Genomic DNA, 59022 nt, shown 5'->3' with positions numbered 1-59022 from the left:
ACTTAAGTGTTAAGATTACCGAATTGTATAAGTGGCAGTAACGTACTTCTGTCAGGATCGAGAATGGTATCTTAATGACTTAAAAGTATGTAACAAAAAAAGATATATGGTAAAAGTTTACGGTGGTGTCAATTAATTATAAGTTTGTACTTAAATTATTATTTTGTAAATGTAGTGTATAATTTCCGTATTTTGAGCTGGATAGGAAGTTTTGCTCGACGTTAAGCGCTGACCGATTCAATCGGCTGTCATTCGTATCATGGATGGCAGTATTTTGCAGGATTTAATTCAGGTTCAGATCCAGACCGCAGCAATTACTATTTATCGAGAACTTAGTTGTTTTTTGTATCTTTATTGATGACTTGATGATGATGTATCTTTTTCATTTTGAGCAAACATTATTTCTTATCAAATTTAATATTTTACTTTTGTTTTAAACAATTTCAGTTTTTATGATTTAAAGTTTTTAACAGTTCAACATTTTGAGACTTCCACATATTTTTGTATTAAACATTATTATTATATGTTAATTATGTATCGAGATTGCCGCTCCTGTTAAATGTGGTATCAGAGCTAAAGTTACTCAAATCCCAGAACTTCGGTTACATGTAAAAGAATGTTCTCGATAGCCGACATTTTCAAAAAAAAAAGGTTTTTTTCCAAATAACTTTTTGTCAATTTTTTTCTTTTGTGCTGTGTGACCATGTGTAGATTACATGTTATAATTATGTTAATGTAATATTGATCATATATTTTAATTTCATTTGAGATGACGAAAGATTATAATATTCCCTCACTCAGGATTCTAGGATTTGAGAGTTGGAATAACAGTTAACGTGAATGAAGATTTTGAAGATAAAGTTATTTCTGATAATTTTTTCGTAGAAAATTTTCCATTCATATTCTTTTTGATTCTAAAGTCGACCGATCTTTTATTTCTACCTCTTTTCTTCACAAATCCTCTGCCTTTCAAACCTCAGAAATTCAATCCCCAAATTTGTTCACCTAACGGTTCACCATTCCTATGTAACAGTATCTTTCCTACTTTCCTCTTAAGATTTTAGATCATCATCTACTGTCGACTTGATAGTGTTTGAATTGGGTACTTATGATATTATTTTGGGTATGGATTTGTAGAGACGTCATCATGTGGAGATTATTTTAAAAGGACAAGATTGTTTGGGTTAAAACTCAAGGAGGAGAGTGCTTGATTATGAACAAATATGTGTCCCTTGTTCAAACCATTTATGTCGTTCAAGCCATTGAGATGATGAAGCATAGAGATGAGGGATACATGTATATGTTTTATTTTCAGTAGTAAGGAGAAAAACAAATTGAGTCTCGATGAAATCCCGATTGTTTGTGAATACCCTAATGTTTATCTTAAGGATTTACCTGGTTTACCCCCGAGGAAAGTTGTTGATTTTCGTATTGATCTGATTTGTGATGTTATCTCTATGTCCAAGACTCTGTACCATTTTATCCTAGTCGAGTTAACTAAATTAAAGAAGTAGTGGATGAGTTAGTAGGAAAAAAAAAAGAGTTTTATTCGCCATAATTTGTCGCCTTGGAGAGCCCCTGTTTTATTTGTTAATAAAAATGATGGTACAATGAGGTTGTGCATTGACTATAGAGAGATTAACAAGATTACTATCAAGTATAGTTACCCTTTGTTTAGGATAAATGATATTTTCGACTAGTTAGAAGTTAAGAACTCAAAAGTTTTCTATGATTTATTTGAGGTCTAGGTATCATCAATTAAGGATAGTCGAGGAGGATATTCCTAAGACTGCGTTCTAGACCAGTTATGGACTTTATGAGTTTCGGTGATGTCATTTGGGATAACAAATACGCCAACAACGTTTATGGATTTGATGCAGAGATACATTCGTCCTTATTTAGATAAGTTTATAGTCTTTATGAAATTTTGGTATATTCGAGAAACATAGAGGAACATGAGGAACATTTTAGGATTATGCTAAAACTTTGAGAAAAAAAATGTTTAGGAAATTTATTAAGTAGGAGTTTGGTTTGAGGAAATAGTTTTTTCTGGGTCATATTGTGTCTAAGAATGGAATTTCTATGGATCTGGAGAAGATTAAGATGATACCAATTGTCGATTCCGAGAAATGTAACTAAGTTCGGAGCTTTTTGGGTTTTGCTGGTTACTATAGGAAATATGTTGAGAATTTCTCTAAAGTTACTCGTCCCATGTTTAAGTTGTTGAAAAAAAGAATTCGATTTTAATATAATGAGAGGTACACGATTGCTTTTGAGGAATTAAAGAGGAGACTCACTACTGCTCATGTATTAATAGTGCATGATTGTAGCAAACGATTCAAGATCTATTTTCATACTTCATTTAAAGGTTTGGGATGTGTACTTATGCAAGATGTAAATGTCATAGTTTATCCATCAAAACAGTTGAGGCCACATGAGGTGAATTATCCTGTGCACGACATTAAACTTGTTGTAGTAATTTTTGTTCTGAAGTTGTGGAGAATTATTTGTATGGGCTATTGTATAAGATTTACAGTAATCTTTAAAATTTGAGATATGTCTTCAACCAGAATAAATTTAACATGCGCCAAAGATTATAGCTTGAGGTCACTCTCTAAATTTATAGAAGTATTAGACCTATTCCATTCAAAATTGATGGCATTGTTAAAATAATTAACAAAGTGCAGCATGATTTCTCACTGACGTATATTTATGCCATCACGAAGGCATCATAATGTTCTTATATGCATTGTCCGTACCCCATTCCCCGTTAGAGGGCGGCTAGCTTAAGTAATCATGTCGAGACGACTAACATAAATCGACCTAAATAAGTGTTTTTTTAAATACTTTCTCTAATTCACTATAAATGTCTCATTTACTTTATACTTTCTATCCAATATACTTATTCAATTCTTAATATTTTTAATTGTACATAATTAAAAATTATGGAAAGTTGATATGAATAATCCTTACATTGAGTCGAATCAAACAAAATCTCACTTGACTATATTTTAACTTATAGATTAATAATAAAATACAAATTAAAAGTAAGAGATAAATAATATTCAAAAAGCAAATGAGATATTATATATGAATAAGAGGGAGTATAATTTTATATTCCAACTGTATATTTTAATTTTTTTTAATTTATATATTTCCTTCTCTGTGTTCCATGCGTAATTTGTTTTTACCCGATTGTAACCTTATTCATTCACTCCTAGCATGTACGATATTTTGAAGCATACTAAGGTTTGAACAATGGTTTATCTAATAATAGAAAAATATAAAGTATCTCAACTATCAGCTTAAATTTTTAGTTCAACTAATTTTTTTATATTTCCAAAGTACTTAAACAAAACATTTTAGAACTATCGACTCCATATGTTCTCCCTCAAATTTGCTCATATACATTTGGAGGGAAAACTAAGTACGAGTAGACAAAAATAACTTTTGTATAGCAGTGAAAGAAATGAGTACATGATAAGAAAAGTAACTAAAATGTGTGGACGAGGATTAGAAAAAAAAAGATATAAATCATGATTAACACCAACAATAGAGTAAACCTAATGAGATAAACTAATAAAAAATGACCGAATTCAATAGGATAAAGCGAGTAATGTAAAAAAAAGAAAAAATAAAAAATAAAGGCATATAAAATTATAAAACAATGGAGGGTATAGTAAATTAATTCTTTTAAAATTTAAAATGCTTGCTATATTACTATAATGTCTATACTACTTATCAACTCTATTCATTATTTAAATTTATTTTAAAGATACTTAAATGTAAAAGTATAATAAAGATTAAATGTTTGCAAGAATTTTCGATTATTTGAATGGAAAATTTATGAATTTAAAATTTTTTTATAATGATCTTATTTGTAGTTTTGAATTATAAGGTAGACTAAAAATAACAAAATACTAAATAAAAATTAAACTTATAACTTTTGCTTAAAAAATGATAATAATTTTAATTGAGATAAAACTCAATTCTCAGTCAAATTCCAAGTTAAAATGCTGATTATTAATTACGGATTGCTGACTCTTGCTTTGCTCATCATTCATTACATTCTACAATCTTTTTCTTGGGACCACGAGGGCTCCAAGTTCCAATCAGAGTCTAACATGATATTCAATTCATTAGTAACGTGTTATTGCTTTATACCTTCTATCTAATGTATTTATTTAATTTTTAATATCTCTAATTGTATATAATTAAAAATTATTGAAAGTTGATCTGAATAATCCTTGCATTAGACGAAATAAATTAATAATAAAATACAAATTAAAAATAAGAAATAAATAGTATCTAAAAAGCAAATAAAACATTAATAGTAAATTGAAAAGAGTACTTGTTATTGATAGAGTGAATATAAATATGTAAATATAATATTTAATAATATTAACATAATAATATCTACAAATAATATTCAATCAAATACATGAATATTATATTTACATCTATAAATTTATTCTACTGTATCAGTTATACTTTTTCAATCAATTTAATGTCTTATTTTGATTATTATATTTTGAGCAGTGTGTAATTAATATTATAAAAATTGATTTAATATTATAAAATTATGCAATTTGACGAATTAAATAAAATCTCACTTAACTATAATTTTTTACAAATTAACTGCAATATATAAGATAAAGTTGAATGATTAATAGTTCTGGACTATAAGAGATATGAAGTAGATTATAACTTTATGGTTGTAAGTTGAAAAGTATTTAACAATTATGGCAATTTAAAAGTTAAATTCTATTTTTAAAAAATTATTTGAGATGTAATTATGTATATTCATTAACTAAACTTGGCTTTAAAATTTCATAAAAGTTTGATCAAATGTTTTAGATCAAACACTTATATAGTAGTTGACTCTCAATCAACCCCAAAACAAGTCCTCCAAAAGTGAGTCATGCTTTGTGAGTTGTGAATCATGCCATACCAATTACGGTATTACCTAATATACCACAAATAATGTGGAGGACATTGTACTATGACTGCATTTTTGATATAAATATAAAAACATATCAAAGTCAACTTTTCAATTTGAGTATTTATTTATTTATTAAAATTTTCTTTTATGTTTGTTTTAAATTAGAATCAAGCAAATTCAAGATTTATGAAGGGAAAATCTCTATGAATATTAATTAATCCATCTAATCTATCAAGATATTTACACTTTTTTTTTAATAAAGTCATTTATCCTTTAGCTTAATTTTTTTAATAAATTAAGTTATATACTTTAATTCTTTCTGGTTGACCAATGCATTCAATCAAAACTTAATACACCAAAAACATCGATATAACTTAGATTAAAAAAAACAATGAAATCATAATGGAAATAAGTTATAATATATAATTAACTTAGCTAAACAATTTATTTGACAATCACGTTTGTCATACTTTAATCATTATTTTACTTCACAAATATATGTACTAATCCGCTACCACTTCAATATATGGTATTAGGTAATAACGAAATTATAAAGAAAAATACATGTTTGAAGAAAAGAGCTTAACTATCACAGATTTTTTAGATTTTGACTTTTAGTCTTTTATATTGACTTTTTGGTTGATTTGTGACTTTTGACTTTTTAGTTGATAAAACAGTCAAAAAAAAGTGTTTAATAAAAGACGTTTAAGCCAAAATTAAAAATCTACCGCAATTAACTCTTTTAATTTAACTTTTGGCTTATCAACCCACTTTTTCTTTAATAAACAGTCAATAACTAAATTTACCAAATATTTCCATAAAAAGGTAACACACCCCATAATATGTAACGTAGCGTATAAAATTAGACCAAAAACTAATTTTTATACCAATAATGAAACGAATAAAATGTGGTTGACTTGAATTGATTTATATTTACAATGTCTTACCTACTTAAAAGAACCGAAACTGACAGCTTGACAGAATTTACATATATACTTTACAAGATGGATGTGGACAGCAGGTAAAAAGCTTTTATGTCTGACCCTAACATCAACACAAGTTCAGCTTAAAAGCTTTTCTACACAGCTTTACTTTTTTGGACAAACTAAAACCTACAACTAATTCAATTCTATCCCCAAACAACCTACTACTATTAAGACTCAGTCTACATTCTGCTTAAGAATATGACTTTATGAGCCCCAAACTAAACAAGAATTTTTCTGATCTTGATTTAAACAGATTTCCCAATGAGAATCTTCCGCCATCTTGAGGAGGAGATTTTGAGTACTCGTCTTCTTTTACTTGGAGTATTGTCAGCCCGATCTCTTTTCGAACTGCTTCTATTGTTTCGCTTTTCACTGCATTCCCCGATGAATCGATCACGTAGAATACATTTATCGCTTGACACCCCCGAGTTGTTACCTCTGCTCGGGTGACTGATAGCCCGTTTTCTCTGAATATCCTCGTTACATCCGAGAGAAGTCCTACTCTGTCGTCACTACACAGTTCCAATCTAATACCCTGTAAACATACAAAAACGGAGATTTCTTAACGCGTAGCAGAAAAGGCCAAGTTTAGCAAACGACTGTTGACTGATTCGATCGAGTATAGTATTGGCTGTTTATTTTTACAAGGATAAGATTAAGTAAATCCGACATAAAATATGTTTATTTTTACAATATAAGATGAAAACACATACCTCAGAAGTTCTTCGGCTAATAGCAGCCTCGAGACATTGGATTAGCCGTTGCCTCTCAGCTTCCGAACTAATAGGACATCCGTCAGTGTGTCTAATGTAATATTCCTGTTGAATTCAGGACTTAAAATTAACTCCAAAATAAGCTCTAAACAATCAAAAGTAAGCTAAATAAACCAACATAATACAGGACAATTTGTGTTAGTAAAATGCTTTACCTGATAAGCTTCTGGACCTTCAGCTATAAGTGTGGCATGGTAAACTACATACTGCATATCTGTCAGTGTACACACTGTATCAAAAAGCAGCTTTGGCTTATCCGCAGATCGCAAATTCACAACCGTGTACCCTCTTTCTGAACAATTATCGACTGTTACAAGAGGTTTTCTCGGCTGGCTAGACCCTGGACTTGCACCATCTACGTTCATCATATCATAATCACGATCAGCATACATCATTTGATGTAACCTCCTCTCAGTATGAGTCCCCCCAACTGAGACGAGAGTATTAGCGCTCCTCTTGTCGCGGTCCTCCATTAGAACTGCCAGCAGAAGGTTCTCGATTTTGGTGAGGCGGTCAGGATCATAAATTGGTGACCCTGTTGCTTCGTCAGTGATATAAACGACTGATGCCATTCTAGAGCTGTGTGTCCAGACTTCGGCTGCCACTACATTGCATTTATGATCAGTGAGGACCGCAAAGATTTCGGAGAGCAAGCCCGGCCTATCTCTTCCTGTAAGCTCTATGGTTGTGTGCTCCACAACAGCTTGCATCCCCACTGATCTCCTTGATCGAAAGCTACGTGCTCTCGGACCTAGTGACTGTAATGTCACAATCAATTAGCAACTTGAGGGCTAGATTCAATAAACAACAGCAAGAAAACGAGAATGTTTTGTTTTAGATTACAACTTATTTTAAATTCTTGAATCTTAATATTCTGACGTGTATAAGTCATTGGTGGTGGACCCAATAAAAGTCAGTAACAACACAAATCACTAATAAATACAAAAAAAATCCAATACAAAAATGCATGTGCAAAATTATCATAAAAATATATTAGAAATTATAACGTTTTCTGAAACAAATGTCTACCCATATTTTATAAATTTAGGCCAACTTGGCAAATTTTTAGAAAATGATGGTTTCCTTTGATTGAGTATATAACAAATTATAGGGTTACAACATAGTGCATACGGTCGCAAAACGGATTGCGCTGTCGATGCGGCCTATATTTTGGTGGTGGTAAATAAAAAACATTTACGATACAATTGCAAGATGGTTAAATGACCCTGTTTTTGCGCTATACGCTACTACTACCGGCTTAAATACTCCCTTTGTCCCACTGATTTTGCTACATTTTTCATTTTGATCCGTCCCATAGCAGTTGCTACAACTCTATTTTTAATCATAACCCATGCACTGTTTAATTCTCATCCACGTATAAATTATCCTTTTTACCTACTTTTATTTTTTTTGCTATGAGACAAAGTGCAAGTATATGGTTTTTACCACAAATGAAGTGGAAAGCTATTGCTAAATATTCCTAGATGAAGAACACAATCATGTGGAAAATTAGCTATTTAAACCAAGAATGTGAGAACAACACCCACTTTGTCCAGTGCATTCAACTATTCCCCCACTGCCAAATAAAAAGGAAAGAAAACTTTACTCTTCTTTGACAAAGTAGTTTCCTCAGTGTTTAACCCTACACAAATCACATCCACCCAAAATAGTCCAGAACCTCACATGCAACCCACTATACAAAATATTTTACTTGCAGAATTTATACTGGTAAAACCTTTTAACCACTCATTTAGTAGAATACTAAGGGTCCCACTAATCCCAATTATTGAACACAAAATTCACATCATGTAAAAATCTAAACCCTAAACTTAAATAAGAATATGGACCATTAACCCATTAATTAACCTTCCTTCCCATAAATAGTATATTGAAGTAAATAAAGATGTTCAGCCAACAAAAGTCATGTTTTCTATGTCCCTAATATATACTTTCTTCTATTCTTCCAAACAGTTCTATTTATTTTTTAATATTAAATTAAAATATAGTTTAGTAGAATCTTGTATAATTTGTTATAATGCAGAGATTATTACTATTAACTTTTTACAAATTTTAATTAAGCATGTTAGATATATTAAAAGTTAAAATATTATCTCGACAACTGTAAAAAAAATACGTGGACAATTAGGTTGAATAGGAGAGAGTATTTAAATCTTGACCTTTTTATTTAGGAATATTATTTTAATTAGATGGGAACATATTTTAGAGACGAAAGGTACATTTATAGGCAAACCCAATATTGTATGCTCCTAAGTCCCAATTATGAATAAAATGATAGTAGCATAAAAGACTTTTCCTGTAGATAGATGGCCATTTCAATGCCAAACTCTTAAATATGATTAATTATTTCATTAATTTATTGACTAATCACAAAAATGTAATTAAATAAATAAAAAATGACCCTTTACAAAATGGCTCATTTTCCAATATAGTTTTACCTGTTGAATTCTTTCTGCAACATCATCTTCATATAGCTTATTCCCATGTTGATCCGTGACATGAAATACTACAAGACAAGACAAAAAAAAAAATTATTGATTTAAAATTTAATCATAGAGTGGGTACCCAATAATATTAATCACATAAGTTTATGTGTTAACATCATAATTAATCATTTCAACAAGATTAAGATATAAATTGTAATTAGAAAAGAGATAATTAAATGCTTACCATCCATAAACCACTCTCCATCTGAAGAAATATAAGCTCTTCTGATGATTAGGTTCATGTCATTTAGAACTTGAACTACCTCCAACAAACTACCCCTCTTATTAGCACTATCTACCTACAAAATTTCACAAAAAATATTAAGTTGATTAAGTTTCATAATTCAATATTCAGATGAATTTTCCGGGGATATGTGAGAATCGAACTCATGATCTTATTCGGCAAAAGTGATAATCGTTGCAATTGAAATAAGAACCAACTCTCGATTCAAAAGAAAATTGAAGAATTGAAATTGAATTTATATAAAAGGTGAAAAAAATTACCTTGATCAAAGTTGTATTTCTACTTGATGTATTATCAACAGTAACCCTAAAAACAGCCGACAATCAAATTAAGACCTCAAACAGAAATCAAATTTGACAATTAATAAAACCCATTTCAATTCAATGATTAATAACCAAGAATTCAATTAAAAAGGGAAAAAAAGAATAAAAATAATAACCTTGGAGGGTTCATACGCAAAACCAATTTCTGAAATTCATCGTCTACTTTAAGAGATGACGTCCAACAATCCATTAACAAGAAAAATTGAGAAAACCCACCTTAAGAGAGAAAGAAAAAGAGGGAAAGATTCAGAAAATTTAACAAAAAAAAGAAGAATTGAGGAAGAATTGGTGTGTTAAAGGTACTCTGTTTTGCTCTGTTTGTTTCGTCAAATTTGGGTTTACTGAGGTGAGTGTAGAAGTATGTATGTGTGTATTTTGAGGTGGGTGAAGAGTGGAGTTTGTGTGTGCGAAATACAAGAAAGAGAAAGAGAAAGAGAAAGAGAGAAGGGAGAAAGTAAAGGAGGCTAGGAGAGGGTTTGTTTGGCTTTTGAGTTTGTTGAAGAGTTTTATATTGTTTTTAATCTTTTTTCCATTTGATAATTTTTAATTTTGGTGTCCTAAACTAATGATAAATTTCCCTCAAAAGAAAAACTAATGATAAATTATTGACTAGCATTATATAAAATGTTATTGTTTAGTAAAATAAACATTTGTATAATACATGAAGTTATTTTCAGAACATTATAACTTATAGCATTATAAAATCAAAAGTAATGATTTAAGATATCATTATATAATTACATTAAAACTGACTGGTGTTAAAAAAAAATTATAAGAAAATTATTATTAGTAACATTTATTGCATATTTAGTAAATAATAATAATAATAATTAAATTACAAATGTTTGTTAAGGCTAAAGTGTCTGACCCCTTAAAATTTTTAGATTATTATACAAAAATAAAATATTATATAACTTTTATAATAAAAAAAAAAATATACTATAACTTAAGAGTAATGTTTTTGAACTAGATATTATATAACTTTTAATCCTTAGGTTTTTATTTACAGAGTAATTTTGTCCGCTTCTAAATTATATTCCAAGATTTATCACTGAAAAATGATAATTGTAACACCAATTATATAATTACAATAATGATAAAGTTAATTTTATATTTTTGTGAGGAAATATTAAAATTTATTGAGCATAGTGTAAGAATTTTGATTTATATTGGCATAACTGGTAGTGGAAAGAGGAACCCGAAGAGATTTAAGGGCCAAAATCAAAATAGAGAGGGATTATCCCAATTCTCACCTAGCTACTTTTGTAATTGATTATCTTTAAGTAAAATAATTTTAAATAAAAAATATTTATTCTCATTATATATATAAAATATACTACTATTTAATTATATATAAATCGCTTCTCTTCATAAGATCATGCCGGACCTACACTGACTCCTCTTGTTTCTCATACTGCCCCCTTAAATAACACTTGGTCATTGCTTGTTTGATTATGTTAAGTCTTATGCTACTCATCCCTCCAACCAAGGCGGCTCTCCCATCATTTATTCGTTAGTCAATTCTTCCTTCTTTTCTCCCTATTCACACCCTTTTTAGAACAAACACAAGGGCAGGGATCGTCATATCACATCCTCCTATTTACTTTGAGATGGCATTTGTTAGTTAAGAATTTTGTTACTTAAACTCAATTTTCCGATTGTAAAAGCAATATTAATTTATTATGACAATATTAGTGTAATTTATTTATCTCGGAATCCAGTTAATCATCAACGCAACAAGCAGATTGAAATAGATATTCACTTAATCCGTGAAAAGTTGCACGTAGTCAAGTTTGAGTTCTTCGTGTTCCTTCTCGATATCAAATCGCATATATCTTTACCATAGGCCTTCCTTTGGTACTCTTTCAAGATTTACGCAACAATTTCAACATTGGTCAACCTTTTATTTTGACAACGGGGTGATTTAAAATATAATAATAGCCCTAAGGATATTACATCTTCCTAGTTTTAATTTTGTTTGACGATATTGTTTTTAAAAAACTAATTATTTGTTAATATTCTAGTATCTTGTAGTTAGGAAACTAGTTATTTTTCCTAGCTATGTCCTATTCTCCAAAATATATATTAAATGATAATTACTCAATTTATATATTAAATGATAATCTCAAAGAAACATTTAAGACAAATAATTCTTTCAATGTAAATTTCAAATTATAACAATCCATGCTTCCATTTCAATAATTTACTTATAGCAAAACATATTGTATTAGTGTAAGAGTCAAATCTATACTTGATAGAGGTGATGTTAATCATCGAATAACTCAAGCCAAGACATAACATGTTGTGAGCAATGACGGGGTTGGTGGGCTACAAGAGAGCAATGAAAGAGGGTCTTGATGAGACATGATGATCGAGCAACAAAGAACAAGAAGATGAAAGTGCATAAAGAGTACCTTGAACAATGCAAGAGGTGCCTTGAACAAGGTAAGAAAATGCACAAGGGATGCCTTGAATGAGGTATAGGATGCATGGAAGGTGTCTTGAAAGAGGCACACCATTACACAAAAAGTGAATGAAAATGCGTTGGTGCTCGTTCGAGCGATATGGTGCTTATTCGAGTTTTTTGTTTTCCGTTTTGCTTGGTAGATGAGTTTGTTTTGTCTTTTGGGCTAAGGTTATTCTAAATCTTTGGATGCTATATATAGTCCTTTTATCAGATTAAGAATAATGGGGAGAAGGTTAATATATATAGGGAAATAGGGTTTGAAAGTTCTAGTGTGTTCTCTTGTTTTAGATGAGTTAGCACCATAAAGGTGCAATCTTTAAGTTTGATAATGTGTCATCAAGCATTGTAACTGATATTTCATTGATGCAATACTAATTACTTGATTAAATATAATCTCATTTGAGGGGTAAGTGTCCAATACACCATTTATATGTTTTCAGTGAGCTTTATTATCAAAGCTTTAATCTTTTATTGTTGTTAAGTATATTTTGTTTTTCATACTTCCTTCTACACCTCCTTTTGCCACCTCCTTTTGCCATTTGAGAGTTCAATCACCTTATCTTTTACATTGAAAGAGCTAGTTATTGCATAATAAACAAAATAAAAATATTTCGATTAATTGTATGATAAAAAGGTAATAATTCTCTTCATCCAAATTGAGATTTCTATCAAACTTTTCTTAAAAAAATTTAAATTTACAAAAAATCGTTGTTACAGGTAAGATAATTTCTATTCTTTATATTTCTATACTTTTTTTCTAATTAAAGACAATCAAATAGACGTACATAGCAAAATAAATAAAATAAAGAAAATAAATTTGTTGTTCTATATATGTTTTTGAACAATGGTTTTATTTATAAAATTTTGAATTGGCTCAAATTTAGCATTGACAAATAAAAAAATCAAATATGAATTTGAGTATGTTACATTTTTTTAAAAAATTTTGAGTCGATTTTTTAATTTTCCTATATTTTTAATACTGATTTTACGTTTCTTTTCCTAATCTTGTCAACAAACTTCAATCTATCATTTATCTTGTTCACATATTTCTTTCACCAACTTATTTCTTATATAATAAAGGAAAATGATATATACAGCTCTAAGGGCTGTACAGAAGATAAAGAATAGTATTTTATTTATGTAATTAATTTTTTTTGATGTGGAAACATAAGAATATATATAACTATATTTTATTAGTTTATCATTAATTTTTTTAAATGAAAATAATTATATAAAATATTTATTATTTTAAAATTTTTAGATAAAATTCTCTTGAAAAATTAAAATTTTTGATAATAAAGAAAGAAAGTTAATTTTTATATATAGCCTTAAAAGCTATAAATATCATTACCATATATTAATCATTCAATAGAATTGGATAAAATAATTTTGTAATTTTTGTAGCAAAATTGAAAAAACTATTTTCTATGTCTCTTTAAATTGAAAAATTGGATAACTTTCAACCCCTGTCACAACAAGCTGGTCCCTAAAGAAGATTTGTCGAGTCCAGGATAAGCTAAAGACTTGGATTTTGAAAGACAAATACAGTATCAAAGAAGTGTATCATGACTATTTCAACACTATGCATGAAGTTCCCTGGAGTAGATTCGTATGGAAAAGGGTCTTTACCCCCAAGAGTAAATTTATTTTGTGGCTCCTTATGCTGAACAAACTGAAAAAGAGTAAGTTGCTCAAGATACAGCCTGTTAATGATGATCAATGTCCTATGTACTTATCCAATGCTGAAACTGTAGAACACATGTTCTTTAAATGTTCATTCAGTGCTAAATGCCTCACAGAGCTTGGAAACTGGCTACATCTTTATACCACCCCTCAGACGCTTGCTGACATGATCAACTTCAAATGGAAAGCGAGTTGCTTCCAAAGGAAGGTGATGATTGCAAGCATCTGTAGCCTATGTTATTACATTTGGACGATCAAAAATGAAGCAATTTGGCTTTGTCGCATGAGCACAGTTGCTAACATAATGAATATTGTAAAGTATGAAATTAAGATTAGATTTTCTACTTTGTACCCTGTACAATCTCAAACTAACCTGTGGTTTAGAGATCTATAATTAATAACCTTGTGTTTTGTCTTGAGGTATTTCCCTACTGTATGCACTTGAAGAGTGGGTTAATACAACCCTTCCTAGAAGATAGGTATTTCCTCCATACTGATGCAAATCTATAGTCGGTTTTGAGCCCTTAGTTTTGATGTATTTCTTTGGTTTGTTTGGAATGAAAATTTTTTTTTTCTTTTCAAAAAAAAATTTCCTTCATATAAGTTAAATATACTTCTTCTGTTTCATGTTAGTTGCAACATTAGAAAATACTCCTATAATACTATTCATTCCATTATCCTTAATTTGTGATTAATTATTAATCTATAAGTTAATACATGGTCAAGTGAAATCTTGTTTGATTCGTCTTATTGCAAAGATTATTAATATCAAATTTTTAAAATTTTTATTATACATAATTAGAAATATTAAAGATCAAATTAGTGTATTAAACTGCATGAAAAAATAAATGTTACAACTATTTTGAAACTGATAAAATATTACAATTTTTTTTAATAAAGGAAATCCATTGAATCAAAGACAGCAATGATAATTGATATTGAATGAGGCTCAAGCAACGTGAAAATACTAGAGTAGATTATATCCCCTCGATTCTTTTCAAATTGCATTGAATTGAATATTGACTGCAGTAACGTATTACCTATATTTCACTTTTTACTCGTACGTTTCGTACGTGGCGTACATGCACTTGCATGGAGGTGAAAAAATAGTACCAATTCTTATTCTTTGCCACCTTTTTTATTTTATCGCCACCCCCTCCTAAATGAAATTGCAAATTTGCCCCTAAATTTTAAAATTTACAACTTTACCACTGAATTTAAAATTTCTTATTTATAATAATAATAATAATAATAATAATAATAGTAATAATAATAATAATAATAATAATAATAATAATAATAATAATCATAATAATAATAATAATTAATAATAAAAATATTTTAAAAAATAAATTAAATATAATAATTAAAACAATAATAAAAATTTAATAATAATAATAACAATCACAATAATAATAATAATAATAACAACAACAACAACAACAACAACAACAACAACTACAACAACAACAACAACAATAATAATAATAATAATAATAATAATAATAAGAATAATAATAATAATAATAATAATATAAATAAAATTATTAAAAAAATTTTAAAAAAAATAAAAATAAAAAATAATACCAGTCGCACAAAAAGTGGGACTGTACCTAGGTACAGTCGCACTTTTTGTGCGACTAGTATTATTTTTCTTTTTTTTTTTAATTTCGAATTAGAAAATTTCTTTTGTTTAATTAATTTATTTTTTAAGTTACATAACAATAATAATAATAATAATAATAATAATAATAATAATAATAATATCAATAATAATATTTAAAAAAATAAATTAAATATAATAATTAAAACAAAAATAAAATTTTAATAATAACAATCACTATAATAATAATAATAATAATAACAACAACAACAACAACAATAATAATAGCAATAATAATATAAAAAAATTATTAAATTTTTTTTTTTAAAAAAAAACCAGTCGCACAAAAAGTGCAACTGCACCTAGGTCGAGTCGCAAGATACAGTCGCACACTGGTATTTTTTTTTTTATTTCGAATTATGAAATTTTTTTGTTTAATTAATTTATTTTTTAAGTTATTGTTATTTAAATAAATGTTGTAATAAATTATTTTATTTTATTATAATATTATATTATGATAATGTTATTATAATAATTAGTTTTGAATTTAAATAATTTATTTGAATGTTTAATTATTTTTTAATATAATAATAATATATTAATTAAAATTTAGTTGTTAACTAATTTTTTATTTTTTATTAACAATTTTTTTAATAATTTAGTTGATAATAGTGTTATTAAGTTTAATGGCAAATTCGTAATTTCATTAGGGGAGGAGGTGACGATAAAATGAAAAGGGTGACGAAGAATAATAACACCCAAAATGAGTTTTCAGTTTTTATATGTACTTTATTTCCCATCAAATTTTTTTTATAAATATTTGATGAATTAAGAAAAATAGGCAAATTTATATTTGATTAAAAAGTCGAAAATATTTAAATATGTGAAAATTTTAATAGTGTCGATGAAAATTTTTTTAAAAGTGAAAATCCTACCTAAAAAAATTTAAATTATTTACATTGTTCCACTTAGATTAATATATAAGTTAAAAGAATAAGTTTCAATGAAAGTATTCTCAAACTCTAAGATAAAATTTTTATGAATTAAATATGATAAAATATTAAAATTGTAATTAATTAAAATAACTCCTATTCTATTATTAATATTAGACAAATTTTTTATTAAGATTGTCTTAAGACGGCCTAATATGGGCTGATACAATATTAACTTTAAAAAAAACTGCACAAAAAACTGTTTTTAACTTACTTCATCAGTTGTTTTTTTCAACAAAAGCATTAATTGGACTGCTTGTATGGGTTTGTCTAACTGTGAGATGGTTATTGTTATTATATGGAACTAACCAGGGTCGTCCAATTTATTTTTGGGCTTCAAAGCGAAAGATAAAAAAGATCCCTAAGAATTTTAAGCGTAATAGATAATATAATACTCTTTTTTGTTTTTCATTGTTGATATTTTTACTATTTTGGTAATAAAAAAACACTAATAACTTATAATACTTTAGCAAAAAAAAGTAAATCATATCTACATTTAATTCAAAATAATATCAAAATTGTACATAAAAAATAAATTTTTGGACCCTAAAATTTTTACATAGGTAGTAGACCACTTTACCCTTACTAATCGATGGCCATGAAACTAACAAAGTGCGAAAAATAAGAGTAAGGTTCAAAATTACGTTGAAATTGTGGCTAAAGTTGTTACACAAATTCTTGTGAGAGACGGTCTATTTGAGAGACCATCTGTAATTGGGCCGGCCCATTATATATTTTTTTAAATGTTATAAGTAGACATTAAAAATAATGTAATTAGGCATTTAAGATATTGTGAGTAGGCATTAAAAATACATTAAGTAGATATTAAAGATAATGTAAATAGACATTAAATTTTAATGAGTTGGGTTTGAGAAACGTGTCTCAAAACGACGGTTTATCAAGACACTAATTGAATTAGTTATCAATGAATTATTAGATAATTAGCAATATAATATAAAATATGAAGGAAATAAAAGCAATTAAGATCACCAAGATTTAATAAGATTCACCAACGTGACAATTATCATCTTTTTAAACTAGTGTTTTGTAATTTTCCCGTTCAAAGGATAATGGATCAACTACCTCAATACATACTTTCTATTATAAATATAGTGAATTAGTTAGAAATTCGTATGATGTACCAATTTGTTAATACGTAATATATATATATATATATATATATATATATATATATATATATATATATATATATATATATATATATATATATATAATATATATATATATATATATATATATATATATATATATATATATATAAAATGCAGGTATATGTTATCGTTATTAAAATTATTAAATATATGACTTTTTAAAATTAAAAATATAGCATTGACATTTTTTAAAAATTATTTACTGAGTATATAATTTTTTTTCATTTAATTGAACATATTAAATTAAGTAGAGTTACTATAATAAATCATATAAATACTTTATCTAATTTAACTCCAACTTTAAAAAAAAAAATCAGATTCCATATAATCAAATATTATCCACTAAAATAAATTCATTTGCCAAGACACTTGAAAAATAATATTTGTCATATCCAACCTTTTTATTAGTATGCATGATATATGTAAGTGAAGAAAAATGTAGAGAAAGCCAAAATAAACATTTGGTAAATATGAGTTGTTTTTTTAACTATGTTTTGGCATATTGGTATACTTTTTCTTTATAAACACACATACAACCAATACCATTTTTTACTTACATCATCCTAAACAATTGACTGGTCTACCCACTTTTAAAAAATAACAAAAAAATCAACATAATTATGTAGACAAAGAGACCAACAAAAAAACAAGAGCTAATGATAAACAACTATATCCCAAAAACTAATCATAAACAAACTTGGCCATAAAAAGCACATTTCCAAGTATATATTACAAGTAACTTAATTCGAATTACTCTTCTCCATACATATATATATGATTCTTATCATATTCAAGATTTCAGATCAAATGAAGCCAAAACACTTTACTCAACTCACGTTAGTAACAATGGTCTATTGAATTATCACTTTTTTGAAAAAGTATTCTATTAAATTAATTCACACTATTTAATTTATATTATTTTAATATTTTTCGACTTTAAAGAATATTATAAATAGATAATATTTTTACTTAACTCGTACAATTAAGTACAATATTGAGTATTAAGTAATACTTACAATTATTAAATTGGTGTACACTGATATAAAGTGAACCATATCTATACAAGACTTATACCAATTTTTTTTACACCTCTATTTAGGGCTTTCAAATGAGAAATCTTTACTACTTGTTGGTTATCAAATTCATAAGCAAAGTTCCAAAAATTTAACAAAAGGAGTTGGAAATAAAAAGTCTTTGTCCACTAACACTATTGTTATTTTGTATTGTCTCCCCTATTCTATTCCCCATAAATATTATGGAAGAAATCTACCAGGATCTCCATCAAGCTTTACTATTGCTATTTTTTATATTTATCATTTATGAATTATAATTTATATTTCCTCCCATTCTACCCATTAGTTCCATTATCATTTGTTACTGTTCACTTATTACTCTAAATTTATATTTAATTTTTAATTATAAATTAAAACATAGTCAAGTGGGGTCTTATTTAATTCGTCTCAATACAAGGATTATTAATATTAACTTTTTTTATAATTTTGAATTAAAAACAATTAAAAATATTAAAAATTAAAATATTATTTTGCTATGAAAATTAAATGAGACTAATAAATTAAATAGAAGATAGTAATAATTTATGGGCAGTGGGGACTTCCCATTTGTCTTTTATCAAACCCTCACCACTCTCATTTATTCTCTTTCCAAATCAAGCTGGATTCTCACTATCAAAACCTTGATTCTCTTTTACTAATGCCTTCACTCTACAGTCAGCATTTGCTTTTTAGATTTTTTTGTTTCACACTCTTTCTTTTTTGTTTTGGAATAGTTGTCGTGAATAATCTGATTTATTGTTTGTTTGTCGTGAATAATCTTAATTATTATTATTTTTAAATAATCTAACCTGTGTATATTTTTTGCTGACAACAACTCTTGTCACATTTTAACAGACTATTGTAGGTATCCACTAGCATTACGGTTATTTGTTCTTCCTTCTTATGCTTCTTTGTTGGTCTATTCCAACTCCTCTTTGGTGGTAGGTAGTTATGGTATTCGGATTATTTAAAAATAATCAATAGTATGAATTATCACAATAAATTGACGATAAATCGTATTGTTCAGGAGAATTTTACCTTATGTTTTTTAAATTTGTCAGCTTAATATTTAAATTTTACAAGTGTTACAAATATAACAAACATATAAACGAAAAAAAGTATAATCATGTTTCATTTCAATAAATTAATTATAATTACATCAGTCAATAAAAACTAAATTAATTAGTACATGTACTGAAGTTTGATTCATGATCAAACCAAAATTATTATATCGTATTCTATCTTTCTTACACTCCAACAAAAATCTAATGTGCTAATACTATTACTATTATAGCCTGTATGAATGTCTTGATTATACACAACATATGCATATATTAGTGTAATAGATTCAATATCTAAATAGTTTATTTCTTTTATTTTTTTTTTGCAAAATTAGTCCAAACACATGAATAATTTAAAGATTTGTTGACTTGGGATATCAACAATTTTGGAAGTTTATTTGCAAAATTACGCTTTAACTGCTAAGTTATACTCATTTGAAAAGAAAATGCACACTACAAAAAGAAGCAACTTTCCGACTGCCCAAAACAATCGGAATTTAGTCGGTATAAGGCTATACCGACTAAATTCCAACTGTCTTGATCCAGTCGGCTCAAAATGATCGGAAAATGCAAATAGTCGGTATATTAGTCGGAATTCCGACTAACATGATATAGTCGTAAATTTCGTCGGAATTCCGACTTACAATGGTGGTAGCAAATCAGTCGGAATTCCAACTATTTACAGACCACAAAACAATCGGAGAGTTTAATAAAAAAAAATTAAAAAACTCATTCTTTGTATCCTGAAGCTGTGCAAGTATCCACGTGCTCTTGAATCGGACATGAAGTGGGTGCCATGTGGGCATGGCGTGGGCACCAAGCAGGCATAACGTGGCACTTCCATTTAATTTTTTTTCTTTCCGACCAACTAGGTAGTCAGAAATTGTCAAATTGGTTGGAAAATTTAAATTTTGAAATAGTGTTTTTCTACTAAAAAATAGTAGGAAATTAGTCGAAAATTCCTACTCACTTCCAACAAACAATAGTCGGAATTTCTGACTAATATTCCCACTGTTTTCCTACTAAAATGAAAAATTCCGACCATTCTAAATCGACTATCCCAAAATAGTCGGAAATCAGTCGGTATAGCTCTATACCGACTGATTTCCAACTGTTTTGGTTGGTCGGAAATGTCTTTTTTTGTAGTGTATTAGCATAATTTTAGTCGTATTAGTATAATTATATTAATATTATATCGGTCTATTTGGTAGAATCAATCGATTTTACGATATGATTTCACAATTCAATATTCAAGAATTTTTTAAAATTATATACTTATTAATTAATTCATAAGTATTCACTGTTAATTATTTGCAACACAAATTTGGTTTCCCTTCATTCAGTAGTACGTTTTGCTTATTTTGCTTTTAAATAATTCATGCCCATAATTTGCCCACAATTGAACTTACATTAATTATCACATTAATGTTGAAAATGAATATTTTGGTTACCGACTGACTTTTGGTCGGAAAATGATCGAAAGTTTTACCGACTAAAATTCAGTCGGAAAATAATTAATGGTAAATTTATTTTTTTTTCTAATTCAAAATTCCGACCAAAAACTAATTCAGTAATAATTTAGTCGAAAATTCCGACTAATGCTTGTCAGTCGGAAATTTCCGACTGTTTGAGATTAGTCGGTGGGTTTTAGTCGATAAGTTGTCATTTTTTCATAGTGGTATCTTATTGATATATGTATTCTATTAATACCTTTTGAAGCTCAACCTGGAGTATCACACTATACGTGGCCCGCCTACGTGCACAACTATCTGTCACCGCTTGATTTCTATCTCAATGCGTACATTTTATATACTAGTCTTTCGATGATGGTTGCGTTCTCTTTTTCATATATACATACAAAAAAACAGCCATTACGATAAATGCAATTGACAATAGTATAAAAAAAATTGAATCTTATTTCAGTTAGAACAATACAACTACCTTTTTAAGAATTTAAATTTAATTTTTAATATTTTTATTCCTTATTTCTCTTTTTCCTTCGGTTTACCTTATAAAAAAAATATATATGTACACTAGGCTTTTGGTGGTGTACTAGTGTCTTAGTGAAAGCACTTGTAGTTAAATCCATGTGAATCACGTACGTAGAGTACTTGGTTGTTTCCTCAGTATGCTTTTGTAGGATAATTAATTAAGAACTTAATCTCCTGATTTGTAATTAATCAGAAATTAAGTGATGGTGAAAGTCTGCATTTGCTATCTTGCCAAGCTATGCAGTAAGATTATTTGAAAAGATAGTTGTTTTTGTAAAATGCAACAAGGGGTTAGCAGGACCCAAAATGTTTTTCCGGGGACCCACTCCGACGCCCAAGTCAGTAACAGTCTGAGACATATTGCCTAATAGGTCCTTTCAGGAGCACTGTGGCTACAAGGTAGATTACTACTTAGGACTTATTTTGACATGTCTTTTATGATTAATATCTGGCAATGTACTTTTGTGGATTATTTATGTCAATACTAGTTACCCTCTTAGATTTATGATCGTGCAATTATAATGCTTCTCTGAAAATCAATGTGAGTCATTGAAGATCAGATATAATAACTCCTTCGCAATAAATTACTTAGAGTTCTTTGTTTCTCTCTTAGTAGTAGTTGTTAGTTAAAAATTAATTACCTCATTTATGAGTTCCTTGATGTGTATTTATAGTCTATATTTGTGTATGTAGAACATTCCTCTGTTATTTCAACAATCTCCAAAATTCTCTTGCATGCCATTGTAATTGTTTTGGACGTGTCAAGTTCCTCTTTACTTTGGTGATTTTTCTTTTATTTTTCATGGCGTTTTTTGCTTCTCCTATTAACACATGACCCACTAGTTTATAATGATTTTTTATAATTGACAAGTGTCTTCCAACCGCACGTGACCTTCCCATGCACTAATATTACTGATATACGATTAATGCTCCTTCAATCCTCCTAGATAAATGTTGCCAGATTACCCTCTAAATTTATTAGTTTCTCCAGATTAATATTAAATTAGTCTTCCCATATAATTTTCTGTCATAAATACCGATGACTAATATTTTACATATACATTTCATTTCCCTTTATATAAGTGTCCCATTTTGGAGAAAAATTAATATGTAGATAATGACCTTTCTTGATCAGTAGTTGTACCAACTTTATCGTGTCTGTACATTATCATTGATATAATCACATCAGATAAATTATTGTGTAAAATAGTGTTCGTAACCTTCATAATTGTATTAAATTGTAATAATTCTATAAGCTTGTCTGATTCTTGCTTTCAAAATCTAATATATAGGAACACGTAAATAAAGAAAGGGCACACAAATTTAGAAGGCAAAGCATCATCATTTGGCTAGAAGATCTAGCTCCACCAAAAAGGGGAAGTTAGAAAATCATTGTTAATTAATAATTAGCATGTAATTAACATGATATTGACCACTCTGTTTGATAAATGATTAGTAATTAATAGAAAAATAAAAAATAAAAAGTACTAGCATTTGAATTGTGCTAAATGACTATAACATAATTTAACTTCACAAATTTTTACGAGACAAGGTCTCTTCGAGAGACCATCTCAAATTAGGTTGGTCTAAAAAGAAAAATATAGAGTAAATTTTTCAATAGGCATTAAGAATATTGTAAGTATTTAAGTACTTACTTGATAGGCATTAACTATATTGTAAGTAAACATTAAAAATATTGTAAGTAGGTATTAAGGATATGGTAAGTAGGCTAGTAGGCTAAGTTTCTCGGTAGGCAATTTGTAAGTATGCATTTCAAGTACTTTTTCGGTGGACATTAAGTATATTGTAAGTAGGCATTAAAAATAATGTAAGTAGGCGTTAAGGATACAGTAAGTGAATATTAAGCTTTAATGGGATGGGCCTGTAAGACGTCTTTCAAAGACACAGTCTCTCAGGAGATCGAATGATTTAATTTTATACCGTACTGATGATTAAGAATTGAGAGTTATTGGGCGTTTAGTTTGCCATATGACACAAAGATTAAAGAGTTAAGTATTGGGAGTTAAAGTAGAATTAAAGGCATTTAAAAGTAAGCGAAAATACAGAGTAAAATTAAAATGGTTATATTCATTTGTTCAGTGATAAAAATAAAATAAATTCATTGAAATAAACTAAAATATAATATAAGGCAAAATTCATTAGAATAAAAATAGTACTCCTATAATTTACTAAAACTATCAGACTAAGAAGTTATAATTGAAAGCTCATTAAGCTCTTTTATTCTATGTTGGGTAAGGCCAAAGAAATTTTACGAGCAAAGAAGGGATATTGAACTTGTTCTTGCTTGTTGTGAGAATCAATTTTATGTCACAATGGTGGAAGAAAAATCTTTTTTCTCTAAAATCACCATTTATTCTCATTGAACTCACAAAAAAATTAGAATCTTATCAATTTGAACCTTCATTATATAAAATTCTACTAGTATTATATTCTCTACTATATATTTTTGTGATCGTAATTATTAATCAATTATTTTATTTTTCAAAAAATTAGAGATTTTGACATTTCTGTCATGCAGAGTCGTTTTGCCATCTTGATAATTTGATAACAACGCTAAAGATGTATAATATCCTAATATATTTTTTTGGAGTCGTTTCTCTTGTTCTACAATAGTTTAAATGAAATGGTAAAAGCATTTTTATCTGATTATCTTATCCACAATTTATTGTTATTTTTATTACATTCACTTATTCTGTGAACCATATAGTAGTATTAATAATAGTGTTGCAAAGTGAGGACGGAAAAGGAACAAGACTCTAGACAGTACATGTCACATGTTAATGAACTCTTATCTCTACTTCCCAAATCCATTTTATAGGAGAATATTGGGCTTACCATTTCCGATACACATCGAATCCATGTAGACTAGGCCCAACAAGTATATTTTAAGGAGCAACTCCTATATGAGACTATCTCACGGTGAGACATCTCATTTTTAGTGATACTGACACGATCAACTGTGGTTGTTAGATTTTTCACTTTAATAGTCAAAATATTTACTTTGGATTTTAAACTAAAATGAGTACTTTTCACATTTAAAGTGACAATTAATGTGAGTTTTTATGTTCGTAGTGTGAATTTTCACATAAAAATAATGTATTTAACATTAAACAACTAAAAGTGAGTTTTAAGTATTAAAATGGATGTGTTAACTGATTTTATTAGGCTATATTAATCAAATTTAGAACTGTATCACGATAAGACAATATTAAATGAGAATTTGTGTATTCTAATTGGCTCCTATTAGAACAAATTTTATCAATTAGGTCAAAAATAATGAGAAAACATAAATTTAATTTTATTTGTCTTCAACCATTTTATAATGTAGTCACCTTTTTCATTTATTTTCAAATCCACTCCTTCAGTAATTTCCTGCCAAGCCTCAACTCATTCAAACTCTGCGTTTCTACCTGGCCCAAAACGTACGTACTATGCGTTTAGGAAGCCCTTTGAATAAGCTGGGTCATGATTGTGTTTCAGAACTTCTTTCTATGTTGTTCAAGAGGTAAAAATGTTATCGCCTTTCATTCTTTCTCCTTTTTTCACCGTAATTTGTCACCATTTTCTAGTGTGTAACCTATATTTACAAAGTGATAAATGATTATCACCACAAGTTTTATCACCCCATAGAGACGCTTCAATAAAAATGAATTTTAATGATTTGTATTGTATTCAATTGTAACTTTAGACTTCTACCGCATTAATCGGAACTTCAAATTACAAAATGAAGAACCATTAAACTATATCAATCTTTCTCCATCTTTTTTAAGTTGCTTACACTTGACTCATAGTATAGTAAGTCTCTTTAAATTGGAAACGCTTAATACTTCGACTCATAAATCTCCTCAAAATATACATCAAACATTTAAGAGCTATTTAATGTTTGATAATAATAATAATAATAAATACTAATATAAAAAAAATAAAGGGAGTAATAAACTTAATGAGTCTCAATCCAATCAATTTTTTTGCAAGCTAATTAAAAAAGTTTCAAACTTTGCAATAAAAACACAACCCAATTTATGTTGAACTATAAAAACCACCATCTTCAAGTTTTTGGTGTTGATCACTGCTAAAATCAACCTCTTCTCTCCCATGCCTAATTTGTTGAATTGTTGATACATTTAATTAACTATTATGGTGAGAAATTGTCTCGATAACCTCAAAATAAAAAAATTATATTTTTATTTTCTCTTTAATTTATATTAATTAAATTATTTAACTCATATATTTAATGTGTCTCGAATAGACCACCTCTTTGTATTTAATTAATTGTTCCATAATTTATGATACCAAAATCAACGTTATCTTGTGATAAACCAAGCTCTAAACTATCCCTTCCTTCGTGTTGTTATCCATAATTCAACAATCCCACATTCAAATTTGACATTCCCATTGCCTGAACCTCATTTTTAAGCTTATATTCCACATTTTGTCTCAACAAACTCGAGCTCGAAAACCCGGGATCATGAACCAAGCTAGACCCATATGCCCAAGACCCTGTTGAAAATGGGTTCTTCCCAAATCTCTATTAATCAAACTTAAACTTCCAGAAATTCCAGAAGAAACAGAGGGTTTTTGTGAAACAGAGGATCCCGAAGAAGCTAAAAGAGAAGCTGGTATAGTTCCAGTTCCAGTAGTAGATTATTGCTTGTTCTGATTTTTGTAAAAGCCATTGAATTGTTTCACCATCTGATTTATGGCCTAATTCTTTTGTTAATTGGAAGATTCTAGAAGCACAAAGAGCTGGCATTCTAATTCTTCTTCCCCTTCCATCAACTTTCTTGTGCCTATCTTTGTTTGATGTTCTTTTTGGTGGGTTTTGCTTCATGATAATGGAATTGTTATCATCAAGATTAGTAGGAACAATTTGATGGGATTTAGGAATTAGAATTTGGGGTTCTTTGATGTCTAAATTAGGGTTTGTCAGTTCACGGTGATTTAGGAAAGTTGGCATGAATTTAGGAGGGTTGTAGGGGGGTAAACTTGGGAGTTTGTGTATTTGTCAAAGGAGGCAATTGTGTTCAAAATTCAAACCATTTTATTTTTGCTTTGTGGTATGTTTTGAAATTTGGATTGACACTGCGCTTGTTATTTATGAGTTTGTGGGTCTGAGCTTACGGATATTCTGCATATATATGTTAATAGAGTGAAAGTTTGCGACGAATTATTACGCCTAATTATGACATTTATTATAAAGTTTTGTAATTTTAATTACCATAAAATGCAACATCTCTAACCATTTTATGTAACAAACTTCTAGTGATTTAATCACAAAGGACATATTTAAGTAACAATAAGTTGACATCAGTTTTGGAGCTTATGGGGCATGGGCATATGCAGTGGCGGATTCAGAGATTAGAGTTTTAGGGGGCTCTATTAAATGAATGAAGTGCCAGAAGAGTTTCGTTTGTGAAATTAACAACTAAATTTTCCATTTTTATTTATGCAAATTTCCAAAAGAAAATAACCTAGATTACATTCATTATTACGCTAGAAGACTCACTAATGCACAAATTGAGAATTCTTGACCTCTATACTCTAAGACCTCATGGAGGATTAGGGATGATAATATAAGGTTGTCTTTTATGTTTCGGTTTCCTTATTACTAGCATCTTGCATTATATATCCTTATAAAATAATTATCCTTTTAGATTAATGATAAAACATAGATAATTTATTAAACTTAGGAAAAAAATATATAACAGTAAATGATAACGTATGTTACGGGCAACGACTGCATAACAGGAGATAGCAGGTCTCCGGTGGGAGCGGCGGTGATTGGCGACTGGTGGATGCTATATTATCTGGACTCAGGTGTGGGTATCGAATACGGGTGTGGATTCTAAGATCCAGTACGAAAATTTACAATTCTAGGATACGTGAATATTGTCTTATTATTGGATACGAGTAATGAGATATTGCAAAATAATTTTAAAAAATTAAAATTTTTTCATAATGCTCAATATCAAGATAAACAAAAAAAATGTTTCATTAAAACTCAAACAAAACCTTAATCTAATAAAGAAAGAAACAAAGAATAGTAAAAAGTACCAAAAATTGACATAAAGTAGTATTGTGGTAAGAAGAGTATGTGTCAATGATAGTACAAGTTTCTGAAAATAATGCTAAAAAAGTACTTCTAAAAAGTAATTAAAAAGTTAAAAGAAAAAAAGGTAAAGCTTCTTGAAAAGCTTTTAATCACCTTCTTCCTCATTTATCAAGCAACTTTAACTTAATATTCATGGCGAAAGGTAAAAATGTCTCTTTTTGTAAATAAATTGTTCCCGGGGCACACCCGTATACAATGCCCATACCTAGATCCGCCCCTGGGCATGTGATAATACAGAAAATAGAATTCATTTTTAAGGATTGTTTTGTTGTGACTTGTGACTTAGTAAAAGAGATAATTAACTTGAAAATTAATGAATCATGTTGATTTTGTAAATAAGGTAATAGAATTACCTTATGAATCATGAAATTACCTGTCTTTAATCAACAAAATAATGATATATACTTTCTCCATTCTAAAGTATCTGTTACATTATGATTATTAATACTATATATCGTTTAAGCTTATTTTATATATTACGGCTAATTATAAGAAAAAATATAGTATAATAGAATCTTGTTTGAATCGTCTAGTCACAAACGTTCATAGTATTAATTTTCTATAATTTTTAGATGTGCATACCTCAATATATAAATGATCAAAATAAAATACTATATCGTGTAAAAAGTCAAATGTGACAAGTAAAATGAAAGGAAAGAATATATATAAAAGGGGAAGAAAAAGAAATAAAGGAAACTTCATCACTCTATTTTTCTCGCCTCCTTTTTCACTCCTTCCTCCAATCCGAACACAACATAAAAGAAGCAATGTCCAAAAACAAGAGGAAAACAAAGAATAAGGATGGTCTCAGACAGGATCAAGAAATTGAAAGCAACGCAAGATCATTCTTTTCATTAAATTGTTAGCAAACAAGTCTTCGTACATCTAAAGATTTTGCACATACGATAAATAACAGTGTGAAACGACCTCACACAATCCCGCAGAAGTAATCCCTCGGAGAGAATAGTGTGTGCTTCAAGGGAAACCCAGAATCCCAAATGCTTTGTACAACAAAGAATCGGGCAAGTCGTCCACAATCGATCACCCAATATGGACTAAATGGAGGAATAATCAAAGGTTGATTGGAGCTCCGTTTCACTGAAGCATCTGTGCTTCAATTATATATCCTATTTAGTCTAACAAATGATTTCCTTGATGCGTTATTGAATAAACAGTGATGTATTTTCCCGACATCCCCAAAGGATCGGACTCACTTCTCTAAGCCAAGATCACCCCATCGGACGTTATGTCTGGCAGCGAGATAGTGTGCCCCTACAGGACCTCTACTTCCGTAAGGATAATATTCTGGATTCACCTTCTTCTGTTCTAGCTCTTTTAGAAGCGGTGTGAAGAGTGCCCAAGCAGCATCGAGTTCATCACTGCGGATAAACAGCCTCCTTTCTCCTTCTATTGCATCAAGTAGAAGCCTCTCATATGCATCTGGAATCTCCTTTGCATACCTGCACAGTTCAGACAGGAAGATTAGTCACAAGTATACTTGTCAAATTTTAACCCAACTCAAAATAGACCCTAAACCGACCGAAAAGTAGTTGGTCATGACTCTTCAATTTTGACCCATAACTTAAACAGAAAATACCGGGAAAATTTGGGTCAAACAAAACCATAATCCAACTAGTTTTCTTAATTTTGTCAATTTTTTTCTAAGCTACATCATTATTTCTAAGTTGTAGCTTTAAAATCAGTATTAGTTTTATGAGAAATTTTTAAAAAAATTTAACATATATTTGGAAGAATTTAGTTTTAATGATAAGAAAAGATATTTAAAACCCTTGACCCAAGATATTGACCAGAAAACCGGCATAAACCAACCCAGAACTGGTCTATCACGAGATTGAGCCGACCGAAAATGACCCTACATGAAACCCGCATACATAACCTTTTTGATGGGTCTGGTCATAAGTATTATCAGCTGCTTCATGACATCAAGGGCTTATTCTGAGCCTTCAAGTCTAATGCAGATGTTTTTAATGCAACTAAATAGTTTCTGTTTCAAAAATTAAACTTAAAAGCACAATAACCTTGCAAACAAACACATAACGTATGCTTTACCATTTTAAGGACTTAAATGGACTACATATTAATAGTTTTTAACATACCTTGCCGCATAATGAAGATTGAGCGTGCTGCGGTCTAATCTCATTCCCAAACCAGGAACTTTGTTATTAATCTTTAAATAAATAGCTTCATCAGGCTGCACTCGGATGACAAGCTCATTTGTCGACTGATCAAGATTTGCCCCGAAATTTCTGTCATACAAATTTCCAGGAACATGCCTAAATTGAACTCTTATCTCCGCCCTGATTGAAGAAAGCATGAGTATCGGCATTACATATATTAACACAAATGAGATACCTGGGAACCAGTGAGCTGCACTAGAGCGAAATGATATCAATTTTTGACTTAGTACCTCCTATCATGCAGTGCTTTCCCAGCCTTCATCAAGAACGGCACACCATCCCATCTAGCATTATCTATAAATAGGGCAGCTGCAGCAAATGTCGGCGTTAAGCTGTCTTTTGGTACGGTCTTATCTTCGGTGTAACCCGGGTATGTAACACCTCCTCTAGTGTGGCTCTTGTATTGTCCTATTACCACATCATCAAGTTTCAGTGGCCTCATTGACCGAAGAACTTTCACCTGAAAAATGTCGATTGATAAAAACCCATCAGAGATGAACAAATATGATAGGTCAACACAGCTAACGGGTTTCACAAACCTTTTCATTTCTGATATCTTCTGCGTCCAAGCTAACAGGAGTTTCCATGGCAAAGAGAGCCAATATTTGCAGCAAATGATTCTGCATTATATCTCTAATTATCCCATAATGATCGAAGTACCTGAATTCACCGATAATGCTAGAAAGGTAAGCTTGTGATACAAATGCAATTTCACAAATACAACTCACTGAATCACAGATAATTACCCGCCACGTCCTTCAGTGCCAAAATCCTCGGAAAATATTAGCTGTACATTTCTTATGTACTGTCTTGACCACAAGGGTTCAAAGATGAGATTGGAGAAGCGAAGAACGGATAAGTTTTCCACGAGTTCCTTTCCAAGATAGTGATCTATCCTGCATGTAGCGAGAGAATTATGTTAGTTGCATGTATTTCAAAGTAACCATGTCACAGAAAGTCGGTCTCGGAGATTTACCTAAAAATCTGATCCTCCTTCAAGTACTGCTTCAGTCCTTTAGTCAAAGCAGCTGAGGATTCCGAGTCCCTACCAAATGGTTTCTCTACAATTACCCGAGTCCACCCGTTTGTTGAGGATGCTGACAAACTAGCACACTTCACTGCATCTATGAAAATGTTTGGTGGGATCGACAAATAGAATAGGCGATTAGCAACCCTCCCAGCCTACAAAAGGAAGTCATATGATCAAATTAAAGGCCAAACTTATACAATATATCTGATACACTGATGATAGTGAAGACACGGTTGACAGTACTATCACATTTAATCATTTATGGTACCCCTCAAGGCTGCAACATAGAACAAACTAAGCTTCTTGCAATCAAGTACGAAATGCTGCTCTTGAAAATTTCATTAGTTCAAAACTCTCAAGACAGCAAACGGAACATTGTAAGCCATGCTTGTACATGAACAAAATCAGTACCAATTTCAAAATCATCATTTCATAACTTTACCAGTTATCACTACGTTAAGGCCCACTACATGGGTAACACTTTCACAATTAAGAAACTCAAAAGAAATCAACAGCAGAAAAAGAAAACATTCAGATACTACCAGTGCCACTAGTTTTCGGCTGTTCTTTGCACCTGAGTACAGACCCTTTATCAATGTTATAGGGTAAGAACCAAGTAATCAGCTCAACCAGTGTCACATGATTCGCTAATCTCCTTGCGAATCGAAATAAGCCAATTATGGTAGGTTTTGGGCCAGTCTTGGGCAAATTTGAGAATCTCGTATTTAAAAGGCGAATTAAGTTACATTGAACTCAACCATATTGAATTATAAAAAATATAGAATCCAGATAAAACCATTACATTACATCATCAAACATCTTATTCAGACAGAACAAGCATATTTTCATGTAGTTGTTGTTGGCAAAATTTTCTGATATGTTATAATGCCCATGATTCATCAACTAAATCTTCCATTAAGAAAGAAAATTAAGTTTCAACCACCTAATAGTATAAGCAAACAAATGCCAAGGTCATACAATTAAGCATAATATGAAATGTGATACCTCATGTTGCCTGAGCTTCTTGTCTAGCTCCGCAAAGTTTTCCCTAGAATCATACTGACCGGACTGGTAAAAACACCTCTTAAGAAACTCATCCATCTTTTCATCACAGTTTTCCCTGAAAACATATAATTTGTTCATCATATCACAGTGTGCGGGTAAAGACGAGCAAACGAGCCCTTACTCCTTAAGTATCATGCTATGAAACAAATTCATGAATAACATAATACCTCTTGTCAATTCGGCATGTAAGTGTCTTGCTAACCATGGTTCTGAGTTCATCATCAGTCATCTTACTCCTAGCATAACCATATATAGTGAAGTGCTACATGACACAAAGAAAAGGGACTCAAAAAATTACATTACATCAATCAAAAAGAGTCAAAAAGCATCACAAGTTTGTATCCTTGGAAACTAAGAACAACAACTTTCGACATTCATTATCCCAATGTCATGAAGTGGCTCCCACCTTTTACGGTCGGATATAGCCAACCTTAACCTTATTAGCGACAATCAAAAATTACTTTCAATTGAAAAAAAAAAACTATAAAAAGCAACTTTATGATGAAACCTTAGGCAAGCAATCTTCATAATAAAGAGCAAAAAGTGCAGGAAATATCTTCTTCTTTGCCAGGTCCCCTGAAGCCCCAACAACTGTGATGCTGACAGTTGACTCATCCTTCCTTAAATCAAACCCAGACAAATCATTGTTTTCCTGAGAAGATGTGACTGATAATATTCCATCTTTCAATGTCTTCAATGATTTAATCTCATTTTCAACAGGAGTTCCTTTTGTGGCAACTACACCTAAAAAAACCCAAATTTCCCAATTCAGATATTGCATAAATAATCAAAAATCAAAGAAATTTTCTTTCTAAAATACCAAAAAAGAAATCTAACGGCTGTATAAATTGTCCACCTTAATTAATTTCATCCAACAAAAAACAATTCAACAATTGATTTATTAAGAAATCAATGAATTAGACAGGTGGGTAAAGAAATAAAACTGACCATCTTGCATAAGAACAACATTAGAATTTGGGTTTCTTCTAGATTGTTGTTTAGATACTGCTATTTTCTGGGTAGATTTTTTTGAATTCAAAGAAAATTGGACCAATTCAAGATTCCCATTTCGAGATTTAGATGATGAAGAAGATGAATATGATGAAGAGTAAAAGGAAGAAGCATAATGAGGTGAAGAAAAAGTTGCCATTGTTCTTTACAATACAATACTGGTGCTGTTTAATACTATATGTTTGTTGGGTCCTATATAAACAAGACAAAATGAAATCAAACTGCAAATGGGGAGGAACAATAATTAGATTTGGAGGCTTAATTTATAGTTTAAGGCAAATTAACAATTGAAAGTTATGAAAGGGTTAATGGCAACTTGGGAATCATCGAGGGGTTAAGAGTATGAGACCCTTTGAGATCCTCCAAGAGCTGCCTAGTGGAAGATGCAACGTATGTGCGGAATTGAGGTAAAAGATGCCAATTAAGTCTTTTCTACTTCTCTTGGAATTGGATCCTATATGTTAGGTTTCGATTTCAAATTAGGTTTAGGGGGTTTATGTTTTAGTTAAGTTGAATTAAGTTTGAGTTTTTAACCCATGAATGATGAATCTTTTCTTTTTCAGCGCCTGTTTTAAGATATCGTTTTTTAAAGAGATTGTATTTTTTAGAGGCGTTTTTCAAGTTCAGTTTATTAAAGTTTAATGCTCACTGTTATTCTACATTTTTCTTATAAGTCGACCCAATTAGAGATGATCTCTCAAAGAGACCGTCTCTCACAAGAATATGTGTTTTTTTCTCTTCCTTTATGAAGTACTCCTTAAAATTTGAGTGATTTAAGGTTAAAAAAAACTTTGTTGTTTTCGGTTAATATAACTTTACTATTGAAAATAATGTGATATGTTATAATTGCGATAAAAATGTCATTTTAAATCTATTTAATAATAGGATTTAATTTTAAAAAATTGGGTTAGGTTAGAATTTAGAAGTTGGTAATTAAAACTTATATTATTTTTCTCTTCTTGGCATAATTTGTGTAATTTAAAGTAAATAGAAATACTCCCTTAATCAATATAAATTTGCTAATGACAGTTTGTGTGAATGAAAATGTCACTTTAAGAACAAATTTATAGAGACCAAGAAAGCATGACGTTAGAAATGTTCTCACTATTAAATAGAACTAATTTTAATTTATATTTTAATTTCTATATATTTTTGTTCATTTTAATGTTGAATAACAACCTTTATGACGAGTAAAAGTTATTGTTACATGCTATACAACTTTCGCATTACATCTGATTCAGTTGGGACAAGTATGGGTTTGAATTTAGTGGATAGTGAGTGAATATGAGTATGAAAAGTCTTATCGATCATAAAAATTGGATAGGATAAGGTCTTATTAGCTCACATTTTTCAAATTAAATTACTCTTTCTAATCTTTTTTGTTCTTCATATTTACATTATGTACAGATTTTTAAGCTAATTTCAAAATTTAATATTATTAAATACAATTCTTACAAAATATAGAAAAGTTTATAATTAAAAAGTATACACTTTAAGACAAATCTAATGTGATATCATATAGATATATTTAATCTTCTATGATATGTCGCAAAAATCCTTGTTAAAATTTTTCATTTAAAGTGAAATATTCTAAATGGAAGGACCATTAGATAGCGAAGAGGGTAACTTATTGTTGATTTTGATTTAGAAATTGTATAATAATTAATCAATTATATGATTAGTAATTTTTATTAAAAAAAACATTTAAAAACCATGATTATCAGTTTATAAATGATTTATAAAAATAAACCATAAATACACTCAAGTTAGTTAAGTAGACCTACCAATTATTTGAACTTGCGTGGGCATGATGAAAGACCGCATGCCAATTTCCAGTGCACCAAAAAACTCATAAATTAGAAGAGACAATACAAAAACACAAAAATTTTCTTGTAAAATAATAAATATCATTTTTTAAAGACTTGATAAATAAAATTATTCTAATAGATGAAAGTTGATTCTACGAAAATATTTATCTAATTTAAAATTTGATTTTTTTTGTTTCAAAATTAAACTAAATTCGGTAAAATATTTATATGGTTTATTATAACTATTTTATCTAACTTAATTGTTTGGAATTTGATAGGTTCAAATAAATGATAAAAAATCATGTATTTGGTAAATATTTATAAAAAAAATATCAACAATTATTTTTTGTTTTATAAAATTCATGTATTCAATAAACTTGATAACGATGATTTATACTTACATTATTTTTTTAAAATTATATTTTTATATATCTATACTACTACTATAAATTAATGCACTGCACTAGAAACTTAATTACAATTTGTATTTAATAGGGTAAGGATAATTTATGTTTTAAGTCCCAGTAGAAACATCCTCGTGTCGTAGTATAGAGCAACCCAATCCAATTATAATTCTACAATGTCGAATGTATTTAAAAATGGTTGAAGGTGGTTGAAGATGTTCGAAGGAGGTTAAAGATTTTTGAATGAACCTACAAAATAAATAAAGGTTACTAACCCGGGGCCGGCACCCAAAAAAGCCCCTCCAATGCTTAAGTCAGATGGAGATGAATTGGAAAGCATTTGTAGTTGTTGGCTCTTTAATGATATTGAAATTGACCGGATTGGCTTTTCGAACTAACAATTGATGAAACAGATCAATACGTAACTCGAAATTGGGCTTGAATATTTCATTGACTATGATTGGCTTGGGCCTGACAAAGTCTTAAGACTTTTTTTGACCATATATAAGGCTCAATTAATATTGGACCTTAGACCGAAAACAAAAATATTTACGAAAATTAAAAAAAGTTAAATCTTTTAAGTGATAATATATTATTTTATTAGTGAATAAGGTTATTGGAAAGAAATGAAAACCATAAGCATATAATATATTTTAAAATTAATTTAATAGAAAAAAATATAAAAATAAAACTATTACCAAAAAGGTTTAAGTTACTAAAACATGTGAGTTATATAGCAGTATAAAAATATTAAAATAAAGTTAGTGAAAAATATATGATGAATATAAATATGAATAAAATATTAGAATTAGAATGATGATAAAAGAGATTATGTTTAAAATTTAATACAAAAATAAAATTATTAATTAGGAGAAAATAAATAAAACAGCCAAAAGTGACAAATTAAACATCATTTAGATTCAGAATGAGTATAACTAAAATTAAACAAATAACTTAAAAATAGTACCCTCTAAATGACAATTAATCAAGGGGATCAGAAAATTAATCTTCATGTAAATAGACCAAGTCAGACCCACAAAGATGAAAAAGAAAGTCAATTCAACATCAAAGTGAGACTAACATGAGATCTTAAGATTGTCCAAAATTTTACAATTTTTGATGGGTTAACCGAGCGGTGGAAAGCTTTATCATTCATCCTTATCAGTGGTGACAGTCAATAGAGGGTCAAAATCTCATCGCCTATGATAAGAGTACCTCATGTCAGCAGTGATCTCTAGCCTACCCTGAATCACAAAAAAATTTCAATGTCTTGGAGATATTCCATGCCAATCACAGAGTTTAAGCACCATTTTTACACAAGGATTGTGTATATATAATCAATACAAGAGTTCTACCTCAAATGGGGCAAAAAATTAAACAATACAAATTAATGGAACTATAAAGAACTCAAATAGAACAATTACATTCTCCATGATTGGGGGGGGGGGGGGGAGGAGGTGGTTGGGGATTGCTGCTTGTGTAGAGAATTCAACACAATTCAAAATCAACCTCGAAAAAGACTGGATCTTCATGTCTTGAATGCAAAAAGAATAGGATAGGAAACTATCCCTGGAATAAGAAATAGAAAATCTCACTCTACAGCCTACCAAAAGAATTGGGTACCAACTAAACATCTACTGCTATCTGGGAGGAAAAATTGATAGTCTCGCTGCTGCTCATCATAACGTCCAACCTCTACCTCAAAACTGTATTGTCTAAAAATCTCACAGAACAAAACCGACTTTCTCTTGAGGGACGACAGAAGATGGGTGGGCGATCAAAGGCTCGTAATGATCAGCTCCAGCACCACACCAACCTGAGTTGAACAATGTGTGTATAAGGGACTTTTGTTGGGGGAAATAGTATGAAGTTTGTAAATATTGGGGAAAAAGATGGGTTACCTGTGCCTTTCATGAAGAGAAAGAGCGGTAGTCCAGTAATTTCACCCCTTGGGCGGTGTGGGAGAAAGAAGACGCAATTTTCTTCATCGACCACGGCATCTGATCCATGTGCTTGTACCTACAACAATGGAGTGGAACGCAAACTCGAATGAGCAAGCAGGCGTGTTATGTGAGAGATGGAGGGAAATGGAAGACAGAATTGCAACAAACGGTTAGATCTAAAAGCTTGATATTGATGCCCGTCTAGGAAGGAACGAGGGGAAGCGAAAAGTGTGTTGAGCCAAGGCCAAACATAACCCAAACCCGACTATAATTTATTTTCAATTTGCTATCGGCGAGGAGATTAACAAATTATATGACTCTAAGGAAGGAATCATCAACTAAATTACATTCCAGCGCAACAGAAAGCTTTTTATCAGGTATAAAAGACTAAAGTGGCGCCAGTAAAACATTAGAAAAAGAGCTTTAAAATGGTGAAAGGCATTTAGATTTGAAGCCAATTTAAAAATTGCTCTCGGGCAAACTTTTCATAACCATGGCTGATTAAATGAAGGAAAACTGCCGAAAAAATTAGCCATTCACATACTTAATGGCAATTTGGGTCTTGTTTAAGCAATTTGATTACATTTCTCAAAGCCTAAGAAAGAATGGGAGTATGAACGCAAACAATGACAAAACGATTCGTCCATATTCTTTGATGGTCCGGGGTAAAGTGTTCAAAACAGATCCGATGACCCGAAATTTACCTTGTAACTGAACCCGATTTGACCCGACTTCAAAAATGATTACAAGTATATAAAAAAAACAGTAGACACAAAACCCAATTTCTAACCAACACGAAACATCTAACCCAAAACCTACCTGATGACCTGAATGAACACCTCTAGTCTAGGACGGGAAAAATGAGTAGGCGAGTCATTGCAATTGAGGAAAGGAAGTGTGATCATCAAACATCATTCAGAATTGCACAAAAGATTACACATTGACAAGAAAACAAAGCAAACGAATGAGAAAGAGGGCTAATTTTCTTACCACAAAAATCTCTCTCTTGAACTCATTAGCAAGACATTCAATGGCAATATCATCCCCAAAAGCAGCATTGCGACCTTGTCTATTCTCATCTACAGTTAGCAAACCATCCGCAGTATATTGCAATGTGATGATATCATATTCATCATCAGGTGAACCAGATGTAGACATGTAATTGGCCCAGCTCCAGCCATTGTCCACTGGAACACATGTCTCTTTGTATATTGACTCTGCCGCAAATGCTCTTTATTCAAAGAAAAACAGAAACACAATCCATAAACACATTCAACAACATGCACTTCACAAATTTTAAAACAACAAAACGGTACCAGAGCCTTAATCCAAAAAATTAAGATTGGCTTACAAATTAAAACACAACAACAATGTCAAATACTCAATCACAAAAAATTAAGGTCGGGTTACAAATTTATAGACAAACAATATGAATAATACAAGAAAAAATCCAACAAAAATAATTACATTCCAGCATTTATCAAATGAGCACAAAGTCTACTTTTTTTAGGGTTCACAACTATCAAAACCCAGCAAGACAAATATATTATCTCAATTCAAGGCTCATACTTCAATTCCCACAAAATTTTTATTGTAAAAATTCTAAGGAAATAAACAAGTTTTAAATAAATTCTTTTTTAATTTCACATCGTGTAAAATCTTATGAAAACAGATCCATATCCACAAATCACAATAAACCCAAGAAAAACAGCCCCAAAATTGAAAAAAAAATAATAAAAAACATTTTTATTCATGAATGTCAAGTTTCAAGCTATACAAAAACCCACAAAAATTTACATATTTCCCAATAAACAGATCAACATAAACAGTAAGAAAATAAATAACAAAAAGAAAAGGACCACAAATAAATTCTTTAAGAAAAACAAAAAACTCTAAAAACCGTTACATAAAAATAATCCAGAAAATTTCGAAATAAAAAGAGATAGTAATATACAAATTCTAAATGAAAAGATCCACAATCGTTGAAAAATGTAATCATAAATGATGATAAAATATACCTTAACATGCCACGATCAGTGAGTTGACGAATGGCATCATCTAAGATCTGACGGTCAGATTTCTTAGCCAACAATTTAACTTCTTGAACCAAATGAATTCCCCACCCAGATTCCAGATCAGGAGAATACAAATTCTTAATCACTAATTCAACTCTTTCTTTTTCTTCCTTTTCCGCTGATTCAAAATCTTGTTTAAATCTTTTAACCGTTCTTTGTCTCAACTCGCTGGCCCCACAATTACTACACTCTCCTCCATTATTATTACTTTCTCGTAGACCCCATCTCGCCGATTTCTCAAACGCCGTAAACAAACAGTTCCCATCAGAAGCCACATCACCACCATGAGTTAACCGAAAAACAACTGGTGGTACTGATTTATGGTTTGGATGCGTCCACAGGACTCCTTTAGCATGCAACCTGGAGAGATTCTTTCTTTGTTGATCTTCTAAACCTGATACATCATCCCATGATGTTGGTGGAATATCAACGGTTGAGGGTAATAGTGGTGGTAGATCCCTCCATGTAGTAGACGGTGGTGATTGTGGGGTTAAAGATTCCGTTACGGAGGCGCTGTCGCAGAATAACTTCCCCATTTTTTAGAAAAAGAAAAGCAAAAAAAAAGAAAACTTTTTCTTTTTTGGGTAAGAATGAGAGAGAAAGAGGGAGGGAGATGGAGATCTATGGAGGAGGATGATTTTCCAAAAATAAAAAAAGATAAAAAAAAAACTTAAAAAGAGTATTCCGTTTTAGAGAGCGAAAGGAAATAGGGAGTTAACGGCGATAAAGGAGGGAGACTGAGTATATGGAGTTACGGACTGAGAAAAAAGAGAATGGTGGGTTTATTGACACGTGGACGGTAGTGATTGGTAGATCTTTACAACGTTCTGGGGTAGTTTCGAGGTATTTGACGGGATATGGTAGCCAGTACTGACGTGACACCTGTACTCCTTTAATTAGCACTCGTGTAATTAAAAAAAAAATTCAAGTATTTTTCTTTATTAGTGATTGACAATTTTATAGAACAGCTAGTGTCGAATTATAATGAACTAGTATAAAAATTTGTGAAATGTACAAAATTATTAGTATGAAATATATTAAAATATAAAATGCATGTATATATTATTGTGATTAAATTTATTAAATATGTGACTTTTTAAAAAAAAAATTAAATAATATTTTTTAATAAATTATTTATCGATATTTAATTAAATATATCAAATTCTAGGTTAAGCGTATAAAATTGCTATAAATAAATTATATAAATACTTTAAACTTAATTTTCGTTTTCTTCACTTGCTCTGCAGTGTTGATCTTAGTAAAAGGTGCTTTAGATGCCCGTGGTTCCAAGTTAATGCTGAATAAACTAATTTAACTTCAATTTTAAAAAAATCATATTATAAATTAAGTAAATATTATAATCTAATCAATTATCATCCACAAAAATAATTTCATTTTTAAAGACTCCCCTGACATTTGTCATGTTCCTACATTTTTTATTCGTATGATGTATGCCTGAATGATATGATTAAAGCAAAAATTAAATATTAATTTTTTTAAAATTATTTATCAAATACATAACTTTTACATTCAATTAAATATATCAAATTCTAAGTTAGTCATATAATTGCCATAAATAAATTATATAAACTAACTTAGCTCCAATTCAAAAAAAAATCAGATTCTAATTGGATAAATATTGTCATGCAATATACTATAATCCACCAAAATAATTCCATTTGTCAAGGCTTCTCCTAATGATGATATTTGTTATTATTTAACATTTTTATTAGTATGTATTTGATTAGTTTGTAGGATATGATGATTCATAAAAGTAAAAAAATACATATGTGGGATCTTGTTATACTTACTTCGTTTCAAAATACTTGTACTTTTTGACTTTTCACGCAGTCCATTACGCTAATTTAATCCTTAATATCGTTAATTATGTATATTATTAATCCTTTCATTGAGATGAAGTAACTATCTCATATTAGTTTATAGTACAAATTTAATAGATGTTTTTAAAAATATTTTAAGAAATGTATTTATAATAAATAATGATTAATTAAACCTGTATTATTATACTTAAAAAATTGTGTAATTAGCAAATTGAAAAATTAGATCATTTAATATCTTCTGAAAATAAATTAGTGTTCTCTTCTTCACCACAAAAGCTGAAAATCAAGAAAAATATTTCGGTCACAGTCAATACTTAATAACTACCAATTTTTGTGGTGCAGGAATAAGTTGATCAATATATTTATTAATAATAATTATTATTATTATGGAGGGAAACGAAAGTATACGCTCACCAGTCGCCACAATCAACATATAACATCTAATGTGTGTTTTGAGAAAATTTTCTATTAATAATACTTTGTTTAAAAATAACTTAATTTAAAACAATAAATTATTTCAAGTAGCTAATTTAACAAACACAAGCATTAGACGATTTGACCAATCAATCACTCTTGTACATATGTCAAAGCAAGCTAAAATTGTTTAATAAGCAATTTTTACCGATAATCCTCAAATTAATGTTAACAATTACTCTCTCTCTAAAGAGAGATTGCAACACACATTAATAATACAAGTATTAAGAATATAATAATATAGATAAATAAATTGTGTGAGTAAAATTAAAAGTGAGAAAAAAATAAAAGAGAATGTGGGGATAAGTGCTAACGAAATAGTGATGATAATAAATATCTAAAATAAAATTATTATAAGACTTAGCATTATGACAAGTTCATCAGAATAGAGAGAAAAAAATAAGAACTAATATAAAAAATAATATTAATACAATAATACAAGCATGGAAGTTTCTAGGTGTTTTGATCAATATTGTTCACATTTCATAGTAAGAGTATATTCTAGGCCAATGGAATCATTTCTTTTTAGTGACCTCGTATTATATGTCTATGTCTCACCAACAAAACGTATGCCCATGTTTTTATAAACAACAAGGACATAATAATATGATAACAATTAAAATGTACTCCTAAGATCGAACAATAATAAAATATTTTGTTTTAAAATAAAAATAGATTGGGTATCTAATATAAAATTTAGTCATATCTTACATATATAAATGATAAAAAATTTATATATCCAAAATTTGAATGGATCACATATTTAATATCAAATCTCATGAATTTGAGAAAAAATAAACCAAATATTATAGAAGTATTAGATAAAATATAAAACTTAAAGGAAATATATATCTTATTGATTCAAATTATTAAATATCACTATTTAAAAAGTCCAAATACATTACAATTTTAATATATATTTTATTGCAAAAAAAATATATTCAGCTGAATTCTAAGGAGATTGATGCCTTTTTCATAATTTAGTTTTTGAGTAAGATGTTTGATTTAAATTATAATAAAAATAGAAATATAGAAAAATAATTCACATTATGATACATGCTTGAGTATTTTCATCACTTAAGATGTCAATTTGAAGCAGACAATTACTTTCATATTGTTTTAAAGTAAATTCATTGAAGGGGATAATTTCTCGAGCTCTTTTATTATTATTATTATTATTATCATTGTTGTTCTCATTTTTGGAGTTTTGTTGTTTCTCATTGTTATGGCCTCTTTGTTTCTCAACCTTCACAATTGTTGCTTGTTTTCCCATTTTCTTATCAACATAATCGAGTAAATTTTGAAGCTCAAATTCTCCTTTTATTGTTGCTTGTGAATTTTTGGCATCCACATCTACTAATTGTACTCCTATTAAATTCCACCAAATGCCATACAAATATTTATGATACTCATTAAAATCAAAACCATCAAATAAATATCAAGATAATAATTTTAATTTTTTATTTGAGATTAAGCTATAGAATCTATACAAGGAAGAAAAGTGAGGAAATTAATCAATCAAATTTCTATAATTAACAATAGTAAAAGAAAAAACCCAAGCTCAACCAACATACTAACCCAATATTCTCTTAACATCAATATTAAGTGTCAACAATTAAGTATATAAATGAGGTGCATCTTGGGTGCGTTGTGTTTGCTCGATTATAATTTTTGAGATGGTATCTCCTTAGTTATAAAGTGTAGGCATCTTATCTTTTCTCGATTATATGCTAATATAGATATTGACAATAAGTTCAACTCAATTTAACAAAACCACGTAATACTTTGTGTTAGTTTATTATGCTTTAAATCAATTGCAGTAATTATAATTTATTTGCGTATATGCTATTTCATTGATTGCACTATAAACTAATTCGTTTTTGTGGTACTTTATATTGAGCTTTAATAAGAATTGATAGTTTACATATAATAATGTTAGAGACTTAGATTATATAATATATCATGGGGCCTCAACCCATCAGCTTAAGCGTATTGGTTGAGTTAATATGAGTGACATCCTAGAAAGTTTTTCTAGAAGTGTACGAGTGAGACCAAAGTACGCTGAAAAGACTTATGAAGTCTATAGGGATACTGTATCCCTTCCATAGGTAGTCATTGTCATTTCTGTTGGGATAGTTTATCCCACATTGACAAATTAAATATGGTGTGCATACTTTATAAGTTATTGGAGCCCTTCTTCCCATTGCCATATGGTTTTTGGATGGTATATATCTCCTTGGCTGCAAAGTGTGTGCACATCATGTTTCCCCGTTAATATGCTGGCATTCACAATAAGTCCAGTCTAATTTAACATGGTATTAGAGCCAAGTTCGATCAAATATTAAAATGTTAGATCCAAAAAGAATTACGTTTTTACACTAAACTGATTACTCTTACATGCGAACTTGACGAGGATTCGCATGCGAGGGAGGTGTTGGGATAATTAATCCTACATCGACAAATTAAATATAGTGTGCATGCTTTATAAGATATTGAAGCCCTTTTTTTCCATTGCCATATAATTTTTTAATGATATATATCTTCTTAGCTATGAAGTGTGTCCTTGCACTTTTTTTTTTTCGTTAATATACTGACATAAACAATACGATAGGGCCAGGGTGTTAGTGGATGTTACATGCTTAAAAAAATAGTAGCTAGATAGAGGTAATGTACCTGCCATCTTTTCGATGTTTTGCTTAATCTTCTTCCCACAATTTTCACAGTGAATATAGATGCTTAAAATTACTTGAATGATTTTAGGCTGCACAGTTACAACGTATACTGTAAATATACTTTCATATGTTTCAGGATATTTTAAATGGAAAATAATACTCCCAGGATTATATTCTATATCAGAAGCTTTAAGTACTGAAATATATAACATAATTAATTATAAATTATCAATTACTCCATAAATTAATTACATCGATCAACACGTTTATATGATTAATATATATATATATATATATATATATATATATATATATATATATATATATATATATATAATGTTATTGTGATTTTATTTGAAATGGAAAATATATTATTGCCATTGCTTTTTAAAAGTAGGAAAATTTACTTAGAATAATTCAACATTTTTATAATTTCCTACAATAATTCCACCTATTTAATCATAAATAATCTTAATTTTAAGAGGTATTTTTTTAGAGTAATCTTAGAAGATTGGAATGATGACATAATAAGTTTTATTGTCTAAGTGATAAATATATATTATTATTAAGCAATTGCTTTTATGTTCATTTGAATTTGTTACTGATAACATTTAACTATCTATAAAATAAGAGTGAATGAGAAATTTGAAATCAATTTTAGTGGTTTCAGCCTTTCAACTATCCTTGTTTTATATATGCCTATAAATCCAAAATCAAGCAAAAATTGGTGTTAAAATAAAATAAATATTCGTTTGCTTTCTCCTAAAAAGAATAAACAATAATACAACATTCTCTAATGGACTCTAAGTTGAAAAAAGCATGTTCTTAGGAGAATTCCAAATATAGAAGATATGAATAATTATATGAAATAGATTAGGTTGAATTTAGTCGGGTTTATGTTCGGATTATAAATAAATTGGCCAAAAATTCTTTAAGCCTTTAAACTCATTTGGAGTTTTCTTTTTCCATTTAAGAGTTTTTGACAATGAGTCAATGAGTACATCTTAATTTTTTTAACTTTATGTTTTAAACTTTTATTTTGTCAATTATTTATTTCCTATTTCATACAAAAGTATGAAAATATTAATTGAATTAATTTCATGTTATAGTGATTGACCTGATTCAAAATTAACTTGTTTAATTATTAGGTTATACAAACTTTTTTCAGGTTTAAAATTTTTATATCAATTGAACTCATTTTGTGAACAGATTAAGTGGGATTGACCCATATATTTAATTAGATCAAAATTTTAACCCAAACTCACTTATTTCGGATTAGGTTCATGTCGGGTTAGTAGGTTAGATAAGCTATTGTCAGGCCTAGATGTTAGATATAACTTATAATACAAAGATTGAATCCTAAAACTTTAAAATAAAAATATTTATTCTTAACCATGCAAAAAAATATAATAATGATACAAAGAAAATAGAAAAATGCTTTGCATATATATGTTCATACCTCAATTTTCTTTTTTTCAGTAACTCTTTTTTCATTTAATTTTGGGAAAATTATTTGAACCTGTTTGTTGAATTTTTTCTCTAGTTTTTCCGCAAGTTTTTTTGAATCGACATCTTTTTTACCTTTTATAGTGACTTTATGATCCTTGAAATTGATGTTGACCTGTTCGACACCTAATAAAAAAGTATATCAAAATTGATAAAAAAAATAAATTAAAAATAAAATTTTAACCTTTATAGTGACCTTGTTTAGTTTTTAGCCGATGGCTTAGGGCTTGTCCCCTCTTTCGCCAAAAAAAATATTTTTTTTTTTAAAAAAATACATATTTTTTTTACCTTTAAAACCTTTAAGGCATTTAACAATAGGTTTAACACATTCTTGACAATGCAAATAAAGTCGCAGCAAAATTTCCTGTTTGTTATGGCCATTTTCAGCGCCACTAGACTCTTCTCTTGCATCATTTCCCTGCTAAAACTTCCCATTAATTTTTTTACAAAATTCACATTATACATAAGTACCAGATTTGATTGACTCGACAATCCAAAATTGAATCCGATAATAGACCATAAATACTTAAGATTTTATTTAAAGATGATTAAGCTGATTTTTTTAGTACTTCCTTCGTTTTGAAATAGTTGTTACATTACACATAATGACACTATTTTTCTTTAAAGTTTATTTTATATATTGCGGCTAATGGGTAAGAAAACATGTAGTCAAGTGGAATCTTATTTGAATCGTCTAATAGTATAATTTTATTACATCAAATTTTTATTATTTTTGGTTAAAATAGTTTAAAAATATAAATGATTAAAATTACGCATTAGATTATGTAAATATTGATATATAACCAGTATAATGCAACTGAGCAAATATGTAATAGACAATGAGAAAAAAGAGAAGGAAAATTTACCATTTTGACTTGGTGGGTTGTGACTTGTGACCATGGTATAAATTGTGAGATGTTTTCCATAGTGCATTATATATATATATACAATCACAAAAGTCTTTGGCCTTGATTAACATGATTTTCATATAGTGGTTGTAGTTGGTAAGTCATAAAAGTAAATCTCTTTAAGAGGTAATGATTAAACTTGATTGATATAATGCTATAATCAGTTTTTTGTGTAGTTGATATACTTTAATGGGTGATGATGGATGATATATTTCTAACTTTTCTTATATGGGATTATTGGATTTTGTCATTAAATTTCATCATTAGGCTTTATTTTTTTATATTCTCATCTTAAATTACATGATGGGAGTAACAATGAGAATTATGTCTTGTCTTAATTAGAACATGTTTAACTTTGTTCAAATAGGATTATGAGTTTCATTCTCACATTACTTTTTAATTTCCCTAGGCCAATGCTCAATTCGACCAATTTTGACTAAATTTTTTCGATCAAATCCGATCCAATCGAGATCGAATTGATTTGACCCGTTATTTTAAATTTGTTGAATAGTTGAGTTGTAAGTTGATATTTTAAAGTTATAACCAACTATTATTTCATCATTTTTTTTGAATTATTGAGTCAATAATTTTGTTATTGGGTCAACCAACTCTCATTTGACGGGCCAAGCCAAAGGGCCCAATAACCCTAATAACCAGTCAAGCTACCAAAAAGCCCACCCTGAAGGGTGAAGTTACCAAAATGCCCTTGATCATTCTTCTCAGGTCATTTATTACCCTATACATATCCACATTTATGACCAGTTATGGTATGTGATTTTCTCTCTCTAAACCTCACCTACTTGCATTCATTCCTTGTTTCATATTCCCGATCACTAACTTGAGCGTCGGAGGGGCTTTCCGGAGAACCGCCCCCGGACAAGTAACTCTGTTCGTTTTCCAGGTCACTAGCCGAACCCGGTCCAAGTTATTCGGACCCTTCGACGGTCAGGTCCACATTCCTTCCTAAACTAAATTGACTCGTTTTCAGACAGAGCTGGAAGACAATCAGCATATTTCTTTGTTTTCCTATTCGGACATTTTAAGTCGGACACCTCATTGTCGGCACTGTATCTCGTAAGTCACATTTTGTAATTTGCCCTTCAAAGAGATGCTTAGGGGGCAGGTAGGTCGGAATACCAAGTGTAAGGCAATCTTAAGCGACAATGAAATTTTCAATCAATTATCGGCAAAATAAGAAGCATAGAATATGAATCGAAACATGCATAAATAGAAATTGTTACAAAACAGGCCATAGCCCGGGAAATGTATCAGTCAATGAGTACAAGAGGACCGGAGTCCACCAAACTTAACAACTTTAAAAATGTAAAAAATCATTCTTTAAATAGCTCCTCCTTGTTGAACAAAGGCTCCAGCTCCTCCTCGTCGGGGGCCGACCCCTCACCCCCTAAAGCTGACGGCGAAGCCGAGGTTCCTGAAGTACGAGGGAGTGTAAGCGAACGACGGCAATGGGAGAGGATGTGGGGGTTGTTGGCCTCGAAGGGATAGAGATGTCGTAATGAGCAAAATTGACATCCCTAAACCTAGCCTCAACTTCCCCCGGAAGCACCTTCTCCCATGCTTCTCTGTCAGCGGCATCTTCCTCATCAGGCCCCACATCTTTATTTTCTTTAAGTTCTGCTATGGCTTTATAAGTAGCCCTATCGTATTCGTCATCTGTGCCATTGAAGAAGGTCTCCCAGTCAGGAGTGGCCTTCAACTTATCACGGGCATACTCGAACATCAGTTCTTTTACCCGCATGCCTTGACTGACAGTGTCGGCCCCTAGCCTAGCCACAAACTGCTTGCCCTCCTCGGTCTCCATCCACTCCTTGATGATTTTCTTCTTCAAAGACAGTTGTTTCTCGCGAACTAGCACGAACTCTTTCAGAAACTGACATTTTTCGCGCATGCTCTCAAGTGAGTGGTGGAGTCCTTTGTTCTCCCGGGTCAGGTTCATGATCTGATTGTTTTTCACAATCAGTTTTCCGTTCAGCTCGTGGACCCTCTTCGTAACCGCTCAAAGATCGGTATCCATTACCTCTGACCCGAGTGCAGTAGTGATTTCGTACTGCATACGAATGTTCATCTGCAAAACAGTTCGAAATCAGAAAGGAATCGGACATTTAGAATTCGATGTCAAATATTTGAAATGGCTCAGTTTAATACCTCTGCTTGGAGGGCAAGCAGCTCATTGATCCTTGTTTTGGCAGGAACAGAAGCGAGCTGGGCCAAGTCCTTGTCGCCCACCAGCTGACCCATCGCCCTCCTCCACCTCACCCTCAACTCTTTGTATGAGAGATCAGAGAAGGCGGAGTCAGAGCCGAACACTACGCCAGTGTCCCGGCGGGTTATTTCGTACTCTAATTCATCTGGTGAGGGTGTCGATGCCTCCTTCGACCCACCTACGGCCTTTCCCTTGCCTTTGTCTCCCTTTGGCGGGAGTGCCTTCTGTCTTTTTGGTGGTTGGGTCGAAGGAGAAGCGCTTCTCTCCCGAGCTGCCCCACTTGATGTGGGTTGAGAAGATTCCTCCGGCAACTTCTTATTCTTCCCATCCTGGCAATAGCAGTTTTAGCACAAGCAAAAGGATCAAACAAGTCGGACCAAGGGAGGTTCCAATTACCTTTGGAGGAGGGGGAAGAGTAGATTTTTCTGCCTATGCCTTCCTCTTACGAGATTCGACCATCATTTGGGCAAAGTTGAGGGAGTTCATGATTTCAGGATATTTCTTTTGTAGCTCCTCGAATGCTATCACTGCAAAAGGAAGAATTCGGGTCACAAGCCGCATACAAAAAGAACAATCAGTAGGGGCTTCAACTCACCCTGATGATACTTCGGACTAAGGCCCAAAGCGGACAAAAACAGATTATTCTGAAGGTGGTCTAAGTTCACCACAAAGCTCCTCCGAACCAAAACCGGCTTAAAGCCACCTAATTCTACTTCCTTAGTAGCATGCTCCATAATCAAAAATTCCTCTAAGTTACATTGGGGAACATTATTGTTGAATTGGAAGTTAGGCCTTTCATCGTGACTTGTCTTGACGGACCATGGATCGGCTTTATACAAAAAGACGAAGTCATTTCTAAAACGCTTCATGTTATCTCTCAATCCCTCAACGATCAAAAATCCCCGCCTATGTTAGAGGGTTATCCAACCTAGGCCTTGAGCCGCTGTATATCTCCTAAGCCTAAATATATACCTAAACGCCGTTAGAGTCGGCTCTATCCCTATTTCTATACAAATCATTAATAAACCTATAATACAGCCCCAACCATTGTGATACAACTCGGACACCGCAATGTTGTAGGAGTTGAGAACCTCTACGGCAAAAAGATGAAGACGAAACCTCAAACCCGTCTCCATGGCGTCTTTGTAAACGCCGATGCACCCTTCGAGCACATGTTTAATGCTATCTTTCTTTCCCGGCTTCACCAAGGAGTACTCATCCGGTAGAGCCCAGTGCTCCCTGACCAAGGACAAGTCCTTATCCAAGGTTGTACTCCAGGAGGGCCGAATGAAATAGTTTAAAGGACCAGAGCCAGGACAATACTTCGGCCCATCGTAGTGGGGGTTCTAACCCGAATCCACTAACTCTCCTGTTGAAGTAGGCGCCATTCTGATAGCAGCTCTTGGATACGGCTTGTAGAAGGGAGGAACGACCTTTATACCCTCTAAACTACTAGGATTAATCTCATAACGCTCGAGGGGAAAAGCTATACTGGGTTCCCAAGGAAAAGGGTGCAAAGTCTTCGGGTAATATACGGGAGAGTCCATATTTATATACGGCCAAAAAATCAGTGTGTACATCAATATCGTCAAATTTATATCGTGTAAAAGAATAATCGGCCATTATTTTAATACAAAGCCTAAAAACAAGAAACGTACCTGAGACTGAAATTCTGGAATGAAAGAGAGCCTGGAAATTGGGGATTCTTGGAAAATCTTAAATGCTCTGGAAAACAAGATAAAGAAGTGAGACTTATGAGTTCAAGTCCCATATTTATAGGAAAAAAAGGGTAAACAGTAAAGTGGACACTGTTTTCCATGTTGAAGTTGTCACCCTATTCAGCCCCTTCCCTGGATGGACTCCAATAGGGTCCGAATTATGCTTCGAATTTGGCTCATAAGCCCAAGTGTTTTCAAGCTTGGGGCTCATTAGCCCCCTCGTCTCGTCTGACTCGGACTACCCAGGGGAGGGGGAGTCCCCTCTTAATCGGCACCCTGCTATATTCGGCAGGTGCCTCACCCTATTCGGCCCCTTCCATGGATGGACTCCAATAGGGTCCGAATTATGCTTCGAATTTAGCTCATAAGCCCAAGTGTTTTCAAGCTTGGGGATCATTAGCCCCCTTGCCTCGTCTGACTCAGACTCCCCAGGGGAGGGGGAGTCCCCTCTTAATCGGCACCCTGCTATATTCGGTAGGTGCCTCACCCTATTCGGCCCCTTCCTTGGATGGACTCCAATAGGGTTCGAATTATGTTTCAAATTTGGCTCAAGCCCGTGTTTTCAAGCTTGGGGCATATTAGCCCCCTCGCCTCGTCTGACTCGGACTCCTCAGGGGAGGGGAGTCCCCTCTTAATTGGCACCCTGTTATATTCGGCAGGTGCCCTCACTCTATTCGGTCCCTTCCCTGGATGGACTCCAATAGGGTCCGAATTATGTTTTGCATTTGGCTCATAAGGCCAAGTATTTTCAAGCTTGGGGCTCATTAGCCCAAGTATTTTCAAAAATGGGGCTCAATAGCCCCTCACTTCGGCCACTAAGAAAACTCGGACTCCTCAGGGAAAGGGGGAGTCCTCTATTCGGCCTATCCCTATTCGGCCACTAAGCAAACTCCTTTCCTCAGGGAAAAGGGGAGTCCCCTATTCGGCCACTCGACTGACTCGGACCCCCAGGGAAGGGGGAGTCTAGTATTAGGCAAATTCTCTATTCGGTCGCCCGTCTGACTCGGACTCCCCAGCGGAGGGGGAGCCCCCTAGTATTCGACCATCCACAGTATTCGGGGCACGAAGACTTCGACCAATGGTCTATTTTTAATCTTGGGATCGATTCGGTATTTATCGGAATAGGCTTGAATATAGCTCGGCTTTCGAAGGGTGGGAGCCCAATGGCCTCCACTGTCAGGCTATGCCACCGCCAATCCAAGTAGTGTCCTTCGCTCAAAAGCCCGCCAAAGGTTAAGGTTATGTTTGACACCCTTTGTGCGTGGGGCTAATGTTATTGGGTCAACCAACTCTTATATGACGGCCCAAGGCAAAAGGGCCCAATAACCCTAATAACCAGTCAAGCTACCAGAAAGCCCACCCTGAAGGGTGAAGTTACCAAAATGCCCTTGGTTAGTCTTCCCAAGTCATTTATTACTCTATAAATATCCACATTTATGACCATTTATGGTATGTGATTTTCTCTCTTTAAACCTCACCTACTTGCATTCATTCCTTTTTTCATATTCCCGATCACTTACTTAAGCGTTGGAGGGATTTTTCGGGAAATGGGTTTTTCGGGAAATCGCCCCTGGACAAGTAACTCTGTTCATTTTGCAAGTCACCCGCCGAACCCGATTCAAGTTATTCGGACCCTTCGACGGTCAGGTCCATATTCCTTCGTAAACTAAATTGACTCTCAGACAGAAACAAATTCAATATATTACAAAATTATGACTTGAAAGACCGTTCTTTACCCAATTTAATTATCAAACAATATTTAATGATATTTATAGTTATTTATATAAAAAAAATACGTGTTGAATTAAACCCAACTATTTTTAAATCAACCAAGCTTTGCAGGCCAACACAAAACCGCTTTAGCTTCGTGGTTATAGATCATAGGAGCAATGTTAATTAGGATAATCATAGGGTCAAGTTAGGATTAATTAGGTCAAATTTAAATTAGGGAAGGTCAAATTAGAGCTAATGTATTGATCTTGTAAGTTGGTTGTAATAGTTTTTTACTAATCAAAACGGTCACCTTTGAAATATTGTCGAATTTGATCCAACTTCTAAGTTATAACCCATGGGGTTTGACTTAGGCACTACTTAGATAGTAATTCAATTGATTGTTACTAATTGAAATTTGATTATTTATTGTAAAATTTAAATGATTGAAACTAATTTATAATGATAGAAATTGAATTTTCTTCTTTGAAACTTATTTTTATTGATTTATTCTGATAATTAGTTAAATCATGCTCAGTTCAACTAATTTACACTGATTCAACTGATTTATTAATTAAAATTTATTTTTACTGATTGTAAATGATTTTTTATTGATACTAATTTTTACAGATTGTAAATGATTTAGTGATAAAGTATAATTAAATTTTACTGAATTTTACTGATAACAACTAATTCTTACTAATTACAATTAACTTTACTAATTGTAACTGATTTTTACCGATTAAAATTGACTTTGACTGATTAAAACTGATTTGTATTGACTACTTCCTTAATGGTGAACTAAACAAGACTAAATTGGTTAAAAGCTAGTTATTATCGACTAAAAAATTAATTAACTTTTAGTATATTATAACTAATTTTCATTTAGTGTAACTAAAGGTATGCTTGAATTAAAAAGTCAAAGTAAGAAAACTAAGTTGTTAAATGAGAAATTAGTCAAATTTAATTGTTATAGAGGTGCGAGAATGGTTGCAAAGTAATGAAAAATGAAGGGATCTCTCAATTTTGTGGGATAAATATTTACCCTAGAGGAGGAGGGTGGGAGAATGTATTACCTCCATAAAAGGAGGAATCATCTTCTTTTAAAATTATTATTTTTATTTCATACTCATTTTACTCTCTTTACAACTATCTCAACTATTTTAAATATATCTCTATTTACTTTCATTTTATTAATTTAACTTTATTTACACATTAAATATTTACATTCAATTCGAGGATCCTCTGAACAAAACATTACACCATATTTTTGTTCGAAAAATAAACGATTATAACATCGAGCATGGAGCATGAATGCGGTGTGCTATAGATGAGATTGCAACGTGGATAATATGCAGAATCCTTTATCCTTCTCCTGCAGAAGACGACCCCCACGTGGAATAATGTTCTTCTGTGTATAATAAAAAATAAATAATAAATGTAATAATAATAATAATAATAATAATAATAATAACCATTTCTGTTCTATCACCCTCCTCTGTTCTGTTTCACAAACACATTGGTATAATGTTCTTCACTCTATGACTATAAGTCCAACCATCAGCTTCCTACTTGTAAGTACTTCATCCTCGCTCTCTGTTTCTTCAATTTCTTCCTATCTTTTTCTTTTTTTTTTTTGTTGAACCACCGTATTTCAGTGAGCTTAAATAAGGAATTTATATTAGTTTATGTTTTCAAAATATGTATAGGATGAACTATTTAACCCACGTATAAAGTGCATAATTTGCGTTTTTGTTGTTATCGGTAGAAGTGTTTATTGTTGTTAATTAGTTGTAAATATTACTCCCTATGTTCCTTTATGTTCTTCCCATTAAGAATATGAAATATTCCATCTTAAGGAAAAAAAAATTTAATAGATGTTTTTAACATAGAACATAAAATTTATTTAGGTGAAATCTCATTAGATTTATTTTAAAGGATATTAAAGTTTAAAATTTGCATTGAAAATTGAGTAAAAAGTAATTGAAAAAAAAAACGGATAGAGTATCTAGTAGGATTAATATTTTAATTTTCATGCATGTCAAACATGAAAATGTGTGGAGTTGAATAAAATTACAGTAACTGAACAAAAATAAAAACGATCGTCGCCTGAGAGGAGAGATTCGAACTCTCGCGGGGAAACCCCATGAACTTAGCAGGCACACGCCTTAACCACTCGGCCAAAGCGACTTTTCATCTTCTTCTACTTGTCTTTGTTATATATTCTCTCAGAATTCAAAGGAATTGATTTATTTTACACGATACAGATACTCAAGTTAATAGATTTTACTTAATGTTAGGATTGTGATTGAAAAACAAACATTCTTTTACATCATTTTTGAATGCTGCATATTAAAGGTGTACAATTTTTGATTTGTAGAGTGGTTGTAGTAATGTGAGATGTATGATAAAATATGTTTATATATACCCAAGTAAATTTGTACAAGAGCGTAATAGAGTATATGTTAATATGTTATGTACTGTTAATATGTTATGTACCCTATCACGAATAAACACCCCTGTTTTTGGCCAAGTATAAGTAAATTTAGCAAGTATTAAGATAAAACAGAACATCAAATGAACAAGTCATTACACAACATTTGGGATATTGGTGGACTGAGTTTTTTAATTAAGCATCCCTTTCCATGGCTCGGACTAAGGGTGTTCAATGGGCCGGATAAGGGCCCTTATAATATTATGGGCTTTATTTGGGCCTGGCTAGCCTGGCTTATTTTCATTAATAGAAATTATTATATATTATCCCATTGATCAATTTATAATAGTTAAATTATTGTTTATAATAATATTAAATCATAAAAATTTTAATAATTTCCATTGGCATTGTAATTTACAAATAATTGAGCTCATCTTTTCTATTAATAAAGGTTTGTTTTTGGCCCTTATAGTCCCTTTTATAGCCCGCTCCAGTCAAATTCTAGTAGAACTCAGTATTCAGCCCGGCCATTTTCAACCCGGTACTTACAAAACTTTACATAAAGGACCAATAAGAACTCAAAATGAAAGCTCTGCCTGTTGAACACCTCTAGTTCGGACCACATCCATTATTATAGGTTCCCCATGGGCCATAAGCCCTGCTTTCCCCCTTTATGCCAACTTAGGAAATAGGGTGCGGGTGCCTGTTAACTGTAAAAAAAATAGCTCGGTCCAAATTACCAAGGATAGTACCCATTAAATTGGCGTACAACATGTTTGAAATGTGAAGTGGTATGTTGTGGTGAGATTGTGAGAATCGAGCTTTTGTAACGTTGTGACAGGAGTTTAAGCCTTCCCATGTGGGTCAACTCATGGATTCTCATTAACATTCTATAGTAAGACTATTTGGTAGAGTTCAACCTTATGCCTAACCACCGTGTTAAAATATTGATTGCCAGTGTTTTAGACTAAGGTCTTATATTAGCAAGTGAGGGAGAAGATGGTTGGTGGCCAGAGGCGAAACAAAAACTGAAAAAAAAAATTTTTAAGTCCTGTGCAATTTCAAAAATTATAATATTTTTTCTAATAAATTTGTATCTTTGTACACTAAATATATACTACGTAATTTAATATTGAGGCCTTTAAATTTTTTGGGCTATTCGGTCGAACGTATTAAACATGCTTAGAACCTCCTCTGTTGGTGGCCGACTGGCCGGGCAACTCTTCGAGTCGATCTAAGGGTATGCCTGCATATGATTTTTTGATGGGATTACATGTGGTTATTTCTAACATGATACATAGCAGTAGTTTAAAAGTACAGCGGATAGCTTATTTGATTGCTTCATGTATGCAAGCTCGACTGCTTCAAAACTTTCTAATCTTCATTGCATTCTTTCTTTGCAGCTTCGAGAAAATATCGGGAAGAAGTCCGTTGAATTGATTTGTCTTTGAATTATCTTTACTTGGTTTTTTTTCCACCAATCTTTACCACTTTGTCCTTCAACTAGAAAAGAAAGCACATAACACATCACTAAGACAATGTCTGGTGTATCTCTAACTGTGGCTCCTGGAAGTGGGCCCGATACAACCTCGACCCCATCCTCGGATCTTCGAGAGAAGCTTTTTCATAGGAATAACCGACAACCAAAAAGCCCTATGGGAGTAATGGGATCATTACGAGTCATCGAACTCCAACTAGTAGCCTTCATTATGGTCTTTTCCGTGAGTGGCTTAGTACCACTTTCCGATATCATATTCCCGGCTTTTGTATCAACTTACATCATTGGCCTCTCACGCTTTGCCTTCCCTTCTTATAGTAGCCTTTCGTCTCACTCGAGAGAAATCTTTCAGGGAAGTAGGCTTTTTCGGAGCTATGTGATATTGGGGACAATAGTTGGATTGTTCTTGCCCCTTGCTTATGTTCTAGGAGGATTTGCAAGAGGCGATAATCATGCAGTGAGATCCGCAACACCACCTTTGTTCTTGCTTTCGTCCCAAATTCTAACGGAGAATATAATTAGCGGACTTTCTTTGTTTTCCCCACCGGTCAGAGCAGTAGTTCCATTGTTGTACACGGGCCAGAGGATTTTCGTTATCGTTGAATGGATGCAAGATGTTTGGTTACGCAAGACTTTGCATGTCAATGCTTCTGTCCAGGTAGTCTTTGTTTTAAAACCCTTTGATCTTGCTTTCATATAGTCTAATTTTTATTGCCGATGATCTCTTATGTCGATTTGTTTCGGTTTACATATGATAATATTAAGGCTTTGGCAAAATTGTTTATTGTTTATGGACTCATCGGTTTGTCTATGGGGCTTAATCTAGGATGTGGCATGGTATTGGTTCGGGAGGATTTTGGCAGTTGGTAATCTACTATATTTCTCGATCAACCTTTTCTGCTTCTTGATCCCTCGTTTTCTACCACGAGCATTTGAAAGGTACTTTAGCGAAAGAGACGAGACCCACAGGAAGACATCGGAGGATAAGAATTCGAGTACTGCAGCAAACACGTCTCAAACTTCATCTAAGAAGTCCGACTGATCGATTTTTCAATCTTATAATGTGCTTTCTTTCCTTTAATGTTGGTGTATTTTCTGATGTCCTGAAGCTCGGTCACTACTATGTTTGAACAATGTAACTTTGGTTAAGCAAGTGTTGTGAAAAGTGTGGCATAAATTATTGTGGTCTGTAATCCTTGTACTCTTCATTGCTATAGCCATACACATAGCTGTCACTTGCTCATATCGGATGTTATTTATGTCCACATGATATTCATTTAATAGTTGATCAATTTTTTGAAACTCAATCGGTTAAATCAGATTGGTCAAATCAGCTATAAATTATCAATCATCAATTGTTTGTCAAACACAATAATAGTTCTTAAAATAAAACTATAAATTATCAGTTATCAATTGTTTGTTAAACACATAATAATTTCTAAAATAGAACTAATGTAGGAGTAGTTGTTAATTAGATGGTACTATCTTAATTATTTAGAATGTCTATTCTTTTTATAAGAGTATGCTTATGTAGTTTGTTCAGATGTTTTTGCAATCTTTTCTTTTTAACATGATTTCTTTCTCATTCTACTCAATCCAAAGGTTTATAATAAGAAGAAATTAAGATGGATAGAAAAACTTTTAAAGATATTATTAAAAATTGATAGATAATTTGTATCTAACTTTATACTAAAAAAAAAGAATTACTAAAGTAATTAGAATCCGTAAATCTTAAATTAGGAGTAAATTCTAACACAAAGAACAGAAACATGATCTTAATAACTTGATAAGAATATGAGATCATAGTTAGCACTGAATACTATTCGCCACAAAATGTGGCCCAAAGTCGGTGCATAACTAACTAATATTCCAAATGAATAATTAGAAATAGCATTAAAAATTGTTGGTATGGTCGGTTGAACTTATCCTTTTGGAGCCAGTCTTCAATAGAGCCCATGGCCAATTGTTAGTGGTATTTACTATCCTTTTTTTTCACCAAAACTTGGTCGAGACCATCTCAATTGAGACCATGAGTGGGTTGGGCCAATTCGCATGTATAATAACATTACATGTTTTTCCTTGTTTTTTAAAATTTTTTGGGTATTTATCAATTTTGACATTAAAGGTATCAATTTTTGACCTTAAAGGTATTAATTTCAACGTAAAATAATTGTTAAACATATCAATTAAAGTAAAAAATTTCAATTTGAACCTATAAGTGATCAATTTTGACGTTAAACTGATCAATTTCTACCTAAATATGGTTTTGTTTCACAATTTTAGAACGAAGTTATATAAAATGGTATTATTTTATCATTCTATGGATGAATTTCAAACAACAAATGAATGGTCAATAAAACCATCAATAATAGTGTTAAAACTATTAACATATTAAATTTGAACTAAATGTTACACAATATATCTATACAATTTGAATACTTATTTTTAAAACGATAACTGAAGATTAAAATTTCAAAATTGAGTTAGATTATAAAACATCATTGTCAACTTATATATCATAATTTAACTATTAACAGATTCAATTTGAACTAAAACCTATACAATATCTTTATAGAC

The 59022-nt window shown here is 31.0% G+C and overlaps 4 protein-coding genes, 1 non-coding gene and 1 pseudogene across 5 annotated transcripts; 1 reads left to right on the top strand and 5 right to left on the bottom strand.

The window, feature by feature from the left end:
• Window positions 1-5835: 5835 nt before the first annotated feature.
• LOC130808717 (ACT domain-containing protein ACR4-like) lies at window positions 5836-10267 on the bottom strand. The gene is made up of 7 exons (XM_057674183.1): window positions 9889-10267; window positions 9710-9755; window positions 9390-9504; window positions 9158-9225; window positions 6857-7459; window positions 6642-6746; window positions 5836-6463 (listed from the first exon to the last, which is right to left on the bottom strand). The coding sequence occupies exons 1-7, from the start codon at window positions 9960-9962 to the stop codon at window positions 6119-6121; spliced, it is 1356 nt and encodes a 451-aa protein (XP_057530166.1). The 5' UTR covers window positions 9963-10267; the 3' UTR covers window positions 5836-6118.
• A 15592-nt stretch (window positions 10268-25859) lies between these two features.
• Window positions 25860-26973, bottom strand: LOC130808683 (transcription factor TCP20-like; annotated as a pseudogene).
• Window positions 26974-28751: 1778 nt separating this feature from the next.
• LOC130808682 (glucose-6-phosphate 1-dehydrogenase, chloroplastic-like) lies at window positions 28752-33776 on the bottom strand. Its single transcript, XM_057674138.1, has 10 exons — window positions 33168-33776; window positions 32728-32963; window positions 32387-32481; window positions 32160-32274; window positions 31101-31306; window positions 30871-31020; window positions 30664-30784; window positions 30355-30584; window positions 30044-30244; window positions 28752-29386 (listed from the first exon to the last, which is right to left on the bottom strand). Exons 1-10 carry the CDS (start codon window positions 33367-33369, stop codon window positions 29137-29139), a joined length of 1806 nt encoding a protein of 601 aa, XP_057530121.1. The 5' UTR covers window positions 33370-33776; the 3' UTR covers window positions 28752-29136.
• Window positions 33777-36694: 2918 nt separating this feature from the next.
• Window positions 36695-40240, bottom strand: LOC130808780 (uncharacterized). The gene is made up of 4 exons (XM_057674269.1): window positions 39404-40240; window positions 38376-38616; window positions 37344-37461; window positions 36695-37258 (listed from the first exon to the last, which is right to left on the bottom strand). Exons 1-4 carry the CDS (start codon window positions 39994-39996, stop codon window positions 37167-37169), a joined length of 1044 nt encoding a protein of 347 aa, XP_057530252.1. The 5' UTR covers window positions 39997-40240; the 3' UTR covers window positions 36695-37166.
• Window positions 40241-53994: 13754 nt separating this feature from the next.
• LOC130808204 (uncharacterized) lies at window positions 53995-57708 on the top strand. The gene is made up of 3 exons (XM_057673676.1): window positions 53995-54087; window positions 56351-57103; window positions 57272-57708. Exons 2-3 carry the CDS (start codon window positions 56486-56488, stop codon window positions 57485-57487), a joined length of 834 nt encoding a protein of 277 aa, XP_057529659.1. The 5' UTR covers window positions 53995-54087; window positions 56351-56485; the 3' UTR covers window positions 57488-57708.
• Window positions 54617-54703, bottom strand: TRNAS-GCU (transfer RNA serine (anticodon GCU)). Its single transcript has one exon. It is a non-coding gene; the product is annotated as a tRNA-Ser (tRNA).
• Window positions 57709-59022: the final 1314 nt, after the last annotated feature.

The sequence above is a fragment of the Amaranthus tricolor genome, chromosome 3 (assembly GCF_026212465.1).
Source record: "Amaranthus tricolor cultivar Red isolate AtriRed21 chromosome 3, ASM2621246v1, whole genome shotgun sequence".
Lineage (NCBI taxonomy): Eukaryota > Viridiplantae > Streptophyta > Magnoliopsida > Caryophyllales > Amaranthaceae > Amaranthus > Amaranthus tricolor.
This window is presented reverse-complemented; position numbering and strand designations above follow the sequence as displayed.

Excerpts from the sequence above, each read along its gene's own strand:
- LOC130808717 (XM_057674183.1), bottom strand. The coding sequence starts at position 9,962 with ATGGATTGTTGGACGTCATCTCTTAAAGTAGACGATGAATTTCAGAAA. Across the intron at positions 9,756-9,888 it reads TTGCGTATGAACCCTCCAAG|GGTTACTGTTGATAATACAT; the intron begins GTTATTATTTTT and ends GGCTGTTTTTAG. Across the intron at positions 9,505-9,709 it reads GAAATACAACTTTGATCAAG|GTAGATAGTGCTAATAAGAG; the intron begins GTAATTTTTTTC and ends GAAATTTTGTAG.
- LOC130808682 (XM_057674138.1), bottom strand. The coding sequence starts at position 33,369 with ATGGCAACTTTTTCTTCACCTCATTATGCTTCTTCCTTTTACTCTTCA. Across the intron at positions 30,585-30,663 it reads AAGATATCAGAAATGAAAAG|GTGAAAGTTCTTCGGTCAAT; the intron begins GTTTGTGAAACC and ends GACATTTTTCAG. Across the intron at positions 30,245-30,354 it reads AAAGCACTGCATGATAGGAG|GGCGGAGATAAGAGTTCAAT; the intron begins GTACTAAGTCAA and ends TTCTTCAATCAG.
- LOC130808780 (XM_057674269.1), bottom strand. The coding sequence starts at position 39,996 with ATGGGGAAGTTATTCTGCGACAGCGCCTCCGTAACGGAATCTTTAACC. Across the intron at positions 38,617-39,403 it reads ACTGATCGTGGCATGTTAAG|AGCATTTGCGGCAGAGTCAA; the intron begins GTATATTTTATC and ends CTTTGAATAAAG. Across the intron at positions 37,462-38,375 it reads TCAAGAGAGAGATTTTTGTG|GTACAAGCACATGGATCAGA; the intron begins GTAAGAAAATTA and ends CCATTGTTGTAG.
- LOC130808204 (XM_057673676.1), top strand. The coding sequence starts at position 56,486 with ATGTCTGGTGTATCTCTAACTGTGGCTCCTGGAAGTGGGCCCGATACA. Across the intron at positions 57,104-57,271 it reads ATGTCAATGCTTCTGTCCAG|GATGTGGCATGGTATTGGTT; the intron begins GTAGTCTTTGTT and ends GGCTTAATCTAG.